This window comes from Zingiber officinale, chromosome 5A (genome assembly GCF_018446385.1).
Source record: "Zingiber officinale cultivar Zhangliang chromosome 5A, Zo_v1.1, whole genome shotgun sequence".
Lineage (NCBI taxonomy): Eukaryota > Viridiplantae > Streptophyta > Magnoliopsida > Zingiberales > Zingiberaceae > Zingiber > Zingiber officinale.
Window position 1 is genome coordinate 149,978,050 of NC_055994.1, and position 72,089 is coordinate 150,050,138.

General features: G+C 38.7%; 4 protein-coding genes and 1 pseudogene across 5 annotated transcripts; all 5 read left to right on the forward strand.

The window, feature by feature from the left end:
* The first annotated feature begins 19,485 nt into the window (after positions 1-19,485).
* Positions 19,486-23,718, forward strand: LOC121982426 (dr1-associated corepressor-like). Of its 2 annotated transcripts, none has more exons than XM_042535474.1 (7): positions 19,486-19,635; positions 19,739-19,812; positions 21,264-21,336; positions 21,746-21,839; positions 22,647-22,763; positions 22,850-22,916; positions 23,000-23,718. In XM_042535474.1, the coding sequence occupies exons 2-7, from the start codon at positions 19,780-19,782 to the stop codon at positions 23,393-23,395; spliced, it is 780 nt and encodes a 259-aa protein (XP_042391408.1). In that variant the 5' UTR covers positions 19,486-19,635; positions 19,739-19,779; the 3' UTR covers positions 23,396-23,718. The 2 variants fall into 2 exon arrangements, with proteins under 2 accessions (XP_042391408.1, XP_042391409.1); XM_042535475.1 differs by having other exon boundaries at positions 19,491-19,635; positions 19,736-19,812.
* Positions 23,719-23,843: 125 nt separating this feature from the next.
* Positions 23,844-26,241, forward strand: LOC121982425 (annotated as a pseudogene).
* A 1,777-nt stretch (positions 26,242-28,018) lies between these two features.
* LOC121982427 (phospholipase D delta-like) lies at positions 28,019-38,301 on the forward strand. Its single transcript, XM_042535476.1, has 10 exons — positions 28,019-29,073; positions 29,403-29,519; positions 30,529-30,723; positions 32,367-32,648; positions 32,735-32,803; positions 32,989-33,136; positions 34,041-34,189; positions 36,010-36,177; positions 37,094-37,291; positions 37,819-38,301. The coding sequence occupies exons 1-10, from the start codon at positions 28,150-28,152 to the stop codon at positions 38,110-38,112; spliced, it is 2,544 nt and encodes an 847-aa protein (XP_042391410.1). The 5' UTR covers positions 28,019-28,149; the 3' UTR covers positions 38,113-38,301.
* A 423-nt stretch (positions 38,302-38,724) lies between these two features.
* On the forward strand, positions 38,725-41,923 carry LOC121982429. Its single transcript, XM_042535477.1, has 2 exons — positions 38,725-39,145; positions 41,578-41,923. Exons 1-2 carry the CDS (start codon positions 39,051-39,053, stop codon positions 41,780-41,782), a joined length of 300 nt encoding a protein of 99 aa, XP_042391411.1. The 5' UTR covers positions 38,725-39,050; the 3' UTR covers positions 41,783-41,923.
* A 2,319-nt stretch (positions 41,924-44,242) lies between these two features.
* On the forward strand, positions 44,243-45,058 carry LOC121980179. The gene has a single exon (XM_042532137.1). The coding sequence runs from the start codon at positions 44,243-44,245 to the stop codon at positions 45,056-45,058; it is 816 nt and encodes a 271-aa protein (XP_042388071.1).
* Positions 45,059-72,089: the final 27,031 nt, after the last annotated feature.

Below are 72,089 nucleotides of genomic sequence, written 5' to 3' on the forward strand. Positions count from 1 at the left end.
CATAGTTAATATCATATTATAACAATTATAAATTGACTACACAATACAAACGACCAAACTTTATCTCACTAGATGAGGTCAGCTATATAAATATTTTTATATTGTTAAACTCTATCTCCTATTATATTATCATCTATACTTAAATAAATTTTATCTTATTTTATTATTGTTAACCAAGTCTTTTTTGTCTTCCTCTTCCCCACTTATATGCGTATTTGTCATAGTTTCACATTACATAATTGGAACATTTATTTGTGATTTAAGTACATACTCATATCATTTTTAACGTGTCTTTCAGAGTTTTTTCTCAATAGATACAACTGTGTCTTTCTCTCTAATATTCTCATTTTTTTATTTTATCCATCCTCGTATGTTCACGCATCCATCTTAACATCATTATCTCTATAACCTCATATTCTACTCATGTGTTTGAGTCATAGCTCAAGATTCTATCTAACATAGTAGGTCTAATTGTAATTTTATAGAACTTTCTTTTAAGTTTTAGAAGTACTTTACAGTCACATACAACATCCGACGCTCTCCTCCATTTCAACCATCATGCTTGTATTTTTATGTAAGACATCTTTCTCAATCCCTTTATCGTTTTGCAAAAATGATTATAAATGTATAAAGCTCTGGGTTCTGAATAATTTGTCATCTCCTATAATAATTATCTTATTAAGTCTAATATTGTTAAACTTAAATTTTATATATTCTATTTTTATTCTACTAAGCCTCGAGCTTTCCCTTCTAATATTTCCCGTCAAGACTCTAGTTTAGCATTTACTGCTTCACATATTTCATCTATCAAAATAATATCATTTGCAAACAATATGCATCACGGTACTGTGTCTTGAATGTGTGTAATGAGTTAGTTCATAATAAATGTAAAAAGACAGAGACTTAAAGCTGGTCCTTGATGTAACTCTATCTTTATTGAAAATATTTCAATTACTTCTTCTGAACTCTTTACTCTGGTTGTTACATCTTCGTACATATCATTAATTAGTTCAATATGTTACACTAACACCTATTTTTTTTAGAATTCTCTGTATAATTTCTTTTAGAATTAAATGATAAACTTTTTCTAAGTCAATGAATATCATGTATAGATGTTGTTTTTACTTCCGATATTTTTTAATGAATTGTTTAAGAAGATGTATAACTTATATTGTCGACCTTATAGGCACGAACCTAAATTAATTTTTGGTCACCATGGTCTCCTTCCTTAATCTTTTTTCTATTATTTTTTTTTCTAAAGTTTCATGGTATGACTCATTAGTTTAATACCCCTATAGTTTGTACAATTTTATACGTCTCCTTTGTTCTTATATAAGGAAACTAGAGTACTTATCCTCCATTGATCAGATATTTTTTTTATTTTCAATATTATGTTAAATATTTTTGTAAGTCATTCCATACCTTGTTTTCTTAGGCACTCTCATACCTCTATCGGAATATCATCTAGTCTAATGACTTTTCCATTGTGCATCTCATTTAAAGTTTGTACTACTTCTAAGTTTGAATTCTACGATAAAAATTTAAATTTCTATACTCATTTGACCAACTTAAATTACTTAAGTTAAGTTGGTCGCCTAAACCTTAATTAAAAAATTGATGAAAATATCTCTTCCATCGCTATTTTATTTCTTCATCGCTATTTTATTTCTTCATCGTTTACTAGTACCCTATTATATTTATCTTTAAAACATTTTATTGAATAAGATCTTTTGTCATTCTTTTTCTCACTTTAACTATTCTATAAATATCATTTTTGTTGGTGCGGAAAGCATCCGACGATCGAACCTGAGTTTTGATAATGACAAAAGATTCAAAGTTAAGGTTATTTGTGATATAATGTGTTTGAATGAGTTTGCAGGAAAAGTCTTAAGGTATCTTAGGCAAAAGTCCTAGCTACGGTTAGGCAGACAGAAACCATAGGGGGTGATAACCCTAGGCGGAAAGCCTTGGCGGGTCGAGGTCTTCGAGCAAAAGTCCTAGAGTCGGAAACTCTAGGTGAAAATTCCGATGTCGCGAATCGGGTGGAAAGTCTGGGCGGGTCGTAGAGCGAACTCCCATCGAAAAAACCTGAAGACTCAAGTGCTGAGCAAAAGCCCAGTCGATCTGGAGGATTGAACTGGCAACAGGTATACTCTCCTGAGTGGAGTAGGTGAGGACGCGTTCCCCGCTAAGAGAACAGTAGGCGTCGGTTTGACCTAGGATTTCCAGTTGAAAATTCGAAGTCAGAACCGGACAGTCCGATGACTGTCAGACATTTATATTTATGTTATTATTATGTCCTAACTTTATGTTGCAGGGTATGCTGGACTAACATATTTTTGCAGGAAGTGAACCTGGAGAAGCAACCTCGCTGCAAGGCGCGAGGGCACCCTCATGGAACTTGAGGGCAACCTGGACACTGGCGTGAGGGCGCCCTCATGGAGCTTGAGGGTGCACTATACCTTGGCGTGAGGGCGCCCTCATGGAGCTTGAGGGCGCCTTGGACCTTGGCATGAGGGCACCCTCATCGAGGTTGAGGGCGCCCTCGAGCGGATAAGAGGCGAAGAAGTCAGAGCTTATCGGTGCTGCGGATCCGGTGGCTTTGAGGGCGCCCTCCATGGTGTTGGAGGCGCCCTCAACGGGCTTTATAAGCCTGTCTCGAGCAGAGGTTTGGAACGAGATCGAAAAATCAATCTTTCTTCAGCGCACTGCTAACGAGACGATCCGGCTGAGCTATAACAAGACCCCGACGACCCAAAGCTATGAAGTTTCAATTTCTTGTTGTCGGTATAGATTTTCAGTACAATTCTATTGTAATAATCTCTTGTAATATTTGCGAACTTATAGTTGTTGCCCAAAGTAAATGCTCAACGAGCGTGAGCCTTGGAGCAGGAGTCGCGCTAGGCTCCGAACCAAGTAAAAGACTTGGTGTTTGCATTGTTTGTGTTTTCTATTTCCACTGCATTTACTCGTTGATTTTACGAAACGAAAAGTGAAAGCCACGAGCGCTATTCACCCCCCTCTAGCTCTTTTCGATCCAACAATTGGTATCAGAGCAGAGTCGCTTTGATTTGGTGCAACCACCAATCAAGTATTTTTTTTGTAGTGATTTTCAATTTTTTGGAGTCGATCGGAATCAGTATTATTACCACCTTCTAATCTAGTTTTCTTTCATAATTGAAGTTTTCCTCAAAGTTGTGCAACACCACTCGAGTCTGAATTTTATTTTTCTTTATCCCGCACTACTAATCCAAGACTAAGTCTTGGAACAAGTTTTTTTCATGTGTGTGAAATTTTCATTCCTGTAATGGCCCATCAAGAAGGCTACAGCACTACCCGCCCTCCGCTCTTCATTGGCGAAGATTTTGGCTACTGGAAGGGTCGAATGGAGTCATATCTTCAAATCCAGTTCAAGATGTGGATGATCATCAAGACTGGTATCGCTCTTCCACTCGACAGCTCGAGAAAACCAGTACCATGTAAGAACTGGGATGCAAGCATAATCAAGAAGCTCGAGGTCAACACCAAAGCGACCTGCACCCTCTAATGTGGACTAACGAAGGAGGAGCTGAACCGCGTCAGCCCGTTCTCGAGCGCCAAAGAATTGTGGGAAAAGTTGATCAAGTTGCACGAGGACACGTCCGACACAAAGGTGAGTAAGCGTGACTTACTATTTAATAAATTATATAATATTAAAATGTAGGAAGATGAGACGGCTAGCCAGCTTCATGCCCGTATACAAGATCTGCTCAAGGGACTCCACGCAATTAGACAGAAAGTGGAGAACTGCGACATCCTAAGGTACGCCCTAAATGCCTTTCCGAGAAATACCTTGTGGGCATCCATGGTAGATGCTTACAAGGTATCCAAGGATTTATCTTTAATTAAACTTGACAAATTATTTTCTAAATTTTAATTACATGAACAAATTAATGCTTGATCGACCAAGAAGGATATAGCTTTGATTGCAGGTACAAGCAGAGCGCGTGAACCAAAAACAAGATGCATAACCGAACCTGAGTCCGAAGAAGAACCGGACTCAGAAGATGACTACAACGAGATAGCAGCTGAACTCATCAACCTAGTACGAAAGCTCTACAAAAATAAGAAGGTGATCCAGTCCAAGGAGGTTCAACCAAATTCAAAGGTGAAGTTCGAAGTAACCTGCTATGGCTGCAACCAAAAGGGGCATATCAAAGCCAACTGTCTGAATCAAAAGGATGCAAAGAAACAAAGAAAGAAGAAAGCTCTGAAGACAACTTGGGGCGAGTCCTCATCAGAAGAGTCTGATGAAGAGCTCGAACAGACAAGCTTCCTTGCACTGATGGCCCTAGACCAAATCAACGAATCCGAAAGCGAGAACGAATCAGAAGCAGAATCAGAGAGAAGTCGCGGATCTGTATCCATTTCTGAAGGGTCTAAACCCACTGCAAGTATTTCTCGGTTGCATAACCTAGTCAATTATCTTATGCGTAAATTAGCTAGATCTAACATTCGGATCAAATCACTTCTAAAGGAGGTAACAACCCTTAAAGAAGTGACTAACTCCAAATCCTTGACTGACCCTATTCAGACTGAAACCTCAACTCAAGTCCAAAAGCTTGAGGAAGAGAATTCCAGCCTGAAAACTCAAGTCAAGGATTGGAAGATCACGTTGGAACAGTTTACACTGGTTTCCAAGAATCTTGATTTGATTCTTGAAAAACAAAAGGTCGTATACAATCGATCCAGACTAGGATTTAGGACAAAAAAGAAATGTCATTCATATTTAGCTCTTGTTAATAGAATAAATAAGAAATTAGTCCAAGCATGGGTCCCCAAGTCAAACTTGGTTAATCAAGTTGGACTTGATCAATATTGGATCCCCAAGGATCAAGTTCATTACCTTGATATACTATATCGAGGCTATGATCCAGGGGGAGCCAATAGAAAGACCATTGTTAGAATTGTTTGATGAATGCTTTGTTTCTTATGCTTTCATTATATGCTTAGATTAGGATAGATTAAGGACACAGACATAATTTACACTTGATTGGTTAGTCCTAGGAGTTTCAAAAAGGAAAATTAAATATACAATTTCTTTGAGCAGCTTTGTCTAAAAGTGGTGGATGATCTCATACCCAAGAAGGCTAGTGCCTCGTCACAGCCTGGAAGCTAATCTTTGAAATGTATATTTAATTGACTAATTGAAAAACCTGAGTCTAACTTAAATGTAAATTAATCCTTAGATATAACATAAATCAAAGATAAAATTAACCATCTCATAAAATTAATAAGGTTCCCTGATTGATAATTTAGAAATGAGTGAGATGGACCTAGGTAAAATTTAGAATTGAATTAAAATAATTTTAAATTGATAAATTAATTTTAAACAAATAAATCAATTGTAACTAAATTAAATCAATTTCATTTTAATAAATAATTTTAACTTAATTCGTAATTGACTAATTTTAACTTAATCACTTAAATAATTTTAACTTGATTTTTAATTAACTAATTTTAACTTAATTTTTAACTAACTAATTTTTAATTTTAACTTAATTACTTAAATAATTTTTAATTAAAGAATTTTAACTTAATCACTTAAATAATCTTAACTTAATTAATAAATAATCTTAATTTAATTAATCAATTAATCTTAACAAATGGAGGCACCCTCGTGAGCGACGGGAAAAATTCCCGCCGAAACCATGGAGGGCCCCTCCCACCAGTTAGAGGCGCCCCCGTAACCCATTGAGGGCACCCTCAATGCGGTTAATTAAGGGCGCCCTCAAGGCTATTTTTTCTAGCGAACATAAATAATCTTGTTTGTATTCTTCACGCCCCAACCACGACTTATCTCACACCAAGGCGCCCTCCAACATCAGATATCTCATACTTATTTAACTTGACTAACCAAATAAAAGTTATTACCTTTTGGTAAACAACTAGTAACTAAAGGTTAGACAGTTGGTTGTTAATTTGGTTACTTATGCTTGGACTATAGGACTTTAAATTTTTAATTGGTTGGCATGAATCAAGGGGGAGTAACTTCATGTTATTAATTTAAAATGAACTTTTACTTGGTTTTACATTTATTGATTTATTTTTAATAATAATAATAATAATAATAATAATAATAATAATTACTCTTCTTGGGTATAAAATAAAATCATTTTTAAAGTCTGAATTATTTTTAAGTCTAAAAATCATTTTTTTAACTTGGCTTGAAATAATTTTAAAGGTTTGATTAAATTATTGAATTGAAGTATAAATTAAAAGTTTGAGCCTAGTATTTTTTAATTCTCACTAAAACTTCAATTTAAATTAGCTTAGTTTTAATGCTTTAATTTAATTTCTTAGTTTTGCGACTCTATTATTTTTAAAAACTATGCTTCCTATTAAACTTTGTGATTTGTTTCCTTAACTTTTGATAAAGGTTTTTTTTAATCTAATCATTCACTCAACTAAAAATTCTTACAAGAAAATTTGTTCTAAAAGCTAAGTGTTTATGAAAATTTTAAGTATTTATTCAACCTCCTAAACTAAGTTAGTTGGTTTTAGCTAAAAGTTTCTTTTCTCATATTTTTGAAAGCTAAGTTGTTATAAGCTAAACTTCTATCACTCTTAAAACTTAGTCTTTATCAATTTATTAATAAATCAAAATTTTTTTTTAGCAAAGTGTTGTCAAACAACATTTTCTTACTCCTTCTCTCACAAAGTTTTTTTTGATATATGACAAAGGGAGAGAGTATAAGAAAATTCAAATCTAAAAGTCAAGTATAAAGAAAATTCTAAAAAGAGGAGCTTTTATTAAGGGGAAGCTTTTCACTTATATTTAAGTATGTTTGCACTGTTATTTAAATTCAGTTATGCTTGTGCTGCTCTTATTCTTTATTCTTTTTGTCTTTTTACTTAACTTTAAATTTTTGTTGTCATAATGAAAAAGGAGAGATTGTTGGTGCGGGAAGCATCTGACGATCGAACTTAAGTTTTGATAATGGCAAAGAATTCAAAGTTAAGGTTATTTGTGATCTAATATGTTTGAATGAGTTTGCAGGAAAAGTCCTAAGGTATCTTAGGTAAAAGTTCAAGCTGCGATTAGGCAGGCAAAAAACCCTAGGGGGTGATAACCCTAGTTGGAAAGCCTTGGCGGATCGAGGTCTTCGAGCAAAAGTCATAGAGTCAGAAACCCTAGGTGAAAATCCCGGTGTCGCGGATCGGGTGGAAAGCCTGGGCGAGTCGTGGAGCGGGCGTCCAGCGGAAAGACCTGAAGACTTGGGCGTTGAGCAAAAGTCCAGTCGATCTGGAGGATCGAACTGGCAACAAGTATACTTTCCTGAGTGGAGTAGGTGAGGGCGCGTTCCCCGCTGAGGGAACAGTAGGCGTCGGTTCGACCTAGAATTTTCGGTGGAAAATCCGAAGTTAAAACCGGACAGTCCGGTGATTGTCAGACATTTATATTTATGTTATTATTATGTGCTAACTTTATGTTGAAGGGTATGTTGGACTAACATATTTTTGCAGGAAGTGAACCTGGAGAAACAACCTCGCTGTAAGGTGCGAGGGCGCCCTGGACACTGGCGTGAGGGCGCCCTGGACCTTGGCGCGAGGGCGCCCTCATGGAGGTTGAGGGCGCCCTCAAGCGGATGAGATGCGAAGAAGTCAGAGCTTATTGGTGCTGCGGATCCGGTGGCTTTGAGGGCGCCCTCAACGGGCTTTATAAGCCTGTCTTGAGCAGAGGTTTGGAACGAGATCGAAAAAACAATCTTTCTTCAGCGCACTGCTAACGAGACGATCCGGCTGAGCTATAACAAGACCCTGACAACCCAAAGTTGTAAAGTTTAAATTTCTTGTTGTCGGTATAGATTTTCAGTACAATTTTATTTTAATAATCTCTTGTAATATGTAAAATACCGAAAAATGACGAATAATAATAAGGAAATTTTTCAGAATTTTTGAAAATTTTTCGGGAATTTTTCGGAGCTCGTATCGACGAGTTAACTGGGGTAAAAACGGAGCCCGGGAAAGCCTGTTTAGGCTGCCCCATTTAAGCGAGGAAATGTTTTATTTCTTTTTTTTTGTTTTCTTTTCTCTTTTCTTTTATTTCTCTTCGCCGTTTCTCCCCGATCCTGGCTGAACCCGAGCCTTTTTCCCCCTTCCTTCTCCTCTCCCACCAATCCTTTGCCCTAACCACTCGACGGTTCTTCTCCTCTTCTTCCCTCTCCTCCACCCGAAGCCAGGCCGCCGGTGACGAGAGCCACCCTTATGTCTCTTCTCCTCTGCGCGCCGACACTAACCCCCCCCCGATCCGCCGACATCCGAGCCCTAGGGTCGGCCACTCCTCTTCTTCGAGCACCGACCACCAGATCTGACCTAGTGCCGACCTTTCTTCTCTGTCCTTGCTCCGAGCCACCCCCGATCATCTGCTTCTCTGCCCTAATCTGCACGTCGGTTGTCTCCTCTGTGCTAGCCACCCGAGCCCCTCGCCTCCGTCCGATTTCCCTAGTTCCGAGTCGTCGTCGTTACCTAGCAGTGATCCTAAAGGTAAGGAAGTGATGAGAAGGTTAGGGATTTGGGGATCTTGTTAGATCTCGGATCAGTTTCTTGTGACCTTCTTCCTGTTCTATTCGGCTTGATTCGTAGATTATTGTGGTATTGGGATGTTAACAAGTATTGTTTGATTTGTGATCTTCTTGCCGGATCTCATCTTGTTTTGTTCAATGAAGGAATACAACAGGAACGACTATTATGTGGACTTTCTGATGTCGGCAGCAACCTCATTTCCACAACATTGTTCCTTTTGTGTGGAAAAATAGGAGGAAGGGGGGGGCTGAACTTGAGGTAAGATTCATTTAGCTTCAAATTCATACAGTAAGGGTTCATTTCTGTATTGGCTTGATTAGTTAGTCATTGAAAAAGGGGAGGTGTTCGGGGATTAGGATTTTAGTGGATTAAATGGTGCTTTGTCAATGATGACATTGATTATCAGACTTGGTATGTAGCAGTTGATTTGGATGACTCTATGTATGTTGATTAAGAGAGAATTAGCTGTGAAAGAATTATTGGATTAAATGGAATTAAAACATGATTTCCTAATCAAATTAGGATTGAGTTTTGGGGTTGAGCTAGTTGTTGTATATGTAATTAGCTAAACCATATATCGTATTAATTGCAGGACTCTGATTCGAGACGAGCATCTCGACGTTGGATTTGACTGGATTGAACCTGCTATTTAAGGCGGGTACCTCTTGACTTATCTTTTATGACATTGTCAATTGGATATGCATAGTATTTTATAGCTACAAGCAATGATCATGTTTGTCTTTGGTATGTCACGGTTTGATACCCATAGCATGTTCTGTTTTGTCGCTTGTTATGCATCCAAGTTTATACCTCGTGATTATTGCCATGAGTACCTTAATTCCTAGAGTAAGTGGTATACCATGCTTTACTGAGTTTAGGACTAGATTCTGGATTTTTATTATCTGGCATGTGTACTTATCTGATCTGTGTACCTAGACCCTTTTGTTTTGATCCATGTATATTGTTGGTACATATTTTATGGAGGTGGATATGTTCAGGACCTAGGTTGTTATACCATAGAGGACCTGTATACCTTACATCTGTGGATTTGACTTACTGGTACTAGGATACACATTTATATATATATATGGATTTAGTTCAGTATATTATCATGCTTAGTGTCATGCATTATTCGCATGATTTTATGCTACGTGATAGGCTGCTCCATTATTGTAGAGCATATCGCCAGTTTTATCACTGTTCGGTGTTCCGTTGGTCCGCTCATGGGTAGCGTGACGCAGCGTGGTAGCACGTCAGTTTTGCTCTGTTCGGTGCTCCGTTGGTCCGCTCAGGGATAGTGTGACGCAGCGTGGTAGCACGTCAGGGATGCCTCCCCGTCATGGTGTTCCGGGATATGAGAGTATTGCGCTCCCCCAATTATGATTTGGGGTAGGAGTATGTGTGTACTCCGACAGCATCCCGTCCACTCGGTCACTCATCAGGAGCAGTGACGTCAGAGTGCACGGTTGTCACAGCGCTACGCACTCAGTCTCACCATTGTGTGTGAGATGGCTGACTGGCGTCAGGGGTGACCATGTCATTGGCATCATACGCATTGATGCATTTATTGCTTGTGCTTGCTGCATTTATTTGGATGCATATGCTTGACATGCATTCAGGATATATGACACTCTCGGTTTGACGACTTTTTTGTCTGGATAGGAGTTCCTGGTGAGTACAGCTTCCTCAGTTACCTTTCAGTTTTGCATTTTTCCTATATATGATTAGGAAGTTGTATTCCATGTTTATTGCTGTTAGATATATCTTACTAGACATGTCCATTGGTATTCGCTGAGTTGTTGAACTCACCCCCGTTGACACTATATTTTTTTTCAAGTACCAGATTGTTATGGTCGCTTGGGAGTATCCTAGCTGTCGGTTCCCACGTCACATCAGAAGACTATAGTTTCCATTAAGTTTTATTTGTTTTATGTATCAGTGTGTTTAGCTCTGTACTCCGGTTTTGCTTCTGGAGCGTTAATGTTGTTATGTGGTATTTTGTATTGGTTGTTAATTGTGTAAGCCTAGCCGGCTAGCAGTTTTGTGTTTTGGTTTGTATTTGGTTTCTGTCATTTTCCGTTGTGTTTTGGTTTTGGTACAGTCGAGTGGGCTGCTTTACATATAACTGCGTGGTTGTGTGTATATTCCAGCCGCCTGTGGCTGATGTATATTATGTCTGTAGAAATGCTTCAGATTGTCACCCGTACAGGGGAGGTGCTGCCGAAATTTCTTCGGACAGAGACTCCCCCGGGGTGTGACAATTTAGTGGTATCAGAGCAGGTATACGATTCTTGCTATGTGTTCTGGATTTTCAAGATTTATCTAATACCAATTTATTTGGTATCAGAGTACGATTTACGAGTTTTATATCCCATGTTTTAGTTTTCTCGATGTGACTTTTCGGATTTTGGGACCTGGCAGTAGCAGGACATCTCCAAGCTATAGGAGGTATGTTGGTATACTGTTATCCTATCTTTTTGTTAGTATATGCACCGTTGACTATTACAGTTTATGGCATGTATTAGTATTCTTTATTAGTACCTGTCTAGCTGATATAGCATATATTTTATGTGTTAGGTAAACCCCTGATCATGGTCGACTTTAATAGAGATCGAGGATTACAGTCTCTGGTGATTTTCCATATCATATCACCAGTAGTTCTAGCATCTGTTACTACTAGTTGGTTAGAAGATCGAGGCGCATACCAGCCTCTGTTATTATTAGCTGTGTAGTGGATAGTATCTACATATTCATTTTGACTTAGCCAGTAGTATATCATTTTATCTTAGTTAATTTCATTAGTAGATAATTGATTTACTCTTGTTAGATCGGTCAGTAGAAGTTTGATTTACCATAGTTGCTTGAAGAGGATTAATGTAATCTTGATCAGTTGGTAGATGACCGATTTAGTTTTGTTGGTCCGATCAGTAGAGGACCATCATACTCTATTTTATAGAGATGCTGATCTTTGGGTTATTCGTGCTTAGTTGGATACTTGGAGCACATTTGAGTACAGGACTTGTACCGATGTGGAAAAGACTGAATTAGCCGTATACCATTGTCGACTTGGTCAGTCTATAGAGGATCGATGTATCCTATTCTATGGGTACTTTAATTTTTTAGACTTTATATACCTGGTTGGATAACTTATATGTAGCATGGGGAATATCAGGTTGATTGCATTAAATATGCTGATTCTGTATATCTATGTGGTGTGTACATATGATTATTATGTGTTGTAGGAGTGTTTTGATGGACGGTCTGATTTCATGTAGTGGTTGTACTTTTCTAGTTATGATTGTTGTGAGTTTCTAGTAAATTATACCCGAGTGGTCTGATTGGTTTATTGGAGGTATTTTGTCGATTAAATCTATGTTGTGAAATGTGCACATGTGTTTGAATGTTTATTTGGAGGTATCTTATCTATTTAATCTGAGTTGTGATATGTGCAGATGTGTTCGGTGTAATATTTGAGGTATTTTGTTCATTATATTTGTTCTGTGTGTACACACGTGTCGATTATGATTTGTTAGAAGTATTACGTTGATTTGTTCAATGTACTTCTAGAAACTTCTTTACTCGGATGTAAATTTAATAGCATAAGTTGAAAAAAAAAGTGAATTAAATTGAGAGTACATCTTTAAATTTTTACTCTATCAATTAAAAAACTTACTACTCTCAATTTACACTATCATATTTAGATATGAAAGCATAAATATATTAAGGAGGTTTTTATGAGTACATTAATTTTTGTTAGGACACTTCAGGAGTTAGAGAGGGTGATTAGCTCCAATCACTTATTGATGATGATTTACAGCGGAAACTTGAAGCAATGCAAACATCCTTAATTGTACTTAGTATTCATCTCCTTGAGGTAACTAATCCAAGGGCCCACTCTACTCTCGATCTCATCCACTATGAAATCACTTATTCTCGGAAACAATCTGAGGTGGAGAAGCCGCATACAAGCTTACAACAAGAATACAAAGAAAACAAGGAAGTAAATACATTGTTGCTCGTAGATGCCTCTTGAAGCTTGAAAAGTGCAACAACACTTGTCTTTCATGAATTCAAGCACTGACGGAGAAGGGCAAAGAAGAAGCTATATTTGAATCCTTCACGAACACCTTTATATCATGCAGGTTAAGATTCTCAATCGATTGGTTGTATCCCCAATCGATTGTCACGTTAGAACTGAGCAAATTTAGCCGTTCAAACTCTCAACAGTTCTTTTCCGCTTCTCCTAATCGATTACGAGGCTTCAATCAATCACTTTCAGAAACTCATTGTTTGTCGCGAACTTATTTTCCCAATCAATTACCTAATCAAATACAAGGCTTCAATCGATCATGATCGATTCAGAAATCCATTGTTTGTCGCTAACTTTTTCTCCTAATCGATTTGGTTTGGCCTTGATTGATTACTCAATTGATCTGAACCCTTTCTGTTTTGCGAAGAAAAGCTCCCAATCGATCACCTAATCGATTAGTTTTGGCCCAATCGATTACTGAATTGATTGTCTAACCCTAACTTGCTTAATCCAAGTCTGAGATTTCCTTGCTCGACCTCCGGTCAACAGTGACCAATTGGGACTTTTTCACTAAGTAACTATTTAACCTTTTGACTGACTTGGACTTTCTCTTATATCAACTTTCTATTAGACGATCACCAAGTGTTATTCTCCATGATCCACTTGGATTTTACTCTTTCTTAACCGTGATTAGGGCTTTCCTCTTGCCAATGTGTGACCCTCCTTAATCCACTTGGACTTTCTTTTACCTAACCGTTGTTAGGGCTTTCCTTTTGCCAACGTGTGGTCTTTCTTGACTCACTTGAACTTTCCTGTGCTTAACTGCAGTTAGAATTTTCCTTTGCCAATGTGCAATCCTCCTTGATCTACTTAGAGTTTCCTTTACCTAATTTCAGTTATGACTTTCTTTTTGCCAACGTGCGGTCTTCCTTAACCCACTTGGACTTTCCTCACATATTGTCCAAATATCGAAACTCAAGTTTAAATCTACTCGAACTTAGTCAAACTGGTCAATCTTAAACTGAGGATAATTGTACAAATAATCTCCCAACAATTTTGATTTGAAATAATTCAGAATTTTTTAGATCCATCAGCCAGTTTCAAATGGAAGTGGCTCATGGATTTAATTTACACCATTCAAAAATTTAAAATTTTAATATTTTTCGAACAAGGGGAGTTTTAAAAATCCATTAGTGGTGTTGGTTAGTAGGTATTATTGTCCTAGTACTTATAATGAGTTTGTGATAAATTTTATCGAGTAATTGTATGTTTAAAAATTTACTAATCATAGTTTATATTTTAAAATTCAAATCTATGGGTATAAATACATTAATGAAGCTCTCAAGAATATATTGATTTTATTCTGAAGTGATTTGAAGTTCACTAATTCTATCAAATGAAATTGCATGATGGATCTAAAAAGAAAAACCAAGGGTATTTTGGAAATATAAAAGTTGGATACATTTAGACATTATAAAAGTTGAATATACTTTTTAGATAATACCAAAACTTAAATCGTCTAGTAAAATGACCTAAATAATATAATAGGATTTATTTTATTTTATTTTTTAAATCATCCATTTGACTATTTGTATAATTTGGAATGTCTATTTAATTTTTGCCCTTTCTAAATTACTCCTTCAATATTAATTTTTCAAATATACTTATTAATAAAATCTTAATGTCATCTTTTATTATTATACCATTAAAAGACCATCACATTTTTAAAATATATTAAAATAAAAATTAGGAACATGGTGCAAACTATATCATTACTCTACGAGGACCAACTTGCTTAATAATATTTAATGAAATTTGACTAGATTAAATTAATATAAATTAAATTAAAATAATTTTAATTAATATTTATTTTTTTAAAAAAAATTAATTATGATTATTTAGTAATTTTGAATATGTTAAGTATTTTAAATAAAATTGGTACAGCGAAATTAAAATAAAAGTATTGTTAGAATATGAGATGTTTTGTTTTTAAATTTTTATAATAATGATAAAGAAAGGTACTTTTGATTTTTATATCATAATAAATTACAATACAAATCATTTATTTTAAAACTAAAGAAGTATTTTAATGATAAAATAGAAAAGTTATAGATATTTTAGTATTAATAAAACTTTTTAAAACTGATAAGTATTAGGATTACTTTCAAAATTATCCCTTTAATTTTGTATATTTTTTTATTGAGACCTAGACTCTGCCATTACCTTTAACCATTTTACCCCTCAAAGTTAAATAAATCCAATATTTTACTCATATACTTTTGCTACTACAATCGTCTTTGTTTTGTCAAGATCGTGGTCAAAGATGGATTGAAATGATTTTAAAAGCATCGGGGGATAAAATGGATGTGTTTTTCTTAAAGTAAATTTAAATAATAAAATTTCATCTTTAGATTATTCAAAATCTATGCACTAAAGTCTTTCATGATCAACTCTTACAAATTAGCAAGATTCATCAATTTTATAACAAGAAATTGATTAACTTATTATATATATATATATATATTTTAATCTCTCCTTCATCTATATAAAATTCTCCTCTCTACTGCATATATAGTAGTTACTATGTTGTAACAATTATTACATAGTCGTAATAGCTACTGCGTAGTCATAGCAGTCACTGCGTAGTCCTAACAACTACTATACAATAACTGCTACTACGTTATAGTAGCTACTACACAATAACTATTACAATGTTGTAGCAGCTACTAAGTTGTAGCATCTAATAAGTCGTAGCATTTATGGTGTACTTGTAGCAACTACTGTGTAGTTGTAGTAGCTACTACACAGTAGCTGCTATAACGTTATAACAACTTCGTTGTAGTGACTACTATATAGTAATTACTATAACGTTGTAGCAGCTATTACATTATAGTAGTTACTATGTAGTTGTAGCAGCTACTATATTATAATAATTATTATGTAATTATAGCAGCTACTACGTTTTAGCAATTACTGTGTAGCTGTAGCAGTTATTACGTTGTAGCAGCTACTACATTGTAGCAACGACTGTATAGTTGTACCAACTATTATATTGTAGCAATTACACGATATTTAAAAACTAGCACCACAGTGATTGTTGCAGTTGGATGTTACATTTCATGTGCAAAATAATATATAAATATACATAAATTAGTACCCTAAACCTATAAATTAAACTTAGTAAGGGTGCATGAGACTCGTATAATAGTATTATGTCATGGTAACTTACAACTATAAATAAAAAAACAATATATTAAAAGAATTACATCTCTTTCTTTAAAAAACCAAATCATAAAATATAGCCACAACTTCTTATATATACCGAAAAAAAATATTTATATATAGAAATTATATATATTTTATTCTACTTTGTTGGTAAGGCGTTCAAGAATCCTAGCAACAAGTTAGAGAACTCTCATTTATAAAAATTTAATTTAATTATATATAGAGAGAGAATTGTTATGCTACGGATTGCAGTTGTGGGCATGCCATGTCAGTTTTTTTTTTTTTATTTTCTATTTGCATTTTTTTCCTCGTTTCCTCTCCTTGTCGAAACCACCGTTCGTGTGCCAATCGTGCCAGGCGGCGATTGTGCCAGCCTCGCCGTCGGCCACCCGCCCACTGCCCATCGCTGGCCGGATTGCATCCAAAATCCCAGCGACAATCCTGTTGAAATCCGGCTGCGATCGCGATTTCTAGCGTGGCGGTCGGATCGCGCCGGATTTCGACTGGATTCCAGTTGCAATCCGTCCGTGAACCGATCAGAGTCTGACAGTGATCGGATTCCGGCCGTGATCGCATCGAATTCCGACCGCGATCAAGCCAGATCATGGCTGGAATCTGGCGCGATCGAGCTGGATTGTGGCCGGAATCTATCCATGCCGCGATCCCCCACCATGACAGCCTCGTCGCACGCCACCCGTCGGCTGCCCACCCACCGTGCCCCCCCCCCTCTCCCCCTCGCCGCCTGCCCACTGTGCCTAACTTGCCGGAATCCATCAGTGATCACGACTGGAATCCATGTCACGATCCCTCTAAGGGTTCACCTTCCCCCCATGATATAGCATTGGGGTGGGTCCAGGCGCCCGTAGGTCGTTGGTGGTGGGCAGGCGGTGGGCGGCCGGGCTAGTGGCTGGTGTGCGAAGTTGTGCGATGAGTTTAGGTGAGAATGAATTGTTTCATCGAGAACGAAGGAAAAGAGAAAAAGTTGCATTTAAAAAATTAAAAAGAAAATGACATGGCAAGGTCCGTAGCAATCCGTAGGAAATCTGTAGCATAATAATTCTCTCTATATATACTTCTTGCTCTTTTAATTAAGAATCTCCCTCTTTATTAATTAATTGTAGTGAAGCTCAAAATAAAAGTACCTAATGTCCTTTTTACTATTCATACAAAAAATAATTCTAAAGTTTATTAATAATTTCATAAATGCATCAATTTAACACTCAACTATGATATATTATTGAGAATTTTTTTTATTATTCAATTAGAAATCTAGAGTTTTCTTTAGTCTCACATCTTAAAATTTACAACACTATGAGAGAGAAGCTTTTATAATTACCTTGGGTTAACAAAGTTAAAAAGCATACTTTTCTCAACTTTTTGACTAAGATCAAGTATGATATTAAATTAATTTTTTATAAGGGGGAGTTCATTACATACTAGGGGGACCGTTAATATAACGGATCTATATTTTTCGCGCCTCAATTTTTTTGTAACCCCTTAAAGGTGTATACAATTATAAAAATATTAGAGTCTTACAAAAAAAAAATGGTAAACAATTATAAAAATATTAGAGCCTTACCTCACTAACAAAAAAAATGTAGGTATAATCCTTAAAAGTTAAAACTATTTTTTTAACCAATTTTTCTTCTTCCAAATCTCTCTATATATTGACTCACCTTAAGAGATTAATATCAGATAAAAATTTATTTATAGTCATTTAATATACATAATATCAATTAAATAAATAAATTTTAATAACTTGTAAATTAAATGAACATATATATACTTATTTTATTAATATTCATGAAAAAATGAATAACATCCATAATCAAAATTTATGAATTCATATTCATTAATAAGTTTTTATTAAACTTATAACAGCTCTTAAAACAAATTTATAAATTTATAATATTAAAATTATTAAACAACTAAATAAGCATATAAATATAAAAAAAATTAAACAATCAACAAACTCGAATTTGCAAGTCAATACTATCTAAATAAACTCAACTAAATTCAACCTCATCAAAACAAACTAAATTAAATTTGATTAATCATTTCAACCAACAATTTAGTTCATTTTAAATTCCACTTGTCTAGCTGAATTAACTAATTAAACAACAAAACTTATAATATTTTCTTTTCAATTTAAACTATTTTAGATCTATTTAGTATTTTTATCAAAACATATCTAATTTAATTTAAACGGATTAAATATCATTATAAAATAATTTTAATTAAATTATTATTAAGACTAATTAAATATGGTATGTAGAATTTTTTATAAGAAAACATGTACCGTATCGAAAATGTCAGTACAACAAAAATATATTTCAATATCGTACTTAAAATTTGGTATACTGAAATCTCAATATATTATGATATAAATTTTATATTATTTATATAAAAAATATTGAAATTTACAATATTGTTTATCTCGAAATTATATAAAAAATATATATACATTTCAGAAGAGATTTAGTATTTTTAGAATAGTGATAATTAATACCGTCTTTTGTAATTTTATTTATAAGAGAATTTGTTTAATATTTAATACCGAAAAATATTAAATCTTATATCAATATTTAGAAAATTCGATATGATTAGAGGCAATGAAGGTTGTGATGTATATATATATATATACTCATGGAAATATGGAATGTGGATATAAGGTTTATGATATAATATCCCTATATATAAAAAATAATTTTAATTTATGTTGAAATAATTTTGTTTAATATTATAGCATATTTTTATTAACTGCGATAATTTTAATTTCTATTTCCTAAAAAGTAGATTCTTTAAATTAAATTGCATAATTTAATATTTGAATGGATTAATATATATTTTTAAACTAAGTGATATTTTAATTATTTTATAGAATTTTTTTTTTTACCAATAGAGCTACCCTTAACTTTCACTTGTCGTCATTAGGGATGATAATTTTCCCAGTTGATTCGGGCTCTTTAGAGAAAATCTGAAATTTAGAGATAAAGATGAATTTAGAGATTTTTTCAAGGATGAGACGAGTTCGAGACAGGCGAGATATTATCACCATCTCGAACCCGTCCCCAAAAAACTAATAATATGTTATTTTTTAAAATATTAATAATAATATTGATAATAATATTAAAAAAATTTAAAATATTAATAATAAAATTATTATTAACCCTGATATTAATATTAATAGTAAAATAATAATAATATAAAATTAATTTGAGGATGAAAGCGAGGATGGAGATTTGATTCCGATGGTTCAGATTCGAGGATTCCCTAAATTTGAAAAAATGGGATAGAGGCAAGGATAGGGATGAGGATGAAATCAGCCGGGATCCTCTGGACCGCAATCCCTGGTCCACTCTTGGACCAGGGGTTGCTGATAGGTGAGATCTCATGAACCATATCTGTATAACAAGTAGGGTTCATGAATTTTCACCTATGAGTGAGGTGGTCCATCCTCTGAATCACACTTTACGGTCCAAAGGATCCAACCTCGGATGAAATGTCCCCATCCCGTCTCATTGCCATCCTAATCATCGTCCAAGTTACACTAGAAAGCCCAAATAAAGGCCCAATTGAAAGCTAGGAGAACCGTAAAAAAAAAGTGGGAAACGCGTTCAATCCAAACTTCCGTTTCCCCACCTTGGCCCACTCCCACTCCCAAACCCAATCCCAATCCCAATCTGGGAAACTCGCGTTAGATTCGGTGAATAAAAAAAATTGGGGTAAAATAAAAAAGCAACAAGATGGATCGATGGATTGGTAGGTAGATCGCGGTCGGCGGCGGTGGCGGTGGCGACGAGGGCGTCATACCGGTAAGGATTGTTCCGTTCCTCTTGATATTATGGTTTGCAGCACTATCCATGTTCCCCGTCGACGAGGCAGATCTGGATCTATTTTGGTTCCTTTCTGAAGCAGTTGTAATTGGAGTCGGCGGAGGGGAAGCAGGCGGTTAGGAGATGAGGAAGAAGCTTGGAACTCGATTCCCGGCGGTAATTTCCTCCTTTTTTGGTTATCTTTCTCTCTCTCTCCTTTTTTCTGTCGATTTTAGGTCTTCGTATGCTTTGCCTTCGATTTTGGTGCTCCTTTGGGTAGCTTCAACGGATCGGTAATTCGATGTTAGAAAGAGCTTGTCCGTCTAGGAGATCTCCGGATTTCCTTGTGGCAGATCGGTTGGCCAAACCCTAGATAAATTTTGCAATTTTCATCTTTTTTTTTTTTCAGTTTTTTGGAATTTCTGAATTTGATGCTTCCTTAATCAAAGTTGAATTCAATATGCCTTTGATTTTTTGTTTATAAAGAGGCTGGATGTCGAGAATTGTAGGGTTAGATTAGACAAGACACTGTTGAAGTAGTCACTTGTGCCAAAAAGAGATGTTTGAGAGTCTTTTGTGGGGGATTGGACTTTTCAGTGATGATAAATTCGTAGTGGAATTAGTTGAAAGATAAAAAAGTGTTTTGGAAGAATGCCTATTTTCTTTAACTTATGTCCCTGGTTGTTTTATGTTTTGGATCTCATTGCATGCTGGTATTTCTGTTCACTTCTAGATGATCATCCTATGTCGGAACGAACAGAAATTGCATAATTTGTAAGCCAAATCCAGATGAAATGCTAGATGGTATGATCCCAACCTTTCAGGGCAACCTAAATCTACTCAATTATTTGACTTCTTCCAATCTAACAACATAAAATAAAGTTAGTTCTTTTAATACCATATGGGGATTGTTTTTTGATCCCAACTCAGGAGACTTACTTCTAGTCCATGTCAATTTTAGAAATTGTAGAATATACTCGGGAGACCAATGACATAGAAGGATCCATATAGTCGATCTCATTTAAAGGGATAATTGCTTGATTATTGTTGTTGTCGTTGTACATACTATACTCAAGAGAGTACTTTTATTGTATGCAAATTTTTGCAAATACATGATTAGATTTCTTACATAGCAAAATAACCAAGCAGTCGGTACTACTTGATTATCCTACATTAATGAGCCCTTTCTTCATGGACAAGATGTCGGCATTAATCATGTGGTTTTGTGTTCCATGCGCATTTTTCTTCCTGTAATGGTTACCATTTTTACACACTTTTTGATAAGGTCAGTTTCTTGATCTTCTATTGCTTAATGATATTACTATTCTGCGTGTTGCTTTTTAACAAACATCTTTACTTAGTTTGTCATCTTTACAGTAGGTGATAATACAAGCATAAAAGCTTTTGCTTACCTAGTGATAAACATGCCTATCACTTTATGTGCACATGCAGTATAATTAAATTATTACTTTTATATGTTTGTTCCCCTTGTATATATTCTTTTCAAGGCAAATTAACCTCTCTGTTTATTTATTTCTTTTGTGCGATAGCCCAATGTTCAATTACTAGGTTTATATTTTGGGCAATATGTTGTAACTTATGGTTATCATTGATTTCTCTTGCTACAGTCAAGAATAAAAAAGATAATGCAGGCAGATGAAGATGTTGGCAAGATTGCCATGGCCGTGCCTCTTCTTGTTTGTAAGTTCCTGAGTATTTCTAAGTTTCGTTACGTCTTAAAATGTTTTTCTAGTTTCACTCAATAAATTTATCTTATTATCATAAATTTGTGTCTCTACTTTCCATTACATGTTAACTTGTTTAACTGTTTTTGCTCACTAATTGATGACGTTATTTGTGTATTTTGACAACAATAACAACCACAACCAAAGCCTTTATCCCACTAAGTGAGCTCGGTATATATATGTGGTATATCCCTGGATTTCCACTTGGGCAAGTTAGCATGACAGTTGCTTAATTTATCTTATTTTTGCAGATCACGTTCTGGAATTTTTTTTCATATGTTGAGTAAAACTAAAATTAGTTTTACATACAAACTTTTTGGAGATGGTTCTAATGGCTTATGTATTGATTGTTGTGTGGCCTACAGCAAAGGCTTTGGAGTTGTTCTTGCAAGATCTTTGTGACCGAACATATGAAATTACTCTTCAAAGAGGAGCCAAGACCTTGAATTCTTCACATTTGTAAGATTTATTGTTTCTTCTTTAGTGAATTTTCTGTGCCATAATCTGTTATGAGTGTGTATAAGATTATCGACCACATTAATCTAGGGAGCAAATATTGTATTGTGTTTCAGTGGAAGGTCAGTTTTTGGCATGCATGTCTCCAAACAAAAATTATATTTGGCAACTATATCATGCTATGCTATTGTCCAAATTTGGAAATATGCGTCGGGTGTCACCACTGGTCTGAGCTGGACTTGTTTGGATAATTCAGTTTGAAATAGACCTGTTCTGACTCTCTAGTCAAAACTCCATGAGGCCTTTGAACTTTGTAGCTTATAAAATGAAGGCGATAGCTAACGTTAATCTCAAAGTCATGTCTGAACAAGAAAAAAAATTATCCTCATGAAATTTTGAATGGAAAGTATCAAACTAAACAGCCTTTTTGTGATTGTTACTTGTCGAAGGACCATAAAAATGCTAAAGTCATCACCAAAACGAAAAGTGTAAATTGCCTACTTGCTAACGTGCTTAGTAACTATGAATATAATGTCAAAATATAATTAGGCAACCTGTATGAGGTTAAGGTTAAGGATCTTGAATATAAGCATGAATCTAGTTATGAAAACTGAGTTGGAGATTGAGAGCTAGGAAAATTGAGATATTTTGACAATCTAAATGCATGACTTATCGACTATTACCTACCGATTATAGTTATTAATATGTTCTATTCAGTCGCTGGATTGTTTTTTTGGGTTATATTTTTATCATTTTATTCAAGGAGGTTTTTAATAATGGTAAATCATTGACTTTTTCTGAGCATTACAGAAAACAATGTGTGAAGACTTATAGTGCTTATGATTTCTTAACTGGTGTTGTCAACAAGGTACCAAACCTTGGTGGCATGGAGCCTTCTGAAGATGACAAGGGAATCGGTCGGAGAAGGTAATGCCTCGACCGTGCATTGCAATTGTGACTATAAGTGGCAACAATTAATTAGGGGTTGACTTTCTTTTTATGAAAATGCTCAGGAAGACACACACACATGGGGATGAAGCTGAGAACGGTGAGGACCTTCAGTTGAGAGCAGCCAAGATGGTCTGTAGTATATTCTATACTATTTTTGCACGAAGGTTGATATGAATTTAGTTTTCCTGATGCACTATCTTATTTTTGGATAGGCTACGAGGAATGCTAATGTTAACCCCAGAGGGCGTGGCAGAGGTAGAGGAAGAGGCCGACCACCCTCAAAGCCAAGAGAAGAAAGGTATGTGAAATGTGAAGACGATGACATTATGTTGGGCGACCAAGACGAGGAGGCCCCTGTCGAACAACCCGAGCAGTCCCAAGGAGTGGAGAAGCAGAACAACCCTGTCGGCATACATCCTTCCTCGATTTCGATTTCCACCATAGGGGGAGCTGCAACATCCGCTGCTGCAGAGACGACTAAGACAGACGAAACACCTGGTTGGCCGCTTCCTGATGGGGTAGGCAGCATTGGAATAGAACCATCCCGGCTTGTACAATTAACAATGCAGATAGACAATGATGATGAAGATTATGACAATGAAGATTAGCGAATCTGATTATTTTTTTTATTCACTAGCAAACCTATCTCTCCTGTAAATAATTCTCATCCTTAAAGCAGATACTAGCACAGATTTAGTTATTTTGCACCAAGTGATCTAGTGTAACTCGGTGACAAGAAATTACACTTCCGATCGAGGGGGGAATAGGTGAAGGACTGATTCGAATTTAGCTATTTTGTAATGGAAATTTGGACTGGTGTACTAACTGAGCAGTGTTTAGTCTGATGATGAATATGCTATCTGAAGCTGTACATTGCTCAACAAGTGTGAAGATGAAACAGTTTGTGATAATCTTTATTTATTTATCTTCATGAGATGGTTTAAGTTTGGTGAATACATTGAGATTAAAGCTGGTGCAGTGTGCTCTTTGCTCCGAAGTAAACCTGTTTCCCTAAACCCTTCTACTCTTCCTCCATATCTCCAACGCAGTCTGGGAATGGGAGGCTGCGCCGTCTCCAGGTGAGGCGGAGGCGGAGACGACGGCGATCCGGTGGCCCTCTGCTGGGAGCGGAAGCGCCTCCTCAAGGCGGCAGTGGGACGGCGGCACGCCCTCGCCTTGGCCCACGCCGCCTATACCCACTCACTCAACGCCGTCGCCGCCGCCATAGACGTCTTCGTCTCTCGCCACTCTGCCCCAGCCGTCATCCTCGTCGCGCTTCCCGACCAGCCATCTCGCCCTTCCTGCACCTCTTCCCCGCCCGCCCGCCTCCACCTCGTGCCCACGGAAGCAAAGGTGGAATCTTTGGAGTGCCAGCGAGGTACCCACCCTCCTTCGCTGCCGGATTCGAGCTCCGGCGACGAAGAGGAAGCCGCTGCGGAGGAAGTCACGGTGGAGGCGGAGAGAGACGACACAACGGAAAGCGCGATGGAGTGCGAGTGCTTTTTCTCAGCGGCGCCCACAATGCCGGCGTCACCTTCGTCGGAGCTGTTCGGGTTGGACTTCTTCAACCCGTTCGACGTGGTGCCGCCGGCACTGGAGGCTATGGCTCTTGACCGGAGTTCGGACGAGGAGCTGAGGCCACTGAGGGAGGAAGAAGGTATCCCGGAGCTGGAGGAGGCAGAAGAGGAAGTAGAATGCAAGAGAGTCATCAACAATGCCAAAAAGGCGGTAGCTTTGAGTGAGGAGAAGGAACACTGTGAAGTTAAGCCTGTAGTCGAAACGGGCGGCGGCGGCGGTGCGGAGGAGAAGGGGTTGGCGGTGGCGGAGACGCAGGGGAGCAGCAGGGAGCTGCTCCAAGCACTAATAGAAGTGGAGGACCACTTCATCAGGGCTTACGAATCTGGAAAAGAAGTGTCAAGGATGCTGGAAGCCTCCATGATTCACCTCCATTCGAAGCTCGACAAGAGGAAAGGTGATTCTTTTTTCCTTCAATTCTCGCTTCAAATTTCAGCTATACTGATCTCAAAAGAAATGGCTGTATGTTCTTCCCAACTGAGTTGCTTCATCTTTTTGGCTGTGTTCTTGCCATCTACAATTATGCACCCCAGTCCCCAGACCCTTTGTCATTATTTGATGATACTTTGCACTGAAAAGTTTGAGAAATTTTCATTGTGCCCTTAAAATTGGCTTAAATTCTTACTTTTTAAGGGAAAAGTTAAAAGGGATCATAAAATGGGATCTCTTGTTCATTTATTATTAAAACAACTTCTCATTCCGCCTCATCTTATTTTTATTCTCGAAAATATCCTTGTTTTCGATGCTAATGTAGTAGCTAGGGGATCAGAGCTGCTACAATTATATAGTTATAGCAGTTATGATTATATAGCCACTACATAGTTTGTCCCGTGTTGATGATAGATGAATTATACATATTCAAGGGTATTTTGGAAATAAAAATGGATCGGCTATGATATTGTTTTGATAATATATAAAAAATGGGTACCCTTTTGATAATTTTTGTTTTGATTTTCGACCCTTTTTAGAATGACTCTTTTAAACATGCCTCACGGTGGTTTTAAAATTGTCAAGATGCTTCCCTTGTAGATATTGGCATCGTTAATTCCCTTGAACCAAAGAAAATGGCTACAAGTGAAGTGATAAAAGATGGAGTAAACTTTCCTTGAGGTTTTTGATTGTTCATCATTTTCAAGTCGCGCCTAATGGTGCTATGTTCGACGTGAAAGATGGAATTGTGTCGCAAAGGTTGGGCGTAGAATGCCATTTGTCTAAATCTAGGTGCCAAAATGAAAACAAAGAAGTTAGCATAGTTCAGGGAAAAGTGGAATTTCTTTTTCGAAAGCTACGATTCAAAAACTTCAAACTTGCTTTACGACGATTATGCTTTCATTAGTCCTTATTGTGACAACATCTCACTTTTGTATGACTTGTATGATCAAGAGAATTCGTCGAAGATGATTCAAGCGATCACATGGCAACGGTCTCCTTCATCCATGTCTTCGTTATCTTCTTCTTACTGGAGTCATCTAGCATCAAGCTCGAGTAGTTCACAATGGTCGGAGAATAAGAGTGACCTTTTCAATGATTTTAGCAGTACGGAATCCGGAAGCCATTCACAAACCCTCGGAAGATTGTATGCTTGGGAGAAGAAGCTGTATGAAGAACTAAAGGTAACGCAAGATGTCAAAGCTCTTGGAAGATGACCCCGAACCGGAGAAGAAACTGAATCAAGATAGATTTGACTAGCATCTTTGAGTCACTAAGCGAGTTCGCAAATGATTCTTTCAAATTGTGCGACGGGTTACTTATGCACAATGATAAAGCTAAGCCAGCGATGATTGAGGGATATGAGAAACCAACATTGGGGAGGTGAATTTTACGCGATAAATGTATTGAATGCCTTTAAGATGTAGCTGTTCTCTTGTTTTATCGACTTAAGGAATTTGTGGTTACCTCAATTTTGTCGACCTTTTTAAGTGGAAGGTCAAACGAATAAATTATCGGCCAATCGATCAAGCTGTTGGATAAGGATGCATTGAAGATGAGCTTTCATCAGTGTAATAACTAAGCATTGAGCTTTTATTGATTCCTTCTTAGCAAGCCGTCACAACGTCCAATTAAATTATAGAAGATATTTGTCTTAACGCATCGGCATGGGGAGGTCAGAATTCCAAACATTGAGATTTCATTCTAGCAATCCATATCTTCTACGAAATCTCTCTAAAAAATAAAAATTTGAGTATCATTGCAATTCCAATAATTATTTTATGTTTTTTAATTTTGACGTACATAATAATTAATGAGGTGATGACCCTTGAAGTTGCCTTCTTCAATAATCAAAATTAGGAAGGTAGTAGAGCACTCCACTCAAAGAAAACCCACCAATTCTTCTCTAAAAGCAAAGCGAAGTCCGGATCTATCTTCGTGCCACAAATTCATCTTACTAGAACAGCTTAATTTGGATGTGATTGGTCAAGTTAATTTAGCCGTCAAATAATTTAAATAATTTAAATTAAAATTTTACTAATCTATTTTAAAATAATTTTTTTTATAAAATTTAATAAATTATAAGATTTTTTTTTTTTTTTTTTGTAAACTGAACCATCTAACTTGAAATTCACCTTAGATTGGGCTAGTATGATGGATTGGTCCATCCCACGGTCCCATCTCGGATCAATCCATCCCGTCACAGATCGATCCATCGCTACGACCTCATGCTACCACACGTCTGCCAAAGAAATCCATCTATCCAAATCACTTAGCTTACCTTTTCAAATATCCAAATCACTCATCTTACTTTTCAAATTACTAAATCACCTACTAATTTATCTAAATATTAATTTTGATTTTACAATCAGCTCGATTGCAATTTTACAATTAGACTCGATCGTCATATAGTAGATGTGGAAACATATATAAGATAAAAAAAATAAAAATATATCTAATGAGAAAGTCAAAATTATGTCTATTGAAAAAAAATGAGGAATGTATTAATTAGGCGATAAAAATTTATTACGATCAAACTTATCATCATGATAAAACTAATTAATATTATTTTAATTTAGTAGTGAACTCAATTATAATTTCACAGTCTTAGTCATAATTAGGTGACCATTAAATCAGTTTGGCAATTAGTTTGGCTGTAATTTTATGGCTATCTTGGCCGTATTTTAAAAAAAAAATACACGATTTAATAATTTAAAAAGTAAAATTCAGGCGGATGTTTCAATAAATTACAAAAAAAATCATGGATTTCAATTATTTATAGCTATTTAGGCGGATGTTTTATTAAAAAATATGCATGATTTAATAATTTAAAAATAAAATTTAGGTGGATCTTTCAATAAATTAATAACGATCATGGATGTCAGTTAACATCTGTTTCCTAATTCATAGAAATATACTGAATTCATTTTAACACTTACAATTTAAGTTATTTTCCGAAACCATTATTGATTGCCAAAATTGGAGGGGCGTCGCTGGTAATTTCCAGGCCGTTGCGCTAAATTTAAGTTTACTCCACGTCGTGCCATGAAGGAAGACTCGCTTATTTCTCTCTCACGTATTTACCTACTTCCTTTGCTTATAAGCCACTGATAATTTCCTTAGACTTAGAGGTGTAATATAGAAAATTGTAACTTGATGGGGGTAAATGGCATATTGCATGCGTTGCATTGAAGTCGTTCTTGGTCCACGTGTCTAAATTTATACTTCCGTGCGGTGAGACCGCGTCTCGCTCTCCGACTTGGGCGCTCCCTGTTCCTCTCTATCCATTTCTTCGTTTCCTCCTCTCTCTCTTCGCCTGTAAGCGGAAGGTCCCTTCGTCTCCCCTCGCCGGAGCACGATGGCGTCTGTCGCCGCCGTCTCCGGGGAGGCCATTCTCTTGCACGGCGACCTCGTCCTCACCGTCATTGAGGCCCGCCGGCTCCCTAACATGGACATGTTCTCCGAGCACCTGCGCCGCTTGTTCTCCTCCTGCCACGAGCCGTTCCCCAAATGCGACCCCTCCGCACGCCGCCGCAGCCACCACCACCACCGCAAGATCATCACGAGCGACCCCTACGTCACCGCTTGCCTCGGAGATGCCACTGTCGCCCGTACCCGCGTCATAAACAACAACGAGGATCCCATCTGGAATGAGCAATTCAAGATCTTCCTCGCCCATCGAGCTTCCACCCTCGCGCTCCACGTTAAGGACAACGACGTCTTCGGCGCGCAGATGATCGGGACCGTGTCGATCCCTACTGCGCGAATCGCCTCCGGCGAGACAATCCATGATTGGTTCCCTATCATAGGCCCCAATGGGAAGCCTCCGAAGCCCGAAACCGCCCTCCATCTCTCCATTGAGTACACGCCTGTCGAGAACAAGCCGGAGTACCAGCACGGCATTGCGGGGGATCCCGAAATGCTAGGGGTTAGGGATTCCTATTTCCCATTGCGGCGAGGTGGGGCGCTTACGCTCTACCAGGATGCCCATGGTCATGGTGATCTCGAGGAGGTCAGGCTTGAGACGGGCGCCGTCTACAAGCAGGAAAACTGCTGGGAGGATATTTGTCATGCGATTCTCGAGGCGCACCATCTGATTTATATGGTCGGCTGGTCGATTTATCACAAGGTGAAGCTAGTGAGGGAGCCGACACGGCCGCTGCCGAGCGCAGGAGAATTGACATTAGGGGACCTGCTCAAGTACAAGTCGCAGGAGGGTGTGAGAGTTTGCATGTTGGTTTGGGACGACAAGACATCCCACGACAAATTCTTCTTCAAGACGGTAAGAACTTTCCAATGCAAGTCCTTTTAATTATTCATCTTCTTGCTTTCCATCGGCTTTCTAATCAGCATCTCCATCTCCATACTATCGAAATAGATTTCCTGTTTGCATCTCCTTTGGTTACTCTTGTAATTCTCTTCCTTTGGCTGGGAGAATATGCCAGAAACCGTTTTGAATCATGCTGACTAGCGAATGAAATGAAATCTAATCTGGAGGGCCTTAATGATCAGATTGTATAAGAAAGCAAAGATCTTTATGTCTGCAATGTGAGATGAGCCTGATTCTGGCTCAAAAAATTTCATTGATCTGTATTGCATATACTTTTGTAGGGTGGTGTGATGCAGACTCATGATGAAGAGACTCGGAAGTTTTTCAAGCATTCCTCAGTTATTTGTGTGTTGTCGCCGCGTTATGCAAGCAATAAGCTAAGCATTGTCAAGCAGCAGGCAAGTTTAATACCATCACATTTTCTTGACTCTGCTATTTGAGTCATATAGACATGTTCACACTTGTCATTTTTTTTTTTTTCAAAAAAGATATGCTTATTAGCTCTTAGATTGTAAGAAGAAGAAGAAAATTTCCTTCAACTAAACTGAGCAATCAAGTGACTAAACACTGTAGCATTTACCTGAATAATTTCTGGTAAGTGCGTGAGTTTAGTGTTTTTGGTTTGAAAGCTAAATGATGTACGAACAATGAACTAAATAGATATGATTCCTTATCTTACTTTTCTTTATAAAGAAAGGAAATATGATGCTTTGTCTGAAGTTATGCTGTCACTGTGTTTCAGTAAATGCATGTTAATCACAATGTTCACTAGATGTTAGCAAGTGTGAATCTCAACTGTTGCACATGTTCAAAAGCATGCCATTGCTGTCATTCAGCTTAGTAGTGATCCACCATTGAAATGTATATATTTTTGTTCGAGAAAAAGTAAAAGCGTCACCTAAGGCAAACAACTTTTAAATCTTCACAAGTAAATAACTCTACAATGTAATTTCACCTGTTTGTGTCATAATTTTTTTTGGATTTCCTTATTTCCACTCCTAGCTTTAACATTTGAATCTAGGACGCCTTTAGTTCTATCATTAACTTGTTTTTTCACATTTCTTTGAAATTAAACCAAACAACTATGTGATCTTATCCAACTCACATCCAAGAGTCATATTTGGTTTCGTGTACAATTTGATTTCTAAATTTTGATCCTGAAATATATTTGCTCTTTCAACATTAACTTTGATCCTTATGTTTTTTAGAATTACTATCTCTTTTCCAACTACAATCTAATGGAAACTTGTGGGAGATTGAAAATTTTTAGTTTTATAAGAGTTTTTATGAAAGATAGGAGTTACATTCTTAGCCTGAGAATGAAAGTTGATTCTTTGCTACCAAGAATCTAGAAAAATAAACACTTTCTTTTGTACAGGTACTTAGCTTGTTTGACTCTTTGTACAGGTAGTAGGGACTCTTTTTACGCACCATCAGAAATGTGTGTTGGTTGATACACAAGCTTTTGGAAATAAGAGAAAGATTACTGCTTTTATAGGTGGTCTTGATCTTTGTGATGGCCGCTATGATACACCACAGCATAGACTTTTTAGTGATCTGGATACAGTCTTTCAGAATGATTTCCATAATCCCACTTTTTCTGTAAGTCTTTTCTCTCTTCTTGTTCCTCCTTTTGAGTTCCTCATGTTTTGTTGGAAGCATCTAACCAAATCTATGCACGGGCTTAATTGTTTAACAACATTAGCCAATTTAGAAAATTTTGTTTTTGGCCCTTGACCCTTGGTTGTTCATGCTTTTTTAGCATAGAACTATTGGTACTTTGGTTATATGCATCAACTGTGAATATGCATTGTTATATTCTGACTATGAATAGCATAGAGTTTGTAGCCCAATATTTTAGTCCCTGGTTGGATTGATGAGCAGACAGGAGACCAGCAATAATAAGCCTTTTGGGAACCTTTCCCTATAACTGTCCATTCTTTAGAATTGAACCAAGAGCTCCCTGATTTTCAATACTTACCTTGAAGTGATTATTGCATTCAATATTGCCAATGAGTAGATTGTGTCTAATTGGTCAGAAGGACTGTAGCTCATCCTCAGCTATACTTGAATTTTGTCATGTCTTACGTAATCCTCGTTAATGTGACAAGGTGCAGAATGAGTGTCAGGATTCAGGTTCCCCGTTACAGAGGCAAAAACCTCATTCTAAAAAAGGAGCTCTTGGTAATTTTTAGGCACTAATATACTAGGAATACTACACAATATTGAGGGAGGGAAAAGATTTACATGACTACATCCAATGTGTTTTAACTTGGTTTTGATTGGATAATAAATATTTATTTGTGTGCATGTCGCATGTATAACATGGCTGATGCTAGTCTGAAGATTCTCTGGATAAAAAATTTGAAGGTTGCATTAGTCACGAGCAGCCCACATAAAACATGTCAAAGATCTCATGAATGGATCTTAATCATATTTATTATAAGCCAAGGTTGTCTCTCATGTATATTATCAACAAATACTTTTACACTTTCATTAAAAAAAACAAATACTTTTACACTCCCCGTGATTTACTTGCTTATATATTGCTGTGGGGCCGGTGATACTGAGCCGCTTGGGGTGAGTGATATCATCTTTTGCTCCAATAAATACTTTTACACATTGCCCAATGGCAGGATATAATATATGTTGTGTGTTTGGTTTCATAATCTAAGTCATGTTATTTATAGTTCATGTTGGAGATGAATTTTCCATAATATGTTGGTGAGGTTGCCCAATTGCGCTCACCCTAAGCTCCCTCACAGTCCCAGGTTATGTGAAGGGAGGTAAATCATGGGGTCAGCTTATAGTTGAGTGTCAAGTGGTTAGGGGTTGGGATGAGTTTTTTCTCCGAAGGCATGCACCAATCGAGAATTGATCCTGCCCCATTGTAGCAAATATGTCACCCTTTAGCCAAATTGGCACCCCTGTGACTAGAAATTCAAACAAGCAATTTGGTATGGTTGCTCATGTTAGATAAATTTTCCAGAATTATGATGAGTTATTTATTACCATAAACCATCAAGTTATTTTTAAATGGCTTATATAAATGTGATTGTGCATCAGAATCATTGCTTGATTGGTCTTTATGAATTTATGCCACTAGCATATAAAAGCATCAAGCAATACGAGTAACTGGAGCAATATGCATACGACTTGACATGTTGCTCAACTTATATCTAGGAGTTTTAAGGTACTTATTGTTTGTAGTTCGTATTACCTTTTTATATCTTGATTCTGTTTAGACAGGAACAAAAGGCCCGCGCCAACCTTGGCATGATTTACATTGTAAAATTGAAGGTCCAGCTGCTTATGATATCTTGAAGAATTTTGAGCAGAGGTGGCGGAAGGCAACAAAATGGCGGGAATTAAGTCTACGCTTAAGAAAATCATCCCGATGGCATGATGATGCATTAATAAAACTTGAACGTATTTCCTGGATTCTCAGTCCTTCACTTTCTGTTTCAGAAGATGATCCAAGCTTATGGGTTGCTAGGAGTGAAGATTCTGAGCATTGGCATGTTCAGGTTGTATCCTGATGAATTGCTGATAAATTTTATCGATATTGTCTTGAGGATTACTCACTCAAACTTAATTATCTATGATTGTTCAGGTCTTTCGGTCCATCGATTCTGGATCAGTAAAGGGATTCCCCAGTAATGTCCAAGAGGCTTTAAAGATGGTTAGTCTTTTTTTCCTTGATGATATACATCATCCACCAATGAAATATTGGTTTTCAGTTGAAAACCTTGTAAACACTGATCTGTATATATATGCTGCATTAAGTGTAGGTCAGATTCAGAAGCTCTTTGGATGTTAGCAATTTCATCTGTTAACTTTTTTGCTGTATCTACTTTATTGTTGCAGAATCTTGTTTGTCGGAAAAATCTAGTCATTGATAAGAGCATCCACACAGCATATGTAAAGGCGATCAGATCTGCCCAACATTTCATATATATTGAAAATCAGTATTTTATTGGTTCTTCATATGCTTGGCCTTCTTACAGAAATCCAGGTTCGTGCTTATGTTTTTTTTCTGCAACAACTATATTTCCTGCTAAAGTTTTTATTTATTTGAACATTTAAGTTTTATTGTCAAGTAGAATGGTCAGATGTCGTGATCTGGAACCCCAAAGAAATGCATAACCTCATTAAGTCAATGCTTTTTCAAAGTTTCAAACTAAAAAATATGTGGACCATGATACTTATCCATAAAAGATACTAAATCCCAAACTCTGATAAATCTACTTATTGTACCTTGTTGATATGAGTCTCTGACCACTTTGGAACTTAACAATCCTGTCTGCAACAGTTTGTTTTCAATCATTTGCCAAAACTATAAGACTGCATCTTTTTAGAAATATGCTATGGTCCCGAGTATAGGATCGAGTCACAGGTCGAGATCTGGATCCGTACTTGGTCATGCAACACGAAAGGGGGAAAGGGAGAAGGAAAGACTCGTCCTAGACAGAGTCCCAATTACTCAATTTTTCTTCTTCTCTTCATTGATAATAACACTCCTTTTATAAGGAGTTAATTACATGGACTATTCAAGGAGAAAAAGGAGAAGACAATCCTAAAGGAAACATGGAATCAAATAAATAAATGTCCTTTATTTATTTCTATTTATAACAGTAGCAAATTTGGGCAGAATTTGGACAGTAACCAAATATGCAGTAGCAGATTTATTCAGTAGCTAATTAGGTATTAGCAGATTTATTTCAAATTGTCAAATTATATAGTAGCAGATTTATTCCAAATTAGTAATTTGCTTCCGATTATGGTGGCGTCCAACAAAGGCGTCCACATCAAAATATTTAATGGTGGTTTGCCAGGCTTAACTTCGGACTGAATAATGTTTTTTTGTTGCAATTTTTGTTTTATGTTTCCTATGTTTATGTTAATTTAATCTTCCACAGGAGCTGATAATCTGATACCCATGGAATTAGCCTTGAAAATTGCCAGCAAAATTAGAGCCAAAGAGAGGTTTGCTGTTTATGTAGTTATACCAATGTGGCCTGAAGGAGATCCAAATTCTAACGCTGTGCAAGAAATTCTTTTTTGGCAGGTATTATTACTTCACTAGGTGATAATGATGCTTTCTACTATATTTGTGATGATGCATATAGATTATCAGTCTGAAAGAATAACAACTTGTTCATTTTTTTGCACAATGCAAAGAGAAAATCCATAGATTTTTTAGAAGTGTTTCATTGGTACATTCCACAACACTTGGAATTCTCTCTGATAAGTTGAAGTTCTGAAATCTCCTTATAATTTTTAGATATGCCCAAATAAACTGTTTTGGTTTTTGCTTTTTTAAACTTTGGAGAAAGTGATGGTGCATTGCTCAGTACCAACATGATCTAACATTTACACTCTTGATGAATCGAAAGAACATCTTTAAGAGCCATGTTGATATCAATGATGATGTTGGAAAATTGGAAAACATGCTACTGCTGAAGCTTTTTCTAGATTAAAAGAAATTTTGTAGAAACAAATAGTTTTCTGTCACAAGGGTTTTGCAAGTCTGTCAAATAAGCAGAAGTCAAGTTCTAGTTTTTCTATAACAAGTTACCAATGTTAGATTTGTTTGGAGTTATCGAGACTAGCTTTTGACTCATTCCCCAATAAAGTAATATAACATATGGCATAAATAGTTCCTTGCAGGACAGACATTGCCAAATATATCTTAGGAATATCCCTTGTAGAGCTTTGCCAGAGAAGAGATTACGTGAAGGTTAATGTGACGCCAGTATTGCTTAGACACTTCTGACATAAATGAACCTCCTCATTACTGTCATAATTATTTCAAGTATCTGGTCAAGTGGTCTTTCTGGTCTAATTACTTGGGTGAAATGAATCTTCTTTGAAGATGTATGCATTGGTCCACCATTTCTCTTTGCTTGTTCCACTGCCTTCTGTGAATTTGATAATCTCTAATCCTCAAGAGGATGTCATGTATAATCATACACCAATCCTTCAGTAGAGCTCATATCACTTCTGATTTGATATGGACCTATGTTTTCAACTTATTACAATCGTGCTTAATATAGCAAACAATAATTAACCTACTACAGCCTAACTATTTCTGAATTGTAAGTTTCTAAGCTATAGAAATATTTATAAATGAAACAAAGAGAGATGAATTTATATAGTGTAAATTTTTTTTTTTTTAATATGATTTACCAAGGGTTTTGAGTTCAATGGAGGGACAAGATCCTCCAAGCCAACCCCTGATATTGCAACTAACATGCACTGGGTGAATGGTGATATATAATTTATCAAGGGTTACCATTTTACTTCAGTTTACTGAGGCTACAGAAAACTGTTTTATGTTTGGTCGTTGTTAACTTCTGTGTAGAACTTATTGAAACTCTTGTTTGTCTTGTGGAAGATCAACAATCTGAAAAAGTAACCATCTCTATTCTCCAAATTGTTCCAGAACATAACCCAAGGATCTGTGGATGTCCCTTAAGATACAGATAAAAGCTATTGTATTCACTTATTTGAAGGTACATATTATGATGGAAGTACTACTAATGCTTACTTCCTATCGATGTATAATATATCATGGAGTTCTCTGTCCTATGAGCTTCATTCTCTAACCATATGATACAATGAGATTTCCAGAGACTTCTGCCCTCCAACTATTCAAATTGGAAATATTTGCAATTTGAATAATTTATATAACACTATTTAGTTTCAAAGAACAGAATAAAAATGATATATTTACACCTCTGGGTAGGTTGGGAAATAATGATTTATCTTATGATATTAACTATAATCTTTTTAAGCTGTGGTATCTGTGCTGTCTGCAACTGGGTTTTCTAAGAACTTTTTGTTTTATTTGGTAGGAGTAAGTATTAAAATTTATGCTTCTTGCAGGGCCAGACAATGCAAATGATGTATGGAATTGTGGCACAGGAGATTAGATCTATGAACATTAAAGATGCACATCCACAGGATTACCTAAATTTCTTTTGTCTGGGAAAACGTGAAACAATGAAGGACAAACTGTTACAAAATGTACAATCTTTAGAAAAGAGCTCTGCGGTAATGTATCCATGGCATATCGGCAACTACTATTTTCAGAATAAGTTACTTGCATTCATTGTTGTACTTAAGTTGTGGGTTGTTTATCTTTGAGAATAAGAGGATCGCCTTGTATAGGAACAATCATGGAAGTAATTGGCTGGGAGGCATGTGAAATCCATGTCATATAGTGCCAGACAATGGAGCATGGATGTGATGAGTTGCTGATAATTAGTAGTATGGGCATGGTCCCTGCATTCAATTTTGCATGTTTTTTACCACATTATCTACTTATTTTCCTTCCCAGTTCCTTTGCAAAGATTAAGCTGACAGCAAAGGCATTCTTCATTAGATTCAAGTCTACTCTAGTTAGTCCAAAATTTGTCGTGGTAGTAATGTCTTCCATGTAACAGTCTGATACTGATAGGCATAGGTCACATACCTAAAAGGTTAATGTTCCCTAAAATTATATTGGTTCAGTTTGCTGAGCTCCTTAGGGAGTTCAATCTAATGCAAAATGTCACGACACTTAGTCAGTGGACCTCTTAGTATGAAATCATATTTTAAGAACAAGACTAAGAACTGGAGTTTTATCCTTCTGAATTCCTACTATCTTTAACATAGTTTACACTGGCCAAAGGATCTGATCTAGTTAAGGCATAATTTGTCCTGTATTTCTCATGGATTGTTTCATTAGTGTCAAATTCTTCTAAATTTTGCAATTTCCACAATGAATTACACACTGGCATATTTTATTTTCCTTTCATGTAAATTAATTGATACTTCCTTGTGCATGAGACCACTATTGGTTGTAGGAGTTCAACACAAATCAAAAGTAGCTATTCAGGCACTGGATGTTCTTCATGAATATTTAATATTTATTGTTTTGTTGATGCTTGATAATTAATTTCATTTTTCGTATCTCAAATGGGCCCAGAATTTGTCACAAAAATTTCGGCGGTTCATGATATATGTCCATGCAAAAGGGATGATTGTTGATGATGAGTATGTGATGGTTGGTTCGGCCAATATTAATCAAAGATCTATGTCTGGATCAAGGGATACTGAAATAGCCATGGGAGCTTATCAGCCTCATCATACTTGGGCAATGAAGAAAAGACATCCGCATGGACAGGTTAGCATCAGTCATCAACTTCAGTTTTCCTTCTCTCTATCTATCATGTAGCTTATGAACCATCTAAAGACACTCATGCACATTCAGCTAGTCATTTCCCTGGGCTTTATGAAATATGTTAAAATTCAAAAGAGACTTACATTTGAGAAGTTTTGGGAAAAATAGTGGACAATGGAATATATATATATGCATGGTCAACCCTTACTGACAAAATTATAAAATGTGAGACAATTACTCATAGATGCCTCTGGCACAAGAGTGAGACAATATTGCACCTCTGTTACCTAGAGGTGCAATATTGGCTAGCTTAGGATTGATGCAACATGAATAACGAGGTTTTTATCAATGAGGTTTAAAATTACTACTTTAAACCCAAAGTAACTCTTTCTTGCCTTAGCAACAAAGGATCACCCTGCTACCTCAGTCCCTGCAATTGTGGCAAAACTCACCCCATTTATACTATGAAGTTCATTGAATCAATATCTTGTTTCCATAACTGTGTTTTGTACTAAAGAAAATTGTTCCAGGTGTATGGATATAGAATGTCACTGTGGGCAGAGCATCTTGGGATGGTAGACGACCGATTCAGTGATCCCAGTAGCCTGGAGTGCGTCCAATTCGTCAACAACATAGCTGAAGAGAACTGGTCCCAATACACTTTAGATGAGATGACAATCTTAACAGGTCATCTACTAAGATACCCCATCAAAGTGGAAGCCGATGGTAAAGTCGGCCTGTTGCCAAACCAAGAGTGTTTTCCCGATGTTGGAGGCAAAATTTTAGGGGCCCCAACTCCCCTTCCTGATACACTGACAATGTGATAAGCAGGTTTCATTCTTTTTTCTAAACAACAAATTGGAATAAGGTTCCTGTAAGGTTATTCAAAGTGCTCTCTTCTTCACTTGTATAGGAAAAGGATGTGGCTTCAAAGACTCTCATACTGGATCATTGTTCTACATATAAATCGAGTTTTATATTAATGATAAAAACCTGTAGATGATTTGCTTGCACTTTATTATGTTGTTCTTGAGTTTTCTTCCGTTTCTTTCTGAAGAAAGTATAAGAATTTTCATAACTCGTCGATGATTTGTTTTGTGCCTTTTCTAGTTGACTTCTCTGAGTTGACCTTGATCCAACAAACTTCAGCTGAGTGTCACAACTGATGGTTTAACTATTTTTTGTGACTTCAATTCTCTGTTTTGTTTGTATAGTTGTTGGCATAGGGGATTTACTCTATTGGCCTATCTATGAAACTCTTGTTTACACTTTTTTTTTTCACTCTTTTTGTACATGTATTCTATACTTATTGCTTTATTTTAAATATTTAGGTTTATGTTCCATTTTTTTAATAAAGGGTGCCCTTTTGATTTTCTATCCTGTGTGAGGTAAAACGAAATTTTTTCATAACTATATATAAAGGTTAGAAGCGGAAACGTAGGTTTTTAGTCAATCAGCACCCGCGACCGTGGAGATATAGCAGAACCTTCCCTGCCATTTCCATCGCATTGTTCTTCCATCCCCAATTTCAGTCGCTTGTGGATCGATAGATCGATCCGTTCTCATTCGAGATTCGTAGGCCTCGGAAGCTGCCGAGGATCCAGGATTTCCACCGGCGAAGCGCCGACCTGAACCGCTCCGGACGCTCTCGGCCGGAGGGGGCGGACGCGGTCGCCGATTCGCTAGGATTGGCCGGTGCTTGCTTAATCCGTGCCCGCGGTGGCTTCTCCGGTTCGCCTTTGTGTGGATCTGATCTGGAGAGATGATAACGCGATCGAATCTGGCAGAGCAGCTGCGGGAGTACCAGGTGAGATCTTCGCACGAGTGGGCTATCGTCTCCTTCTTCACATCCTCCCGGTAATTGGATCCAGTTCTAGTAATTACACTTCGTTTTTTTTTTTTCTTCATTTTGAGAGGTTTTATCAGATGTTTTTGATTTGGCAACTCGATCCTTTTTCTGCTTCAGACAAGTTTGGGTTTGATAAGCAACCAAACATTAAATTAGTAATTTATCGTGAGTTGGTCTATACAGTCGCCTTGAATTATGTTAAATTTTTGAGCATTCATGCTGCCATCGGACTCCAAGGATCCCTAATCAGCATCTTTTTTTAGCACGGTTAGTTTAATACCGAATTTAGGAAGCACAATCTGTCCTTTAAACGTTCTATCTATGGAGCATGGATGAAATTTCTCAGGATCCCGTAAAAATGAGAATGCCAATGATGATTTCTAGTTTTGGAATAAGATCATTATGATCAACATGGTTATCAAACTGTGTCCTTCCCAATTAGATTGCAATAAGCTGGAAAGCCAAACTTTTTGAAAAGGGCCATTGTGAAGCCTAGAAACACGACGTGGTAATGTTCAAAACAGGTTAACAAAACATCTAGTTTATACGAAAATCGAGTTTATATTACTACGTTAGTCGTCTTGATTGCTCAGATTTAGGAAGAAGCATGGCAAAGTTGTCTCTTGGGCGATAACTGAGATGAGAGGTTGAATTATTCAGCTTTTAGCGACGAATGTATTGAAACAAGGCATTAGCTACACATTAAATACTGATTGAACTAGACTGGCCAATTGAATTGTCCAACCTGGTAACAGTGATCTTGCATTAGCTTTACAGTGTCTCTATATTTTGTGGCCAACATTTTAGTGTTTCAATATTTTGTTTGGTATGGTTTGATCATTGGGTTGTACCTTCAAATTATCCATCTCAGGATTAATAATCATTAAGTGCCTCCTTTATGTTGTCTACATTAGGCCGCCTATACCATCTACCTAATGTTGAAAGTATAGTTAGACAACCTGAGTGAAGTTTTTTTTATCATGAACTAGTACAATAGTTTCTTCATTAAAAATTGTCATTTCTTTTCTCAATTTCGACCTCAATTGAAAAATGCAGATCAAGTAATCTATATAAACTCAATCTGTGACTTGCAAATTAGAAATCTTCTCTCATCAATATTTTGGACCTGCCTTTTATCAATAGTTGAATTATAACCATTAGTTACTTATTTATTAAACCCCATGGACTTGACTGCTGCTTAAATTCAGGATCAAACGACAATAGTAACTCTTGTGAAAATTGTTCTCCAAAGTTTTTCAGTTGACAGTGTAAGTTAGCAATATAGATAATTTTAATATGTGCTCTGCCATCTTTCGTGTTAAACTCTATTTTTTGTTGTGCTTTTTTCACTATTCTCGTAGCCTTTCCTTTAATCCAGAGAGTTACATAGTGACGAAGGATTGTGGTTTTCTTTGTCACGATATAATGCGTTTTGAGTTTTTGATTTGGTAGTAAATGGAAGTCTGGATTTCAGGGCATGGTACTTCATGAGATTCACTAGAATCAATAATAGTAATTTTCCAACTCTTTCTTTTTAGTCCTTTTCAGTCTTGTTTCCTTCTTTTCTCAGTAGATTAATCTACAGATTACAGAGGAGTAATCGAGGAGACATGGTATCCTTGTTGCTACAATATGATATCTTGTTTTGTGAAAATGCACTATATAAACATAAAGCTAAGTATTATAGGACTATGCTTGGCATACTTGAGTCAACTGTATCATAAATTGATTTTGGCTTGCACAAACACATCCATTCATTCTACTGAACTCCTCCAGCATGGTATGGCATCAAACACTAGGTTGGTAAAAAAAAATCCTCTAATAAAACAATACTGTCTCGAGGAGCATATTACCAATCACTAGGTTAAAGCCTATACTATTTAATCGTATTCACTTGGAGTTATAATAGAATGCTATAAATGCTTTATTCTTCCTTCCATGTACCTGTGGTACAGTTCTCTATCATCTTTTAGTATATTTAACGTATGCTGCAACATCGATACACATTCTTCTTGAGCTAACATTCTTCTGTTGATGTGCGATGAATGTAAATGCTCTCTCTGTTTGCCTTTTGATTTCCAACAGGTGCGATGATTCACTTTAGCATCTCAGTTTTTCTTAACCTAGGAAGTCTCAGTTGCCATGCTTGCCATTCATAAAGGAATGCATTTCGCCGGGTATCAGCTTACCGTCTTCTAACTAGATTACGAGTCCTTTCGTGTAGTCTACTGAAGGGATCACCTGTCTGACAGTTCATTTCATTTAGTGGCTCAAACCTTCTTGGCCAAGTTCATATCGTATTACACCAAAAACTGCAAGAAAACTTAAGTCTCAGATACATTGACACTTCCACATTCTATGCACTTCTTTATCATGTTCTTTTATTCTTGCGACACATGTTGAATGTTTTACTTTGTGCCTCACATGGATATGAACGCAGGGTGGACGTGATACTCGTGCTATGGGAGCTGTTGATGTTCGCTTTCATCGTTTTCTCGGGGGTGGCTTTGTATTTCCAGTACATAAAAGTTGCTCTAGTCTTGGTATTTCTTACTTTACTTATGCTCGTGGGCATGAAAGTAACAAGACAAGTAAGAAGGAACAGGAAGATGAAGAGAAAAATGCTCCTTCCTTTGTCAATGTAAAATTGTAGTTGTTTGGCATTTCAATGCCTATATGAACTTTTCCAAAGTATTCTGCCAGACAAAAGATGTATCTTGCATATTTTTTTAGCATTAAGCTACATTTTTGGCTGAAATGAATGTGTTGACTCATCATCATCTATATACATCGAAACATTTTTTTAAAAAATTATAATTAATACATAAATCGAATACATCAATAGGGTTCTTACCTTGTATTATGATATATTTACAATATGTATTTTACTGATGTGCATGTGTATTAGACTAACTTCCAAAAAAAAAAAAGTCAATTAAAAATCATTTTTTAAAAACGACATAAATTATCTGAATGTCAACAAAAAAAAAAGTTCTCCTTATTTAAAAAAGTTAAAAGGTGTTTTATTATATTTTGCATATTGAAATATTTTTATTTAAATATTATTGTAGAAATATTTACAGCTAAATTTTAATTAAAATTATTGTAGTAATTATTTAAAGTGATTTTATTTTTTTTAGAATTTAAGTTTAAACAATATGTATGGATCTCTTATTCGATTAAATTGAATAACTTAATAAAACAAAATAAAGAAAATTAATCGATAAATCTCCCATAATATTTTAAATTTTTTTATTAATTTAATTTTTAATTAAATTAATTGATATTTTATTTATTCAATTTATTAATATTTAATAAAAATTTAGTCGGTTAGTTTAAAGAAATAATTTATTTAATTTCAATTAATTTGATTCGATTTTGTTTTAATAGAATACTCAGTCGGGGCCATTTTGATACTTGGATACCAGTTGTCACTAAATAGACAACTCAAATCTCAAAGCTATTCACTGTCTAATTAACAATCTCCATTAATTTGGATTGACAGATTTTGGACGAGGCATGCGGTGGGCTCAGACGAGCCTACGAGGGCATGGCTCCATGGATTTGCCTTTAATTCCCATTAGTATGGCCAGTCACGGCCATGAGATATCCTTTCCTCACCCCCGGGCTACGTGTCAACCCATCGGCTAAACTAGGCTAACTATTAAAATTGAATGAGATCGGGGTGATCATAAATAAGCCAATAACATAATAATAGTTCAAGCTGTAGACTGGGGCCTTGCGCGTGACGTCATGGGTGCCCGGTGACGGTGACTTAATAAGAAAACCTCTAGTCTAGTCCAACCATACACGGCAAACGGATGACTTACCAGGTTTGACCACCTTTAAGCTTTTAACCTTTAAACCCACACCAATAAAATGTCGTGAAATAATTATTTATTTCGATGATTAAATCCAATGATGATTTTGGAACTTTTAATGTATCTAATAGGGATTAAATATAATTAAATATATTAATTAAGATTTAAATTTTTTTAAAATTTAAATTTATCTAATAGGGTATAGAAATCTAAGAGATAATTTTTATTTTAATAATATATATTAAAATAGAAAATATCAAAGATAATTTTAACTAGGATTGAGCAAGATCGATTAAATAATTATATTGTCATCCGCTCCCAATAATTAAATTGTCTTGAGATGTCAACAAATGATTTGATTTGTAAATAAAAAAAAATTCTAGAGATTCATCTCCTTTTTTCATTGGCTCATCGTTATTTATAAAAAACGACAGTTGAAATGAACACTCAACGAGAATAAAACTATAAAATCTAAACAGTCAGCAAATTGAAATACAAATATGTGTAAAATCTAAACACTCATCAAATTGGAATACAAATATGTATTATCCGGAGTAAAAGGTAAATCAAAAAATTCTCACATGGTCTAAAAGGTTATATATGTTTATCCCCAACCTTCCATACGGCTACTCCTATAGTCATATATAAAAAAATAAATCAGAAAATCGAAAGTATTTCTGCCGTGAAATTGACCCTTGAGATTAAAAAAATAATAATAATCATCAAACCATGAAAGGGACACCAACTCCCGACATATTTCTCATATTTTAGAGGGAAAATGTTATAACACGTTAAAAATGTTACTATAAGATAGAACCTTATTTTATATATATATATATCTTTTAAACGAAAATGAAAATTAAAGACACCCTGTTAATTATCACTATATTATCTTCTTTATAATTACATTTTATTATCACTATTGTTTTTTTTTCTTAGTCAAACCGAGCTGAATTATGTTGTCCGGTTTAAGCTGAAGTAATTAAGAAGGCTACTTTTTATTAAAAAAACTATAAAATTATTGTACTCTACATCCACGTGTCCCTATCACACTGATATCTAACAATGCCGTCCGTGTGAGCGCTGTTAATTAATTTTATGATATTTAAAATAATTAAAGTTGTTTTTTTTTCTAATACTAATTTTAAAATTGTAATCGAGCCAGCTCACCCACTGACGTCCTACCCTTTAAAAACCGCCCTTCCTCTGCTTCAATGACATCGCAAACTCGAGCAGCTTAGCAGAGGGCAGATAAAAGCGTACCAGGGCAAAATCGAGGAAGAGATGGTCGCCGGATTCCGCCGCACGCTCTCGCTGCCGCTGGCCAAACCCACCGCCGCCCCCGCCCTCCGCCGAGGCGCCGGGGACAATCGCCAAAGCCTACGATCCACCAGCCTGCCAGGCCGCTCCCACCCGGTCGTCTCCCACCTCCTCGACCAGATCAGATCCGCCCCCGTCGACCGCGGCGCCTCCCCTTCCGGGATCGACGCGATCGACCGCCTCCTCGCCGCGGTCAACGACCTCCTCCGCCTCCCCCAGACCGGCGAGGCGCTCCGACGCCGGCCGGCCTGGGCGGACCGCCTCCTCGACGCCTTCCTCCGCTTAGCCGACGCACACGGATCCTTCCGATCCGCCGTCCTCACGCTCTCCGATCTCCGCGCAGAGGCTCAAGCAGCGATACGGCGAGCTGATCCCGCGCGGCTGGCGTCCGCCGCCCGCTCGTTCCGCCGGACCGAGAAGGAGGTGACTCGGCTGGCTGCGGACATCAAGGATCTGGCGAGATCCTCACCGCTCGCACCGGGGAAGTGGGCGGACGCGGCGGAGGCCGAGATCACAGGGATCCTGACCGATGCGGCGGCGGTGACGGCGGCCAAATCGGTGACGGTGTTTTTGGGGATCGCCTCGGCTGCCGCGGCGGAGGCCGCCTCGATGTCGAAGGATTCCTGGAAGATCTGGCCGACGAGGAAGGCGTCGAAGGCGGAGGAGACGGTGGCGTTGGCGGCGGCCGCGGAGGGATTGGAAGAGGGAATCGGGAGGGTGTTCAGGAGTTCGGTTAACATCAGAGTCTCTCTCCTAAACGCAATCACTCCCGCTTTGTAGATAGAACATATCGGAACCCTAGTGTTGGAATTTGTACAGAGATGATCGCTCCAAGTAATCAAGGAAGAGGAGGAGGAGAAAAACACGCACAGAGTGTTTCTTCTCCTCTCTTCCTGCCGAAAAACAGGGGAATTTTTTGTTAATTTTGTCATCAAATATTCTTAATTTTTGGCATTTTAACAAATAGCTCATGTTAGGTAACTACTCCTGCGCCATTAAAAAAAAAATGTTGTTATTGTCGTTTTAGAAAAATTGTACAAAAAATATGTCCTAGTTTCGAATAATTATCCAAATATATATTTATCAATTTTTTTTCTTAGTAGTCAATTGGATATAATTTCATTTGACTAAATTAAAAGTCTTTTATAATCTCAAATGAGTATTGTTCTATTTTTTTAATGATTCGTAGAGTGCCTAATTTGGTTAGGGTGTCAATCTGTCAATCCGATTCCAGTAAGATTGGGGTTTCAGATCAGGTTTGGACCAATCGGGTTTATCCAAAATAAATAAAGAAATAAATATTTAAATTCATAAAATATAATTATTATATAATGGAGACGAGTTTGTTATTATGTGTTTAAATTAAAATATTATTATATGTTCTAAAATTTTATTTAATTATTTTATTAAAAATAAAGAAATAATATAATCTAATATAATATAAATTAAATTGTGTTATTCAATTTATCATATTTTGGTTGATTTCAAATTAGAATTTTGATCATTCAAATCAACACCCTGAATTTGGACTGAAATCAATAAAAGGATGTTTTTATAAAAAAATATTAAAATAAATTCTACATCTGATTATACAGAAGTCTATATTCTGTCCATACTTTTTTAAATTTGATAAAATTATTTAAATAAAAATAATTAATTTGTATTTCGTAACTTTAGCAGTCTTGTCTCATATCTTTTTTGAAATTATTAATGTATATTTTTTTCTTAATTTTAAATGATTAGAAATATGTAATATTTAATAATATTTCTACAGTTGTACAACGTCACGTCACGTCACGTCACGACTCACTGCCGATCTTGATGTGCATCGACGCCATTTTGTGCTCGAGGGCTGCGGGCGTGGGCAGATCATGGGATGTGGGCCCACATCGCTGGCACGATCAATTCGATACCAATGATTGCCACGCTCCACGTCGGCTGGCCGCCCTCGCTATTGTCCAGTTGCTCACCGGTAATGACTTCTCCACCCAACTCAGGTTCAGATGTATCTCAAGGACTTTTAGAAATTAATTTCCCAGATTCAAATAATTAATGCAATAGCTTTGGACCATCCATTTCTTAAATCCCCAGAATTATTAATTTATTCCTGATCAATTGAAATTATTTAGTTTTTAAAAAAAATCTTCTAATTATTAAGCACTTAGATTAAAAAAAAAAACACACACACCTGAAATGATAACCGGATTCCGCCGACACCTCTCACTTCACGGCTAATTCAAGGCTGACCGCTATCGCCAAGGCCACACCAGCTTGGTAGTCTTCCATGCTGCTCCCACCTTTCAAAGAATTGTAACGTAATTTAATGTAATGTAATGAATGAGGAACTCAACAGCTGTGAGAAATGAGGAGTGATTCTGACTTGTACGAAAGTGTTGATGAAAAATATTTGAAGAAGTTAAAATATCACTAGATGAGACACTCAATAATAGCAATAATAGCAAAAAGATAAAATTTGTCACTGCAATGGTTTCACGTAGTTAGCTCTATGATCATTTGTGAGGAGATAAATCGAGAAGTTGAAGTTGACCAGTATAAAAGAGTACATTTTTTTTTACTTTATCAAGATTCAAATCATTATCTTATAATAACAACTCTATTCCACATTAACTAATTCAACTTTACTCCGAGAGCTTAGATGAGACACTCAAGTTTCTTATGCAAAATAATAAGGAATTCATCCTGATCAATTCAAATAGGGTCATTGAAAGCATCAAGGTTATTCGAATAAAATTGGGTTATTCGATCCGATTGTTAATTTAGTCATGAAAAACTACTAACGCAAATTTAATGTTGCTAAATCAGTTGTTAAATCCATTCAGTGATCGAATTTCGGTCGCTAAATCGAAATTAAAAGGTGCGCTATTATACTTTCATATTTATTTTTTTTTAATAGTATTTATTATAGCAGTTGTCACTAAAAAGACAACTGGAATCTTTAATCTACTCTCCATTTATTTGGATTGCGACATTTTAGACGAGTCCATGCGGTCGGCTCAGTCGGGCGAGCAGGGCATGGCTCCATGGACTTGACTTAATTCCGCGTAGCATGGTCAGCCAGGTCTCCATGCCACGCTGCAGGCTACGTGTCAATCCATCAGTTAAACTATGAGACACTATTAAAGTTTATTGGGATCGGTGTGGGCTCTAGTCTTCTTATCACACATCGTGGTTTACAAAATTATAATATGGATCGTAAGATGGTACCATCCTATAATTTGAAAGTACTAAATAGATCCAGAATTATTAGTATCGAGTTTTATAATGAAATAGAAATAGAATGGTTGGAATCGTACAATATCGATGGAATGAATGTGATATTACGTTATAAAATATTCTACTCTGACAGACCATTTCCTCATGAATTGAACTACAGAAAAAGTTCACATACTTCAACTAATCAAATTGAGTCCCTACGAGTAGACTTAATCTCTATAAAATTATATTCATATTTGATTAGCACACATAATTAATTATCATTAAAATGATTAAATCTGATTAAATGATCTAATATTTCATTATATATAAGGCGAGTTTAGATTAAATAGATGTGAATTCAATGTGTAGATTCAAAACTCAGTTCATTAATATTGATGGGCTGCTAATGATGAATGAGCTTTAAGGAGGATAGTCCCTATAGGATGAGCTTGATATAAAAAAGATGAGACTCATGAATTAAAGCATATTCTAGAGTCTCTTCAATCTCTTCTCTTCCTTATCTAGAGAAAGCTAAGGATTGTTGTCGTAATAGCAGGAACTCTGGCGACAAGTAAGAAGCATTAACCTTTGCGATAGATTCAGGTCAGTCATTCATGTGCTATTGTTTTGGTTTTTATTGAGCTTTAGAGATGATAGAAGCTAAATCCTGTCATAGATACATCCTCAAATTCATATATAATGTATTGTAAATCTTACAATTGATATGAGAGTGAGGTTTGACTTATTATCAGTTTTTAAGGCGTAAGGATAATTTTTCAACGTTTTGACATAAATACATCAATTTTTGCATTCGATTCCATATGGATGAGCGAAATTGATGTATATTCGTTGAATATAGTATGGATAGATTAAGATTTAACCTTTGAATAGAGTTTTTTTCGCATTATCTGTGAAGAACAAGATTGGTGGCGCGATTTTAAGACAGAAAATTACATTTTAGAAATGGGCGCTTTCTAATATCAATCGATTGGGAAGGTTGTCCAATCGATTGAGAGTCACAGATTCACGAACAGAATCATCTTAAATTGATCCGTTGATCGATTGGTGCTTACCAATCGATTGGCGTAAGGTTTGATTGATTGGGATGCTTAAGTTCGTGAACAGAAGAGGCTGGAATCGATTAGTTGATCGATTGGTATTTACTAATCAATCGGCATGAGGAATCAATCGATTCAGACTGTCAATCTTGACAAGAATTCAAAGGAAAGCTTCTGGATTAATCGACTGATTGATTGAGGTCACCAATCGATCAGTCAATCGATTGAAGGTTGCAAGAATCAAACAGAAAGCTCCTAAATCGATCAACCGATCGATTGGGGTTGCCAATCGATTGAAGTTCGTAAGAATCCAACAGAAAGCTGCTAGATCGATCGTCTAATCGATTGGGATTCACCAATCGATCAACCAATCGATCAGAGTTCACTGGGTTGTCTACAAAAGGATTCATCTATGCAGGGTTGCCTCACGAGCCGAATGCCAATTGATGCTGAAAGATTCATCTATACTAGAACAGACAAGAAGGCAAAAGTAGAGACAATAGGTGTCTTTAGAGTTTGTTTGAGAAACAATGTACTTTTGAATTTGGAAAATACTTTTGTAGTGTCATCTTTTAAGCGGAACTTAATTTTTATTTCATGTTTGGACAAATCCGAATACATTTGTTCATTTGGAAATGAAAAATTTAGTATTTTTTGAATTTCTATCTTGTGCGGTACTGGTTCTTTAATTGACAAGCTATATAGATTAGATACTGAAACTTATACGGATAATTTTGTGATGCATAGTATAGGTGTGAAGCGTGGTATGACAAATGAGAATTCATCCATGTTGTGGCATAGGCGTTTAGGGCATATCTCTAAACAGCACTTAGAAAGGTTAATGTCATTAGGAATTCTCAATTCCCTTGATAGGGCAGTAACGAAAACCCCATATGAGTTGTCGACAAGTAGAGCATCTAATCTTAGACATCTACATGTCTGGGGTTATCCAGCTGAAGCTAGGCCTTATAAGCCTAACGAAAGGAAATTGGACTTAAGAACTATTAGTTATCATTTTGTAGGATACTCTGAAAACTCAAAAGGTTTCAAGTTCTATAACCCCTTGAGTAAATCCTTTTTTGAGATGGGTAATGCCAAATTCATTGAGGATGGTGTGAGTGATGAAGCTAGGGAAATATCATTTAAGGAGAACATTAGTACTCCTAATAAGGTAACTACTAATGCAACTAATAGTGAAATGATTATCATTCCATATATAGTTGAAGTTGCACAACCGGAAGAAGTAGTTGGCCATGATATTTCCATGTTACCTTCAATTCATTTGGAAGGTACATCATCTCAAACAGAGGTATTCCCTCTTATAGTTGAGAATGACTCCCAACCATCTTAAATTCAAGTACCACCAAGAAGATCCATGAGAGAGAGGAGATCCACGATGTCTCGTGATTATATATATATATATATATACAAGAGCATGAATTTGACATTGAGTTGGAAGATGATCTCACATCATTCCAAGAAGTCAAACAATACTCTCATCCAGATAAATGGATCGATGCCATGAAGAAAGAGATGAAGTCCATAGTGTTAGGATCGATGGTCGCGGCTAGAGAGGGGGGGTGTGAATAGCCGACCCCAAATCGTTCGTTTCGTTCTACAAATCAAGGTTAGCGCAGCGGAAATAAAAACAATGAAACAAAGAAAAGAAATAAAACCTCAATACGCGTCGACGTAACGAGGTTCGGAGATGAAACTCCTACTCCTCGGCGTGTCCGTAAGGTGGACGAAGCCTATCAATCCGTCGGTGGATGAGTCCCCGGAAACCCGGCTAATAATCACTCCTTCTGGGTGGAGAAACCTCGCCACAATGTCTTGCAACAGCAAGATGAACAGGAGTACAAGAATACAGCAAGAAACTAAGTACAATACACAAATGTAATAACCCTAGCTTGCCTTCTTGTCGACTGGTTGAAGCAGCAACTTCACGAGACGCCTACGACAGCAGGAACCCAGTCGAAGAAGCTCACACGAAGCTTCGGAACTCAGCAAAGCTCAAGAGCACACCAGCAGCTCAATAGAAAGAAGAGGAAGAAGAAGTCAGAACAGTAGCTCCTCAATCCCTTTTATAACCTGCGAAGAAGACACAGAAGAAACTAGCCGTTGCGTAGCAACGGCTAGGATGTGGACCGATCAAGCTTCATCCTGATCGGTCCACAAGGGTCCTGATCGGTCACAAGACCGATCAGGCCCTTCCCTGATCGATCTCTGATCGGTCTGCTGACCGATCAGATAAGCAACAGAATGCTTCTGTTTGGTTACTGATCGGTCACCAGACCGATCAGCCGAGCTACCGAGCTACCGAGCTACCGAGCCCTCTCTGACCTAGTCTGGAGAACGAGCTGCCGAGCCCTCTCCGACTTCGTCCGACCTGCATTGTCCATGTCTACATGTCTTTCTGTATTGTCAAACATCGAAACCATGACCAAGGTTTACGCTTGGTCAACTAGGTCAACCTTGACCTACTAGAAATTGCACCAACAATCTCCCCTTTTTTGATGTATGACAATACCTTTAAGTTAGGCTAATCCAATAGCCTCAACTCTCTTCATGCCACTAGGTAATGAAGCATAAGTTACAACCTTACATTCTCCTTCTAAGAAGGCAACCTCCTTCTTAGATAATGAAGGCCTAACTTAAACCCTCCATTCTCCCCCTATTGGCACACATCAACAAACTCTCTCCCTGAAGAGTAAGTTATCGTTGTTCACAACTTCACTCGTTGTGATCAACAAACTCTCCCACTTACTCCAATGTTCTTCCTTGAACATTCTCTAGACATTCTCCATTCTCCCCCTTTTTGACACACATCAAAAAGGAGTAAATCAAGGTCAAGAGTTTCTTCCTTATGAAAGTCCCATACCTTTCATTGAAACTCTTAATTTCCCCCTTGATACTAAGGTCAACAATTAACTTAGTGATAATCCCATATTACTCAAGTCTTTAGGAGTAAAAACTCCCCCTAAAAGTCAACTCCCCTTGACTAATAGGTAAAATTCCCCCTAAAGGTCAACTCCCCCTTGACCATTGTACCAACAATGTCTTGGAGAGTTTCAATCATTTAGAAATCTAAAACTCCAACTTCATTGCTGAAATTTCAGAAATTTCAGACAGCACAGTCGAAACTGGCACGCCCTGATCGGTCACGGTGACCGATCCAGGCTCCCCTGGACTCCCTTCTGATCGGTCCACAACCTCTGATATCAGTTTCTGAATTTCCTTCCGAAATTCAGAAACCCCTACAAAATTCCAGAAAATTCCAGAAATTATAAAACTTTGAGGATACATTGCTCATAACATATACTATCAAGGAAAAATAGTTTTCTATGAAAATAACTTCCATTTTTCAATCTTGATACAAAGTTCAAAAGTCTTTGAAATAGCTCAAAGTTAACTTATCTTTGTATCACCTTGTTCAATGATGAATGCTATCACTAGAAAAGCTTCATCAAGGTTTTCAAATCAATTTTAAAATGATTTTAAACCATTTAATTTAAGACCACAATCTTAGGGCTAAATGTACATGACTTGTACACAAGCTTTCCCTATGATCCCCAATCTTGAATTAGGCTCATCTAGGTACAAGAACTATGTACCTTGATCCTAACTCATGATCCTAATATCTCACACACATCTAAGGTGTATCAAACACATCCAAGTCAATTTTGATGTGAGATATGGGTTTAGGTCATCTTAGGCTAAGTTCTCATGCATTTTCTAAACAACAATTTGATCTCAATATCAAATTATGTTTTTGTCCTTAAATCAAATTAATTGATTATAAATGCAAAAGATGATGACATGACATATAATGATATCATAAATGAAAACATGTGCCAATGTCATGATGTCATGGCATAAAGTATGAAACTTAAATAGAGCATGACATTTAAATAACCTAAGCACTATCATGACATTTCAAATGATAATAAATTAAGTATGATGTCATGACATGACATATGACAAACAATATATGGCAAATAACATGTAAAGGTATAAAAATACCTAACTCTAGTCTCAATTGCCATTTTTTTTTGATAGTTTTGATCATTTTACCATAGGTTCTATATTCCTAAGTGTAATAGACCTAAAATCATATACAAAAGATTTTTAGATCACTATGTGCCAATTAGATTGATTCTAGAAAACTCCTCAAATGTGATTGACACATCCTAATTATCTTAGGAATAATTTTCCATTTCATTTCCAAGGCTTGATCACACCTTGAAAATTCCTAAAGTGCCACCTTTTGCCATAATTAGGTTAACTACCTATTCAAGTAAGGTTGGCATACCCTAACTCATCTAGTGTGATGGAATCACGCTCCTAGGAACCCAATACCTATTGGAGCTCATTGGGTTCACTAAGTATTCACTAGGGATGACTTCCCTAGCAACCCTTCTAATGACCCTCCTAGGCTTTGAAGCCTTGGTCATTTGGGACTCATCAAGATCAACTCTAGAGGTGACTCCCCTTGTGACCTTGGTGATGGTCTTCCTAGCCCTAGATTTTGTTCCATAATCGAATGGAACATTGTGATAAGTGGGCTTGACCACTTGGGACTTAGGTTTGTGACCCAAACCTTTCTTGTCCTTGGACTTAGGTTTTTGACCCCTAGATCCTAGAGTCAAATCCTCGAGAGCCTTTTCTAGAGAGTCAAGTCTTGACCTCAAGACTTGATATTCTTTCTCTAATACCTCAAGCTTTAATTTATCATTTTTCTTTGAGGTATTCCTAGGCATATGTCTAGATGATTTGGGATTTCTATCTAAGTTCTCCTTAACCTTAGATGAGTTAATCCTAGGGTTGACATTTCTAGAGTTGTCCTTACTCAAGCTAACATGTTTAGCACCTAAGCACGTATATTGATTTCTAAAGTTAACATGCTTATCATTCTTGACAATAATAATAAGGCTACTAGCATGCATCCTACTAGAATTGCAAGAATGTGCCTTAGAGATTACCTTAAGGTTTGCCCTAGCTCCCCCTATACATGTGCTCGATCTCTTGTCCTTGTGAGGTTGCCTCCCCCTCGGACATTGGCTCCGATAATGTCCCCTTTGCTTGCATTGGAAGCACACCACGTGCTCCTTGCCTTTGCGTGTCGGGACTCCGGCTTTCTTGACCTTTGGCGCCGGTGGGGACTTCCTAATTCTCCTTGGACACTTACTCTTGTAGTGCCCAAATTCCCTACACTCAAAGCACATTATGTGTAATTTGCTAGAAATTAAAATGCTTGAGTTACCTAGGGTTGAGGATGAATGTAGACTCTCTCCTTCATCCCTTCCGGAGGTAGATGCTTCTTCTTGCTCCAATCTTGAAGAAGTGCTCTCCTCCTCTTCTTCCTTAGATGTTGAGTAACCCTCAACTTCTAATTCGTCTCCTCCATGGTGTGAGCTACTTAGCTCACTTGACTCCTCTTCATGGCTTGAAGTGGAGCTCTCCTCATGGAACTTGGCCAAGTTGTTCCACAACTCCTTGGCATTGTTATATCCACCTATCTTACATAGAATGTTATTAGGTAAAGAGAATTCAAAAATTTTCAATACCTCATCGTTGACTAGGGATTGGTGGACTTGTTCCTTGGTCCACTCCTTCTTCTCTAGGGTTTCTCCTTTCTTGTCCATCGGAGGCTTGAAACCTAATTGAACACAACTCCAATTTTCAATGTTAGTCATAAGGAAATACTTCATCCTTACCTTCCAATACGCGAAGTCGTCGCGATCGTAGAAGGGTGGAATCGTGACATCTTCTCCAAATAGATCCATTCTCTAGCTCTTGTGCTCCCACGGGTGTTGATCCGACGAAGAGCGACCTCGCTCTGATACCACTTGTTAGGATCGATGGTCGCAGCTAGAGAGGGGGGGTGTGAATAGCCGACCCCAAATCGTTCGTTTCGTTCTACAAATCAAGGTTAGCGCAGCGGAAATAAAAACAATGAAACAAAGAAAAGAAATAAAACCTCAATACGCGTCGACGTAACGAGGTTCGGAGATGAAACTCCTACTCCTCGGCGTGTCCGTAAGGTGGACGAAGCCTATCAATCCGTCGGTGGATGAGTCCCCGGAAACCCGGCTAATAATCACTCCTTCTGGGTGGAGAAACCTCGCCACAATGTCTTGCAACAGCAAGATGAACAGGAGTACAAGAATACAGCAAGAAACTAAGTACAATACACAAATGTAATAACCCTAGCTTGCCTTCTTGTCGACTGGTTGAAGCAGCAACTTCACGAGACGCCTACAACAGCAGGAACCCAGTCGAAGAAGCTCACACGAAGTTTCGGAATTCAGCAAAGCTCAAGAGCACACCAGCAGCTCAGTAGAAAGAAGAGGAAGAAGAAGTCAGAACAGTAGCTCCTCAATCCCTTTTATAACCTGCGAAGAAGACACAGAAGAAACTAGCCGTTGCGTAGCAACGGCTAGGATGTGGACCGATCAGGCTTCATCCTGATCGGTCCACAAGGGTCCTGATCGGTCACAAGACCGATCAGGCCCTTCCCTGATCGATCACTGATCGGTCTGCTGACCGATCAGATAAGCAACAGAATGCTTCTGTTTGGTTACTGATCGGTCACCAGACCGATCAGCCGAGCTACCGAGCTACCGAGTCCTCTCTGACCTATTCCGGAGAACGAGCTGACGAGCCCTCTCCGACTTCGTCCGGTCCAGAGAATGAGCTACCGAGCTACCGAGCTACGAGCTACCGAGCTACCGAGCTACCGAGCTACCGGGCTACCGAGCCCTCTCCGACTCCATCCGGTCCAGAGAACGAGCTACCGAGCCCTCTCTGACCTAGTCCGGAGAGCGAGCTGCCGAGCTACGAGCTACCGAGCTACCGGGCTACCGGGCTACCGGGCTATCGAGCTACCGAGCCCTCTCCGACTCCATCCGGTCCAGAGAACGAGCTACCGAGCCCTCTCTGACCTAGTCCGGAGAGCGAGCTGCCGAGCTACGAGCTACCGAGCTACCGAGCTCTCTCCGACTTCGTATGCCAAGCTTCCATATTTGGACTTTTCCCGTGCCAAGCTCCCTGCTTGGACTTTTCCGTGCCAAGTCTCCATACTTGGACTTTTCACCAGATGTCTAGTCAACCTTGACCCATCTGGATTCCCCGTGCCAAGTCTCCATACTTGGGCTTTTCCCGTGCCAAGCTCCCTGCTTGGACTTTTTCGTTGCCTGGCTTCACTCACCAGGACTTTCACTTTCACCTAGCTTCACTCACTAGGATTTTCACCTGGCTTCTCTTACCAGGATTTCCCGACTGCCTGGCTTCACTCACCAGGACTTTCCGAACTGCCTGGTTTCACTCACCAGGACTTTTCGAACTGCCAAACATCCCAGTTAGGACTTCCCAGTCAAGTATCCGGTCAACCTTGACCTACTTGACTCTTCTTCATCCAACCTGATCAGACCCTGATCAGTATCTCTCCGCATGGACAACTGCACCTGCATTGTCCATGTCTACATGTCTTTTTGTATTGTCAAACATCGAAACCATGACCAAGGTTTACGCTTGGTCAACTAGGTCAACCTTGACCTACTAGAAATTGCACCAACAATCTCTCCCTTTTTGATGTTTGACAATACCTTTAAGTTAGGCTAATCCAATAGCCTCAACTCTCTTCATGCCACTAGGTAATGAAGCATAAGTTACAACCTTACATTCTCCTTCTAAGAAGGCAACCTCCTTCTTAGATAATGAAGGTCTAACTTAAACCCTCCATTCTCCCCCTATTGCCACACATCAACAAACTCTCCCCCTAAAGAGTAAGTTATCGTTGTTCACAACTTCACTCGTTGTGATCAACAAACTCTCCCACTTACTCCAATGTTCTTCCTTGAACATTCTCTAGACATTCTCCATTCTCCCCCTTTTTGACACACATCAAAAAGGAGTAAATCAAGGTCAAGAGTTTCTTCCTTATGATAGTCTCATACCTTTCATTGAAACTCTTAATTTCCCCCTTGATACTAAGGTCAACAATTAACTTAGTGATAATCTCATATTACTCAAGTCTTTAGGAGTAAAAACTCCCCCTAAAAGTCAACTCCCCTTGACTAATAGGTAAAATTCTCCCTAAAGGTCAACTCCCCCTTGACCATTGTACCAACAATGTCTTGGAGAGTTTCAATCCTTTAGAAATCTAAAACTCCAACTTCATTGCTGAAATTTCAGAAATTTCAGACAGCACAGTCGAAACTGGCACGCCCTGATCGGTCACCAGACCGATCAGGTCTTCCCTGGATCGGTCACAGTGACCGATCCACAACTGCCTGGACCGATCAGACTCCCTTCTGATCGGTCCACAACCTCTGATATCAGTTTCTGAATTTCCTTCCGAAATTCAGAAACCCCTACAAAATTCCAGAAAATTCCAGAAATTATAAAACTTTGAGGATACATTTCTCATAACATATACTATCAAGGAAAAATAGTTTTCTATGAAAATAACTTCCATTTTTCAATCTTGATACAAAGTTCAAAAGTCTTTGAAATAGCTCAAAGTTAACTTATCTTTGTATCACCTTGTTCAATGATGAATGCTATCACTAGAAAAGCTTCATCAAGGTTTTCAAATCAATTTTAAAATGATTTTAAACCATTTAATTTAAGACCACAATCTTAGGGCTAAATGTACATGACTTGTACACAAGCTTTCCCTATGATCCCCAATCTTGAATTAGGCTCATCTAGGTACAAGAACTATGTACCTTGATCCTAACTCATGATCCTAATATCTCACACACATCTAAGGTGTATCAAACACATCCAAGTCAATTTTGATGTGAGATATGGGTTTAGGTCATCTTAGGCTAAGTTCTCATGCATTTTCTAAACAACAATTTGATCTCAATATCAAATTATGTTTTTGTCCTTAAATCAAATTAATTGATTATAAATGCAAAAGATGATGACATGACATATAATGATATCATAAATGAAAACATGTGCCAATGTCATGATGTCATGGCATAAAGTATGAAACTTAAATAGAGCATGACATTTAAATAACCTAAGCACTATCATGACATTTCAAATGATAATAAATTAAGTATGATGTCATGACATGACATATGACAAACAATATATGGCAAATAACATGTAAAGGTATAGAAAATACCTAACTCTAGTCTCAATTGTCATTTTTTTTTTGATAGTTTTGATCATTTTACCATAGGTTATATATTCCTAAGTGTAATAGACCTAAAATCATATACAAAAGATTTTTAGATCACTATGTGCCAATTAGATTGATTCTAGAAAACTCCTCAAATGTGATTGACTCATCCTAATTATCTTAGGAATAATTTTCCATTTCATTTCCAAGGCTTGATCACACCTTGAAAATTCCTAAAGTGCCACCTTTTGCCATGATTAGGTTAACTACCTATTCAAGTAAGGTTGTCACACCCTAACTCATCTAGTGTGATGGAATCACGCTCCTAGGAACCCAATACCTATTGGAGTTCATTGGGTTCACTAAGTATTCACTAGGGATGACTTCCCTAGCAACCCTTCTAATGACCCTCCTAGGCTTTGAAGCCTTGGTCATTTGGGACTCATCAAGATCAACTCTAGGGGTGACTCCCCTTGTGACCTTGGTGATGGTCTTCCTAGCCCTAGATTTTGTTCCATAATCGAATGGAACATTGTGATAAGTGGGCTTGACCACTTGGGACTTAGGTTTGTGACCCAAACCTTTTTTGTCCTTGGACTTGGGTTTTTGACCCCTAGACCCTAGAGTCAAATCCTCGAGAGCCTTTTCTAGAGAGTCAAGTCTTGACCTCAAGACTTGATTTTCTTTCTCTAATACCTCAAGCTTTAATTTATCATTTTTCTTTGAGGTATTCCTAGGCATATGTCTAGATGATTTGGGATTTCTATCTAAGTTCTCCTTAACCTTAGATGAGTTAATCCTAGGGTTGACATTTCTAGAGTTGTCCTTACTCAAGCTAACATGTTTAGCACCTAAGCACGTATATTGATTTCTAAAGTTAACATGCTTATCATCCTTGACAATAACAATAAGGCTACTAGCATGCATCCTACTAGAATTGCAAGAATGTGCCTTAAAGATTACCTTAAGGTTTGCCCTAGCTCCCCCTATACATGTGCTCGATCTCTTGTCCTTGTGAGATTGCCTCCCCCTCGGACATTGGCTCCGATAATGTCCCCTTTGCTTGCATTGGAAGCACACCACGTGCTCCTTGCCTTTGCGTGTCGGGACTCCGGCTTTCTTGACCTTTGGCGCCGGTGGGGACTTCCTAATTCTCCTTGGACACTTACTCTTGTAGTGCCCAAATTCCCTACACTCAAAGCACATTATGTGTAATTTGCTAGAAATTAAAATGCTTGAGTTACCTAGGGTTGAGGATGAATGTAGACTCTCTCCTTCATCCCTTCCGGAGGTAGATGCTTCTTCTTGCTCCAATCTTGAAGAAGTGCTCTCCTCCTCTTCTTCCTTAGATGTTGAGTAACCCTCAACTTCTAATTCGTCTCCTCCATGGTGTGAGCTACTTAGCTCACTTGACTCCTCTTCATGGCTTGAAGTGGAGCTCTCCTCATGGAACTTGGCCAAGTTGTTCCACAACTCCTTGGCATTGTTATATCCACCTATCTTACATAGAATGTTATTAGGTAAAGAGAATTTAAAAATTTTCAATACCTCATCGTTGACTAGGATTGGTGGACTTGTTCCTTGGTCCACTCCTTCTTCTCTAGGGTTTCTCCTTTCTTGTCCATCGGAGGCTTGAAACCTAATTGAACACAACTCCAATTTTCAATGTTAGTCATAAGGAAATACTTCATCCTTACCTTCCAATACGCGAAGTCGTCGCGATCGTAGAAGGGTGGAATCGTGACATCTTCTCCAAATAGATCCATTCTCTAGCTCTTGTGCTCCCACGGGTGTTGATCCGACGAAGAGCGACCTCGCTCTGATACCACTTGTTAGGATCGATGGTCGCAGCTAGAGAGGGGGGGTGTGAATAGCCGACCCCAAATCGTTCGTTTCGTTCTACAAATCAAGGTTAGCGCAGCGGAAATAAAAACAATGAAACAAAGAAAAGAAATAAAACCTCAATACGCGTCGACGTAACGAGGTTCGGAGATGAAACTCCTACTCCTCGGCGTGTCCGTAAGGTGGACGAAGCCTATCAATCCGTCGGTGGATGAGTCCCCGGAAACCCGGCTAATAATCACTCCTTCTGGGTGGAGAAACCTCGCCACAATGTCTTGCAACAGCAAGATGAACAGGAGTACAAGAATACAGCAAGAAACTAAGTACAATACACAAATGTAATAACCCTAGCTTGCCTTCTTGTCGACTGGTTGAAGCAGCAACTTCACGAGACGCCTACAACAGCAGGAACCCAGTCGAAGAAGCTCACACGAAGTTTCGGAATTCAGCAAAGCTCAAGAGCACACCAGCAGCTCAGTAGAAAGAAGAGGAAGAAGAAGTCAGAACAGTAGCTCCTCAATCCCTTTTATAACCTGCGAAGAAGACACAGAAGAAACTAGCCGTTGCGTAGCAACGGCTAGGATGTGGACCGATCAGGCTTCATCCTGATCGGTCCACAAGGGTCCTGATCGGTCACAAGACCGATCAGGCCCTTCCCTGATCGATCACTGATCGGTCTGCTGACCGATCAGATAAGCAACAGAATGCTTCTGTTTGGTTACTGATCGGTCACCAGACCGATCAGCCGAGCTACCGAGCTACCGATGCCCACTCCTGTAAAAGACTTTTCCACAATAGCAGGAACTCCGGCGACAAGTAAGAAGCATTAGCCTTTGCGATCGATTTAGGTCAGCCATTCATGTGCTATTGTTTCAGTTTGTATTGAACTTTAGAGATTGATAAAAGCTAAATCCTGCTATCGATACATCCTCAAGTTCATATATGATGTATTGTAAATCTTACACGAGTGACATCAGAAGTTTATGGAGGGGGACACCTGAACTTAGGCGTCATTAGGAATAGGGGGAGGGGTCAAGAAAAGGAGACATATTTATTTTTCTTTTAAACGAGAAAGTGAGAGGATTGGAGGAAAAGTTGTGGATAGAGAATTGAGGGCTCTATCTGACGACGAAGAAGGGTGCCATTGGAGAGAAGGGAAGGAGAGCTTTAGGGAGGAGAGAAGTGAACTTTAGATTTTTATTGAACCATTAAGGAATTGATTCAAACAACTCCTAGCATAAATAAGAGAATTTCAATATAGCTCCTGAGACTATGATACAGTGATTAGATCTCTAAATATGGAACATAGAAATTTAAGGGTCGAGACTCAACTATAACGAATTATAGGGAATTTTTCCTCCAATCTATAGTAGGTCTGAAAAAGCGAACTGTTTGGATAGATCGCCATAAGCACCTCTTAATTTATCTGGATACTTCAAATGGTCATGCTATAGACAAAATTGGCCATTGATAATTATGAAGATGATATCTTTCCGAATGAGATAAGAGAATTCCTACTATTCTCTTTCTCTCAATTGAAGAAAAAATTGGAAAATAAAACAAGAAGTACAAAAATGAGCAATAAACCCCAATATATATATAGGGTTGTAAACAAGTTGAGGCAAGCCGAGCTTTGGGGTGTTCAAGCTTGTTTGATAAGGTAACCAAACTGAGCCGAGCCAAGCCGAACTTAAAATGAACCAAGCTTTTGATATGAGTGTTCAAGCTTGGCTTGACTTATTTTTTATGAGCTTTGAGCTTGTTTGAAGCTTGACTCGAGCTTGATTCATTTAGATATTATCAAACTCTCAATTCAAGCTTGGCTTAAGCTTGGTTTGAGCTTGGTTCTAGCTTGGTTCGCTTAGATGTTATCAAGCTCTCAATTCAAACTTGTTTGATTATTTGAAACTTTTAGTTGTTGGATTGGTTATTGAGCTTAATAATTTAAATTATTTTATTTTTATTTTATTTTATTGTTTATTTAGCATATTGAAAAGAGTTTTATTAATGAATATGGTTTGTGAACGTTGTTCACGAACGTTAACGAGCTGAACACATATATGTTCAAGCTTGTTTATTTAGTTTAACGAGTTATTCAACCTTGTTTGTTTAATTAATTTTATGTATATTAAACGAACATAAATAAGCTCTTACTAAGTCAAACACCAAGCCTATTCACGAACACTCGTTTCATTTACAGCCTTACCAGTATAGACTGGTACGATTTAATTCAACATTTTTTTCATTCGGATTTGATTCTGTCATAGCTCTATAATTCGAATTAGGTTTATCGTTGGATGAATTGCATTACTGATATTGATCCTAAAGAAGAAATAGTAGGTACACTTAATCTGTGAATAGCCCACCATCGTACTGTAAAAATGAGATAGGTTCAATCTATGATAATTTAGGGCTTCCTTAAAAGATTTATTAAATTCATCGAGTTGTTCTAAAAAATCAAAAGGCCGTTATCAATAGATATCAATGTCAACTTTAAAAAAATAATTTCAATAGACTTTTTCAAATAAATTAATTATCTCCTTTAAATATAAATAAATTATTATTATTATTAATTTAATTTAATTTTAAAAATTTAAATAAATATCAATTTAATCATGATATTAAATACTAAATTAAATTTTATAATTTTTTAAAAAATAAAATTACTATCCCAATCGACTTAATTCTGCCTTTGAATCATTCTATGTAGTATAGATACTAAGAAGGTAAGTAAATTGTTTTTTATCATCATAATGACATAGTGGTAATTTTACATAGTAGTCCTCATGTCTTTATCATTTATACTAATTGTTAGTAGTCATCTTAATTTATCTCCGTCTTAACTTAGGGACCGATTGGTAGGATGCTAGGACAAGCGAATCACTTTTGCCATATGATAAACACAACTAGTCCTAAAATAATCGGTTTAATCCTATAAAAAATTTTCATCTGCTATTAAGATAAATCAAGAATTATTTATGATGAACGATCGTATCATTGTGGTAAAAGGCGAATATGCTCGCCTCCAGCGTCCACGTCAACCCGTCTCAGGGCCAACACGGAGGAGGTAAATCACGGGCGGTTACTAGCCTTTGGAATAGTGACTAGCATATAAGGGAGCTATTTACCTCGGCTTTGTCGAGATTCGAACCTCAAACCTTATTGTGGCAACACCTCATGCGTTAGCCACTAAATCCATCCGAGAGGACATAAACGATCATATCATTGACAAGCTGCAGGCACCTAACCAGTTGATCCAGCCATAAACGATCATATCATGTGGCAAAAGGTGATTCGCTCGCCCCCAGCGCCCCCGCCATCCCGTCCCTAGGTCAACACGGGGGAGGTAAATTACGGGTGGCTACTAGCCATTAATGCAAATGGTTAAGACATGGGGGAGGTTATATTCGGTCATGCCAAGTTTCGACCCCAATACCTCATGTGACAATACCCCATGTTTTAATCATCGCACCGCCCCGAAAGAACTCATAAACGATCATATCATGATCCTACTTTAGATAGTCCTCTCGAGACAATATTATAATTAAGATATAAAATATTATCGTATAAAATGTTAGTATCAAAATTTAATACATCTAAGTATATCTTTATTCATATGTTAACGATCTACACTAATTGTTAGCGAATCGCCTTCGTAATTCCAACACTTGATAAATTGATTAAAAATATTTAACAGCGAATATATTTGACTGCGGTAGAAGTTTCTGTTTGAATTTTTAAAGATGGAATTCTTTTTCTATTTTTCATATTCGATTTAATAGGTCGAATGAGAGGTGAGAGGTGAGCAATGTCACATCACGTTCCGTGGCTGAGGCTGCGGGCGTTCAGTGGGTAGGCCATGGCATGGCATGTGGGCCCACTCACTGGTATACTCAGTGCGTTACCAATGACTGCCACGCTCCATGTCGGGTCGTCGGCGTCGGTCGCTTACCTTCTCAGGTTCGATGCATCTCGAGGATTTTTTGAAATTAATTTTCCAGATTCAAATAATTAATCCATTAGTAAAGCCCCAGAATTCTTAATTTATTCTTTAATTATTCCTGTTTAATTGAAATTATGTTATATATATATATTTTAAAAAATCTTCTAATTATTAAGCATTTGGATTAACAAACACACCTGAATTGGTAGCCGGATTCCACCGACTCCTCTCTCGCTTCACAGCCGGTCCACACCGTGGTTTACAAAATTATAATATGCTAATAACATAATAATAATTGTGGCTGTGGACCGAGGAGACATGAACGCTAGTCTTCTTATCCCACACCGTGGTTTGCAAAATTATAATATGGATCGTAAGATGGTACCATCTTATAATTTCAAAGTACTAAATCGATCCAGAATTATTAGGATCGAATTTTGTGATGAAATAGAAATAGAATGATTGGAATTGTACAATATCGATGGAGTCAATGTGAATTATAAGGAATTATAATTATAAGGAATTTTCCCTCCCATCTATAGCAGGTCATCTATAGGGAATTATACGAAATTTTTCCTCCAAACTATAGCATGTCTGCAAAAGCGGATTGTCATCATCAAATTATCCCCTTCAAATATATATAAATTTATTTTAAATAATAAATAAATTATAATTATTATCATTATTATTAATTTAATTTATTTTTAAATTAATCAAATATCAATTTAATCATCCTATTAAATACTAAATTAAATTGTATGAATTATTTAATAGAATTACAATCTCGATCGATTTAATTCTGCCTTCGAATCATTCTATGAAGTATCGTATTAGTTTGGAGATGGACTCATAAAGATATACTAAGATAAGAGAATCATCTTTTGTCATCGAAAAAGCATAGTGACAATTCTACATAGTAGTCTTCATGTCTTGATTATTTGTACTAATGACTAGTAGTTATACGTGATTTACCTCCTCCTTATTAACTTAAAAACGGGTTGGTGGAGCGCTAGGATGAACGAATAACTTTTTGCCACATGATAAGCCCAATTAATCTTAGGATGATCGATTTGTCCATATAAAAATTTTATATTTATTATTAGGATAAATTAAAAAATAGACTATATAATGATCCTATGTTAGTCCCTTCGGGATGGTACTTTTGTTGAGGTATAAAGTGTTACCTCATGATGGTAAAAAGGGAGGTCAGATCCTTTGGTCCAGAATTTTCTGGACCAGAAGAGACCCTATTCATTCATTAGATGGGTGAACTAGACTCCACTTGTTAAACAGGTGGAATCCAACCATCCAATCAATGAATGAGCAAGGGACCAGAAGTGGTCCAAGGATCTGAGACCAGAGGATCCCTGTCCGTAAAAAGGTGAATACGTTCTCTCGTAGCACCCCACTAATCCGTCCTAGGATCAACACGGAAGAGATAAATTACGAGTAGCTACTAGTCTTTGGAATAATGACTAACATATAAGGAAGGTATTTACTCGACTTTATCGAAATTTGAATCTTAGATCTCATAATAGCAACACCTCATTTTCATTTGTTAGTCACTATAAAATTTTATCTCATGATTTTACCCTAGATAAATTGATTAAAAATATTTAACAGCGAATATATTTGACTGCGCTAGAAGTTTCTATTTCTATTTTTAAAGATGGAATTCTTTTTCTATTTTTCATATTCACGTCGCTGGAGGCTGCGGGCGTTCAATGGGTAGACCATGGCATGGCATGTGGGCCCACTCAAGAATTGATGTAGACCAGAAGTCAACAGACGCTGGGCACGTGACGCTCCAAGGCTCGCTGATGTAGGTCTCCAACTAGTGTCGAGATGCTCCGGCTATCCTGCACAGAAGTCGAGCCGGGAAGGGGATTCCCAGCGACGACCCTCCGACGCTCAAGTCAGATAAATCACGATGAACAAGGTGGCTCCAGAAGTCTCAGAGTACATACCAGCCTCCCTTGTCGATGAAACCTGAGGTTCTTTATATAGAGCTGTGAAAGGTTTGGGCACGCGTACCAAGGTGCATAAGTGTCCCCTGTCCTATCCTAGGTATGCGGCTGTCAGAAAGCTTACCTGTCCTTTCCTAGGTACGCGGCTGTCAGAAAGTTTACCTGACCCATATCGCTACAGTCGAGCATGCCCTCGATGGGACAGCAGAATCCCTGTCACAAGATTTGGAGCTGACACACACGTGAAACCTACAGTTGTCGAGAAAGAAATCCTCGGCCCTTTCCTTTGCTCCAAACTTGTAGTCCGGGCGGAAAGATACCTAAACATCCGGCCGGACATCCGCGATGGTTTACTTGTGCTTTGTGGAGACTAACAAACAGGGTGCTTTATGACTGTGATCGGTCAAAGGTCAGCTCGGTCCATGACCTTTTAATCGAGCGTCGGAACCCCGATTTGACAGGTGCCTACCAACTATAAGTGCAACCGGCCGGACCCTCCGGGTACTCGATTCCATCGGCCGGCCGGCAGTCCAATCGGACCGGCCATCTATGGCCGTCCGTCCGATCGGACCACACTCTCCTCTGGGTGGGCGGCTGTTTCGGTGACTTCCACTTGGCGTTGACTTTGCAAGAAAAGGGGGGGGCCCGCTCTTACTACCGGATCACTTGCCTTCCCTGCGCATAGTCCGACTGACTGGACTATGAGTCTAGCCGAACGGCTCTTCCATGCTAATCTCCTCCGCTCGGTCAGCGGCAGAGGTATCCTTGAATGAATCAATGATGGCTTTCGCCGGATCTCCTTGCGTTCTGCGCCAATCTTCGACATCAATGTCGATCATACCTTCATTAAATGCTCCGAATGATTGACCGCCACGTGGAGCAATGCCATCGAGTACGGAGGCGGTTGCATGATATTTTGATGTGACCAAGCAATTCGAAATAAGCGGCTAGATGTATGCATTGATTCCGTGACCTGGATCCGACGGTGGAGGCCGACCGCCCTCACCCTATAAATTCTTCGTTTCCTTCTCGCCTTCACACGCCTCCGTTACCTCTACTGTTGCTCTCTGCGCTGTGGAGCTCCGGCGATCTTGTGGCTGCCTTCTGACGCTCTCCGGCGCCTTTCCTCGATTCATCTCCCCTCAGTAAGGTTTTAGATCTCTCCTCCTTCCTTTCCGGTATCTAATCCGTATTTCTTCCCCTAGCTCGAGTCTTTGAAATTCCATTCCTTCGTCTTTGGAACTTCCTTTTGATTTCTCCGCGATCATGGCCGGTTCTTCTCATCCCGAAGAACAATCCTTAGGCCCATGGTATACTACCATGCGATCTCGTTTGAACAACGGATTTTGATATTTTGGTGACAATTTGAAATCCCGAGGATATCGGTTCGCCTATTTGGTCTGGCTCGGCCACCTGCCTTGTAGCAGTGGTTTCTGTGTCTTCGCGACCAATTTACATGGTCTGCGGTTCCCGTCCATCCTTTTATAGCGGACGTCTGCAATTATTTTGGCGTGCCGCTCGGAAGTTTAGTACCAAACACCTTCGTCTCCTCTGCGGCGTTGTCGTTTTGTTCAAGATTCACAACATTCCCCTCGGGAGGTCTTCTTTTATTTCTATTATCCTAAGCAAGCCGAGCCGGGCACCTTTATGTTCCAAGCCCGGTTTGGTCTTCTTCAATAAACTACCCACTTCCAATAAACATTGGAAGGACTATTATTTCTACCTCCGCATGCCCGGTCAGCCAAACTTTCCGACCAAGTGGCAATTACCTCCCGAGCTCAAGAAATTCAAGACCCGACCGGACTATCTTCACGCAAATGTACTAGCCGGTCTACGACTTGACATCAACAAGCTTCTTCACGAGGAGTGATGTACATTTTGAATTTGAGTCCTATCTGGACCCCACTTCCGACCGGTGAAGAACTTTGCTTTGGCACTTGCTTTAATTGCTAACCGATTTCTTTTCTTTCATTTGCTGACATCGTCATGGACTCGGTGATGGCGGCGTTCTAAAGAGCGCTGCGGCTAAAGAAATGGAAGCGTTGGGTATTCAGCTGGTCGGTTCTCACGAAGGAGAGCGGCACCAGTGAATCGGCGCTCGAGCCTCTCAACGACATGTGGACAGCGCTACCCCTCCAGGGAACCAACGGCCCCAGGAAGGGTCCGTTCGGGAGGAGGATCAGCCGTTGCAAAAGCGCGTGGAGACCACTTCGCTCGGCTACCTCCATGTCCAACCCTCGACCGGGCCGCCTCATTGCCGAAGGCGCGGTGCACGAGACCATTTCATCTCGACCGGACGCCGGGGACGCTCGGTCGAGGCCACTCGGTCGACACTCTCCCCCCAGCTCGTCGTTCAGTCCAACGTTCGACCATCCATTCGCGGTCTTCGCCGACTTCGATCCGGTCGGGCGATCCTGGTCACGATCGCTGTCTGGTTACTCTTCATCTTCCGATGAAGAGTTCTTTGCCGGTCGACGGATGCCCGAGCACATCTGTTACTTTGAAAGGGCCCTCGCCGAGATGTGGGCCGACGCTCGGGCGCGCGATCCTCTGAATAGCCAATAGCCACATGCAAGCGGCTACGGGGTAAGTTCTTCGTTGTTTTTTTTTTGTTTTACCTAAAATATTTCCGCTCGGCTTCTAACAACTGCGACTTCTCGTTTCAGAGGTGGGTGGAAGAGTTTCCAACCGTCTGGCTATGGCGGACGAGGAGATAAAACAACTGGGCGGCAGTGGTCCGAGCGGCTCCCAAGGACCTTCCTACTCCGAGTTGCAAAAAGAGTGAAGAACTCAAACTCTGCTAGCTGCTGAGCAGAAGCACGAGCGACAAGTCAAGTCGCTTGACACAAAGATAACTCGCCACCACTCGGAAGAACACAGCCATCTCCGATCTGGAGAAGAAAAGCGTGGAGGCCCGGGGCCTGGAGTTGAAGATAAAGGAGCTGGCGGAGCAGCTCGATCGGGAGAAGGCAGGCCGCTCGGCCGATGCGGAGAAGATTGAACGTCTGAATGAGGCCCTGACAAGCTCCCAACCTTCAAGGAATACCGGGATGCCGAGCCGAGTCGCCGCTCTCCGACAAAGTTACATCCGATCGCCCGAGTTCTCGGAGAAAATTTGCGAGCGGATGTACTCGGCTTTCGACCCAGCAATTACGGCCACTATGACCTATCTGAAGTCGAAGGGCCTTCTTCCGAGTCCACCAATATTCCGGCCGGCGATCAAGTGGAGCTCTGAGCAACATTCCGAGGGACCTCTACGACTACATCGAGTAATTTTGTAATTTCGCCGCTGAACATGAACCTTTTTGTACTTAGGCCACTCGACCTAAGGTTCTAATTTTAATGAAATGCTTTCCTTTCGTGTACTCTATCTTTTTGCACTGTTCCCTGGCTAACACTTGTACGGTCCGCTCGTCTTCTATCACATCATACCTTGGGCATTCGAGGTGCATTCTTCCAGAATGAAGTGTTTTCCCCAGCTCTTCCGGGCTGCTAGCCAGAATCGCTCGCTATAAGCCGATCCGAACCTTTTATACCTCGAGTCCGATCGGAAAATAGCTTCGGTCTGACAATCGGCGGGGAATACGGATAATCGCAGTGTCGACGATATTCCGCTCGGATTATTTATAGACGCCGGCTCGTCTCTTGATTTTTAACGACGGAGCTCGTCGGCGCGGATATTTATAGCCGGTCGGCGCGGCTCTCGATCTTTAACGACGGAGCTCGTCGGCGCGGATATTTATAGCCGGTCGGCGCGGCTCTCGATCTTTAACGACGGAGCTCGTCGGTATTCCGCTCGGAGGGTTTATAGACGCCGGCTCGTCTCTTGATTTTTAACGACGGTGCTCGTCGGTATTCCGCTCGGAGGGTTTATAGACGCCGGCTCTTGATGTTTAACGACGGTGCTCGTCGGTCTTCCTTCGGAGGGTTTATAGACGCTCGTCTCTTGATCTTTAACGACGGTGCTCGTCGGTCTTCCTTCGGAGGGTTTATAGACGCCGGCCTTGATCTTTAACGACGGTGCTCGTCGGCGCGGATATTTATAGCGGTCGGCGCGGCTCTCGATCTCGTCGGCACGGATTTAGCGGATATTTATAGCCGGTCGCGGCTCTCGATCTTTAACGACGGAGCTCGTCGGTATTCCGCTTGGAGTTTATAGACGGCGGCTCGTCTCTTGATCTTTTACGACGGTGCTCGTCGGTGCGGATATTATAGTCGCCGGTTCGACTCTGCGGTTTAACGTCTGGGCTAGGCGGTCGGCTAATTTTGACACTTTCGTTCGGAGTTGCTCTTCGCCTTTCCCCAGCTTGGATAATGCCTTCCTGGCCGCACGGCTCGGGATCTACTTCATCGAGTATTTTGGCTCGGATAATATACCTCCGTTCGAAGGGTACGGGGCCCTCGATCTTCGACGTTTGGCTTGACCAATTTAATTCGGCCGAACGGCACGGGTTATTTGCTTACAAGTCTAACCACATAAACCTCCCGGCCGATCGGCCTGGGGCCTTCGTCCTACGATGATAATGCCTTATATTCGCTCCTTTGACTTTTCATCTCTGCATTTCAAGTATTTAGTCGAAAATGAAATACACAGGGTGATTTCAGTGATACACCTTTCACCCCTGCCGGTAAGGTGGAGGGCTCACGGCCTATCTAGCCGTCCGTCCTCATCCTCCGGACGCCCGGGCGGAGCTTTTCGATGATTTTGAAAGGGCCCGCCCATGGCGCTTCAAGCTTGCCGACGTCGCCGACCGGCTTGACTTTCTTCCGGACAAGATCGCCGACTTGGAACGATCACGCGACGGTTGTAGTTTTGCTTCATCCGATGCCATCAGCCGAACGGAAGCCTTTGCCCTCTCTTCTTCTACCAAGTCCGGCTCCATGTTTCTTCGTTCGGTGTTGTCATCATCATAGTTACGGATCCTGGTTGACTCAACGCCGACTTCGACCGGTATGACGACCTCACCGCCATATACCAAATGGAGCGGTGTGACTCCCGTCCCTTCTTTTGGCGTCGTTCGGATAGCCCACAAGCGCTCGGCACTTCATCCGCCAACTCCTCCCAAATGGTCGAGCGCGTAATCTGAAGAATTTCGGTTGGCGACTTGACTTGACCGTTGCTCGAGGATAGCCACGGACGTGAAATGTTGCTCGATCGTCGTAGCTTTGGCACCAATCCTCCAACATCTTCCTGTGAACGCCTTGGTTGCCGGACACCGATCGGCGAGGATCTGAACCGACAAATGATGTCTTTGCCGGATGAATTTTTAACCATTTGCTCGATGATCTTTGCCAGCGCTTGGCCTCCACCCACTTGGAGAAATAATCTACCGCCACTAGTAAAATTTCCTCTGCCCGGCATCGGAAATGGACCCACAATATCCATTCCCCCTTCGAACGGACATGAGATGGTTGATGCCTTCATCTCCTCTGCGGTCGGTGGGAGAAGTTGTGATACTACGGCATGAAAGGCATGTAGATCCTGTCCGGCAGCATACGCTTGTAAAGTTGGCCAAAAGTATCCGCCAAGAGGATCGTCTTGGCTAACGAGCGTCCGTCGGATGACCTCCACATGATCCTTGATGTACTTCACGGAGGATGTGGTCGAGTCCTCCGAGCTCACACATTTTAGCAGAGGGAGAAAGCTTTCTTGTAAAGCTGATCTCCGATGAGTGACCGGCTCTTCTTCCGAGGAGCCGGGCTGCATATTCATCGGATGGTGTGGTGCCCGACGGAGGAATTCTATAATAGGTGTCCTCCGGTCACTTGGAAACGCGAGGCCTTGCATCCGGTCGACATGCGCCACCATCGGCTTCAATTGGCTGCTGAATGGCGGCCGGCGTTATTGAGCTCGCGAGTTTGGCCAACTCACTGGTTCTCCGTTCGGGAATCTTCCGGATAAGCACTTCTCGGAAAGTAGCTTTGAGTTTTTCAAAGGCCTCAGCGTAGAGTTTAAGGGCCTGATTCAAAAGGCCGGAAAGTTGCTGAGCGGCCAACTGTGAATCCGAATAGAGAGTTACCCGACCGGCCCCCACATGTCGTGCCGCCTGTAATCCGGCTATAAGGGCCTCATACTCTGCCTCATTGTTGGTGGCCTTGTAGTCCAGTCGGACGGATAGGTGCATCTTTTCTTCTTGCGGTGAGATAAGTAATATCCCAATCCCGCTTCCGAGTCGAGTGGAAGACCCATCCACATATATCTTCCACAGAGCTTCCGGCTCACTTTGGTCACAAAATCAGCCAAGGATTGGGCTTTAATCGCCGAGCGGGCTGGTACTGGATGTCAAACTCGCTTAATTCAGTCGTCCACTTGATAAGCCGTCCGGACGCTTCGATTCAACAGGACTCTTCCGAGTGGACTGCTCGTCCGGACAATGATTGTGTGGGCCAAGAAATACGGTCGAAGGCGGCTAGAACCAATGCAAAGGCCAACTTCTCGAGCCTGTAGCGAGATTTGACATCTTTCAAAATATGGCTCGAGAAAATACACCGACTGCTCCCCTCACAAGTGTTGAGCCTACAACATGCTCGATTGACGACAAATACATATACGATGACTCGCCTCCGATCGGCTTGGCCAGTACAGGCAGGGAATTCAGATATGTTTTCAACTCTTCAAATGCTCGGTCACACTCTTCTTCCACTG

Coding starts and splice junctions, on each gene's coding strand:
- LOC121982426 (XM_042535474.1), top strand. CDS start 19,780: ATGAGGAAGAAGCTTGGAACTCGATTCCCGGCG. Junction 19,813..21,263: donor TTGGAACTCGATTCCCGGCG/GTAATTTCCTCC, acceptor CTCTTGCTACAG/TCAAGAATAAAAAAGATAAT. Junction 21,840..22,646: donor ACCTTGAATTCTTCACATTT/GTAAGATTTATT, acceptor TGAGCATTACAG/AAAACAATGTGTGAAGACTT.
- LOC121982427 (XM_042535476.1), top strand. CDS start 28,150: ATGGCGTCTGTCGCCGCCGTCTCCGGGGAGGCCATTCTCTTGCACGGC. Junction 32,649..32,734: donor CTGAGCATTGGCATGTTCAG/GTTGTATCCTGA, acceptor ATGATTGTTCAG/GTCTTTCGGTCCATCGATTC. Junction 37,292..37,818: donor AAAGACATCCGCATGGACAG/GTTAGCATCAGT, acceptor AAATTGTTCCAG/GTGTATGGATATAGAATGTC.
- LOC121982429 (XM_042535477.1), top strand. CDS start 39,051: ATGATAACGCGATCGAATCTGGCAGAGCAGCTGCGGGAGTACCAGGTG. Junction 39,146..41,577: donor TCCTTCTTCACATCCTCCCG/GTAATTGGATCC, acceptor ATATGAACGCAG/GGTGGACGTGATACTCGTGC.
- LOC121980179 (XM_042532137.1), top strand. CDS start 44,243: ATGGTCGCCGGATTCCGCCGCACGCTCTCGCTGCCGCTGGCCAAACCC.